A 72089-nucleotide genomic window follows, 5' to 3' on the forward strand; every position below is an offset into this window, starting at 1 on the left:
CGGACCACTCTTATCCTTGTCCACCAGTACTTTAAAACTTACTGAATTGTGGTCACTGTTACCGAAATGCTTCCCTACTGAAACATCTACCACCTGGCTGGGCTCATTCCCCAATACCAGGTCCAGTACTGCCCCTTCCCTAGTTGGACTGTTTACATATTGTTTTAAGAAGCCCTCCTGGATGCTCCTTACCAACTCCGCCCCGTCTAAGCCCCTGGCACTAAGTGAGTCCCAGTCAATATTGGGGAAGTTGAAGTCTCCCATCACCACAACCCTGTTGTTTTTACTCTTTTCCAAAATCTGTCTAGCTATTAGCTCCTCTATCTCCCGCTGGCTGTTGGGAGGCCTGTAGTATACCCCCAACATTGTGACTGCACCCTTCTTATTCCTGATCTCTACCCATATAGCCTCACTGCCCTCTGAGGTGTCCTCTCGCAGTATAGCTGTGATATTCTCCCGAACAAGTAGCGCAACTCCGCCTCCCCTTTTACATCCCCCTCTATCCCGCCTGAAACATCTAAATCCTGGAACGTTTAGCTGCCAATCCTGCCCTTCCCTCAACCAGGTCTCTGTAATGGCAATAACATCATAGTTCCAAGTAGTAATCCAAGCTCTAAGTTCATCTGCCTTACTCGTAATGCTCCTTGCATTAAAACATATGCACTTCAGGCCACCAGACCCGCTGTGTTCAGCAACTTTTCCCCGTCTGCTCTGCCTCAGAGCCACACTGTCCCTATTCCCTAGTTCTCCCTCAATGCTCTCACCTTCTGACCTATTGCTCCCGTACCCACCCCCCTGCCATACTAGTTTAAACCCTCCCGTGTGACACTAGCAAACCTCGCGGCCAGGATATTTATGCCTCTCCGGTTTAAATGCAACCCGTCCATCTTATACAGGTCACACCTGCCCCGGAAGAGCTCCCAGTGGTCCAGAAAACGGAAACCCTCCCTCCTACACCAGCTGTTTAGCCACGTGTTTGTCTGCTCTATCTTCCTATTTCTAGCCTCACTGGCACGTGGCACAGGGAGTAATCCCGAGATTACAACCCTCGAGGTCCTGTCTTTTAACTTTCTGCCTCGAACCACAGAACTTATCTTTAACAGTGAGATTAATTACGTTTTTCACTTCATCTCAAAAAATGTTCTCGCAGTAGAATTCACTTCATTTATTACTGCAGTGGCTTTTATCATTGTCATCCAAAATTCTGTTGAAAAGCCACAAAATAAGTCAACAGTTTTCTTCAGAGATTCACTTCTACTCTGCAATTGCACCATTATTGTGTCACAAATAACCTTGACAGTCTCAACAATGATCTTGTCTTTGCCATTTAAAGTGATTTAATTGTCTCTAGTTTCATCAAAAAGTAGCTTCCTGTGTCTTGAACACTTCTCATCATCAGAGGGACCAGTATTTTTTGTTAATGTTAGCTTTCACTGAGATATATTAATTTTGAACTTCCATGACAAAACTTTAAACTGAAGCTAATAATTATGCAACATTCAACATAATTGTATTAATAGTTTGCAGCAATTTGCTGACAATATTAATTCTTTGAAAAGGTTCCACAAAACAGTAGAAACAGCAATATCATACTTTTTAAACTTTTCTGCTCAGGATTTGGCTTCAGCTTTCAGATGTGTTTTTTCTGAATTTGATGTGGGTATGCCTCATAAGGTTTCCTTTATATCAGCAAAGTTCATTTTCAAAGTCAAAACAGAATCTGCATGAGCGGACCATCTGGTCTCACAAACCAAAAGAGAAAATGCTGGAAAATCTCAGCAGGTCTGGCAGCATCTGTAAGGAGAGAAAGAGCTAATGTTTTGAGTCAAGATGACCCTTTGTCAAAACACAGCTTCTGGACTTGAAACGTTAGCTCTTTTCTTTCCTTACAGATGCTACCAGACCTGCTGTGATTTTCCAGTATTTTCTCTTTTGGTTTCAGATTCCAGCATCCGCAGTAACTTGCTTTTATCTGGTCTCATAAATTGTTTCAACTGCCAAACATTTTCTATTTACCTGCTCCAAGCATGATTGCAACATACTCCACCAATGCGTGGAATCCAAATAAAAACATACACGATTTGAACAGAGTCAAAATAAAATGTACAGTCTCTCACAGGATTCAGCTGCAGCATTACAGGTTAAATTCAAGGAGTGACTGGAACATGGGATGAAAAATGCACAAGGGTTTGCATTTTCCGAATTGCTTGTACACCTGAATATTTTCCTGCAATCCTTGCAGCATTATCGAAGCTCTGTCCGCAACAATTTTTGATGTCTATACCTAAATTTGCAATGATTTCTAAAACAGTTGTCTACAGACACCCAGAAGTGTGGGAATGTAGCTGGACAAAACAAAGAAATCGCTCTTCAACTTCACTATCGCTGGTCACGCATTTTACAATTAATTGGCCCATATGATTCACATCTGTTCAATCAATTATTCTGGAATAGTATTTGGCATCTTTGACTTCATTCGTGGATTGGTTTCTGAACCGCTCTGCTATTATAGTGATGAAGTCATTGTGGGTTCAGTCCGTTAAAAAGTTGGTTATGGCCTCATCTGCCCAGACCTCCTCAACACTGGCCTGTGAGTCATGTTGCCTCTGATCCCCTAGACAACCTCGCCTCACTGCTAGCTCAGGCTGCCTGTGTGTGGCCTCGCCTGCCAAGCCCTCCACAGCCCTGGTCTCGGTGTCGAGTCATCCCGCTCCTCCCTCAACTACGGGAACCTCACACCTTACCTTGCTCGACAACCGCTGCTGGCTGCCTAGCTATGGCCTGTCCTCCTCAGCCCTGGGTCAAGATCAAGAAATCTTTTCACAGAAACACAGGAGACCTTTGCCTTGACTGCTACCTCTCTCCCCCCTATACACCTCAACGACCTTGGATCAATGTTTTTCCGCTCTAAGGGGACTCGACCAGAGTCTGATGTCACTTTGCATTACCTGCTGATCGGCCCAACTATCAGCAAAAACAGAGCAATCAGAACTGCCTACAGACATCGGCCAGAATGAGGTTCCCCCATTGGAAGGGACCCTGTGCTTAGATGGGTTTCATTGTAAGTCCTCTGATAAATAGACATCTATAGATGAACCAAAGGCATATGACAGCAGCAAAGAGAAGAATATGCCAGAGAGTGCCAAAATGAACGTGAATCCACTGCCAATCTCAAAGGGTTCTGATGTTGTCCCTTCATATCTGACCTTACCCATGTTGCTTAGGAAAGAGATCCCATTACGCAACTCAAGAAAGTTAGAGCAGGATACTTAGGTAATCACAATTTGATCAGGCAGAGCCAGCATGACTTTGTGAATGGGAAATCATGTTTACATAATCTGTTAAGCGTTTGTTTTGATGACGTAACAATCAAGGTGGATAAAGGGACAGGGTAGATGTCATGTTAAGAGGAGGTTCTGCAAAGGGATATAGGCAGATAAGTGAGGTGGCAACAATTTGGCAGATGGAATATAACATGGGTAAGTGTGAACTTATTCACTTTGGGTGGAAGAATGGAAAAGCAATATACTAGTTAAATGGATAAAGATTGCAGAACCCGGCGGGGTACAGAGGGATCTGGGTGTCCTGGTACATGAACCACAAAAAGTTAGTGTGCAGGTACAGCAAGTGATTAGGATGACGAATGGAATGTTGGTGTTTATTACAAGAGAATTGGAATATAAAAGTAGGAATATTTTATTACAGCTGTACAGGGTCTTCATGAGGGCACATCTAGAGTATTGTGAACAGTTTGGGTCTTATTTTTAAAAAGGTATAATTGCTTTAGAAGCAGTTCAGAGAAGGTTCAGTGGACTCATTCATGGGATGAAGAGATTGTCTGACAAGGAAAGGTTGGCCAGATTAGGCCTATACCCATGGAGTTCAGAAGAATGAGAGATGATTTTAATGAAACATAAGATCCTGAGAGGATTTGATTGGATGAGCACCTGGAGGATATTTCCTCTTATAGTGGGGGGGGGGGGGGGGGGGGGGGGAGGGGGGGTGACTAAAACTAGGGGTCACTGAATAAAAATAAGAGGGCTCTCTTTTAAGACATAGGTGAGGAGAAACCTTCTTCCAAAAGGTTGTTGGTGTGTGGAATTCTCTTCTCCAGAAAGTAGTGAAGGCTGGGTCTTTAAATTAATTGATAGCAGCGTTATGCAGATTTAAGCTAGGCAAAGGAGAAAATGATTATTGGGGGGAGGCAGACAATAAAATGGAGCTGATACCACAATAAGATCAGCCATGATCATATTGAATAGTAGAGCAGGCTGGAAGGGCAAATGGCCTACTCCAGTGTTCCTCTATAGTGGATATAGTTCCTTCATATCCTTTGTTCATCACTTTTCTCTTGTAGCTGACAAAGTGAGAAATTGATAAAATTGTGAATCTCCCAGTTCAGAAATTACACTGGGGTTTGGAGGTGGCTGCTTTCGGCCATCATATGCATTTTGACAAAGACGCCACAGGCAAATACGTTTCCCACAGTGCTTAGCAGGGAGATGCCTCAATAGTTGTTGCAATTGCTGTGGTTACCCTTGTTCTTGGGCAGAGTCACAACCTTTGTATCGGGAAATTTTCTATTCTTAATTAGTTGTAGCTTACGATGGATGATCATGAAGAAGCCAGCAAAGAACTCATTGGCTGCATCCAGCCTCATGGTGAAAAATAACGATGGTTAGAAAAGCTGGTGACTTGCTTATTGCTCACAAACTTACGCCTCATGTATTAGAGTTTGGCTGGCTAGAAGGGGGCCAAAAGGAGAGGCAGATCACTTGGGGAGACACCGACAGATAGGAAAGCCCAACATTTTCCAAAGGGTAGAAAGCCCTGTTCGCCCAGCAAAATATTGTTGCTTGGCAGGATTGTTTCACTGCTAAATAACTGAACGTTATTCGTGTGTGTTTTTGAATGCAGTATAAAGAGTAATTGTTTCTCGGTGCACAGAATGGTCAGTAACAGCACGTATCACATTCAACGGAGTTTCTGAGTTGAATACACTAGAATTTGATTAGTATATAAATATTTAATATTGCACTTTTTAATTAATTGAAGTCATTCTGGCGCATTTTCTATTTTTGAGAATGGCAGACTATGACAGATAGATAAAAGTAGCTCTGTAAATGATGCACAAGTCATTTGAAGTATCTGAATGAGAAAGTAATTACTGAAATTCAACAAAGCCTTAAATCAACACCTGGGGCGGGATTCTCCGACCCCACGCCGGGTCGGAGAATCGCCGGGGGCCGGCGTGAATCCCGCCCCCGCCGTGTCCCGAAGTCTCCGCCACCAGAGATTCGGCGGGGGCGGGAATCGCGCCGCGCCGATCGGCGGGGTTGGGCCCCGCCGATTCGCCGGCCTGCGATGTACCGAAGTCCCGCTGCTGGAATGCCTGTCCCGCCAGCGTGGATTAAACCACCTTTTGAACGGCGGGACAAGGCGGCGCGGGCAGACTCCGGGGTCCTGGGGGGGCGCGGGGTGATCTGGCCCCGGGGGGTGCCCCCACGGTGGCCTGGCCCGCGATCGGGGCCCACCGATCCGCGGGCGAGCCTGTGCCGTGGGGGCACTCTTTTTCTTCCGCCTTCGCCATGGTCTTCACTATGGCAGAGGCGGTAGAGACCCCCTCCCCTGTGCATGCATGGGGATGACGTCAGCAGCCGCTGACACTCCTGCGCATGCGTCGCCCGGCAAAGACCTTTTGGCCCCGGCTGGCTTGGAGCCAAAGGCCTTTCCCGCCAGCTGGCGGAGCGCAAACCACTCCGGCGCGGGCCTAGCCCCTCAAGGTGAGGGCTTGGCCCCTAAAGATGCAGAGAATTCTGCACCTTTGGGGCGGCCCGAAGCCGGAGTGGTTCCCGCCACTCCATTACGCCGGAACCCCCCACCCCGCCGGGTAGGGGAGAATCCCGCCCCTGTTTACTACCAGAACAGAGAACTCCAAACCCGAATGTTTTACTTCAGAAACGATAAATGTTATGGGTGGATAATTAGACCAATTTGAATTCATCCATTCAGAAATTTTAAGAAGAACACACTGACATCAGTATTAACTGTACCCTTCGCCACTTGGGAATATGAAGTGATTGATGAGGCAGATCATCAAACTAATCACACTCTGTCAATAGTGCATGCTTCCACATTCATCACCCACCCCTTACAAAGCTCCCTCCTGAAAGAAACAATTGAAATTCTGTGAAAATAAGATCAGCAACTAAATCAGAAAAATAACTAAATTCATCCCTGACTCTCTATACCAATGAAACAAGGTCCAGGAGACCAATGATTGCTCATGGCACATTACCATAACAACAAACAAGGAAAATGCTTGGTTGTTTACTAGACTTGATTATTCCAGTATTCTCATGATAGACCTCCCACCTTCTACCCTTAAGCTCATCCAATAGCTGCTGCTGAAGATCCTGTCATTGAGGCACTTTTTCTGAATCTGGGACCGATCTGACATAGATGACGTACTGCAGAATCTCCACAAGTCAGCGAATGCCCAGGCCAATGTTTCAGGCCAGTGACCCTTTGGCAGAACTGTTACAAACCTGAAAGATTGGGAGTATTTAATGCAGACAATGGTGGTCTCACCCACTTTGCTGAATTTTTGGGGAGGCGCACTGTTCAGGAACTAATGGGCTGCGGTGGGCTTTGCCCTGGGAACAAGGACCCTCAGGGCTGGTTGTAATGTCTGCCAAAAGCTACCAGCCAATCAGAGGCTGACAGCTCTTCGTTGCTTGGTGGCGCCACCATGGTGGTGGTGGCTGCTGCGGGTATTATACCCGTAGCCTAGGATTGCCGAGGGACCCAGGAAAAGGTAAGTGATAGCGAGAAGGGTGTTGCGGTGAGTGGGGAGAGCGGCCATCAGCAAGGGCAAGGGTGAGGATTTCATCAACAACTAATGCCAGGTCCTTTGATCAGGCACTGATTGCCTTTGAATGTGAGGCACCACCCCTCTCCTCACCCCGGAATCCACAGCAATCCCAATTGGGTTTGCTGTTCAGGATCCCTGCATGGCAAATGCCTGCATGGCATTAATTGCCCACTTAAAGGTGCCAATTGACAGCAATCTTCCTGCCACAGACTTAATCGGATCCAAGGCAGGAAGGTGGCAGGGCCCCCACTTGACACCCTCCAACCCGATTAAATGTCCCCATTACCAAACTCGCCATAAAGCAGGGCATTAAATCTTGCCTGTTAACTCTGTTTCTGCCTTCACAGATGCTGCTAGCCTTCTTGAGTATTTCTGGCATCTTCAGTTTTTATTTCAGATTTCCAGCACCTGCAATACTTCACTCTTATATATAAATTCAAGTTGTTGTTACTTATTATTGTTGTTTCAGTTGAAAAATGAAAATGAAGTTACTGTGAAAAGCCCCTAGTCGCCACATTCCGGCACCTGTTCGGGGAGGCTGGTACAGGAATTGAACCGTGCTGCTGGCCTGCCTTGGTCTGCTTTTAAAAGCCAGCGATTTAGCCCAGTGTGCTAAACCAGCCCCATCTCTTACAAGTTTAGGGTCTGTCCTCCAGTTCAGCGGTGTAAGTTGCCACTCCTAAGTGCATTTTATGTCCATCACTTTCTGACGTTCACACACACTGTGCACATAATGCAAGTAATATAACAAAGGCTCCCCATTATATCTGAACTGAGTATGAACACTGGTAAACAAAGTTAATGACAACACAGTGGTTTACTTTACGTGACCAAACAAAAGTAGCAGTTTTAGACTTTTGCAACTTCTGCAGCAGTTCCTTTAATAAAGCAAAAGAACAAAAACACTCATGAACAGCAAGATGGAATATTTATCTTTTTGTTTTACCATTTTTTTCTGCTCAATATCTAGCTGGAAAACCACGTGCTGTGCCTAATTTCCTTGCTCAGTCTTCATGTGGTCTTTGTCAGCTTAACTGACTCTCAACGTGGGTTTTCTTCTTTTTTGTTCATTTGACCACAGGAAATGAAGTCACAGCAGGTTAGCCTGCCAACTACCTGAGCTGAGCTCAAATGAATTGATTCATCTCATCCAGAGGAGACGTGAGCAATTGCTGAACCGCTCAAATTAACTTTCATTGTCTGAAGAAGGATGGATGACACCGATCTAGAGTCCCAATTTGAACCTTCCAGCCTGCTTTCTTGTGAATTTAACACCTTGAGACCTGAGTTTAACCCAATCATACTATTTTTGATACATATTGCACCAAGACCATGGCAGTGTAGTCAGAAATCCAGAAATGTGGCATCCCTAACTGCAACAGTCCTCTTCGATCAAGATCTGTCAAGTTTCCTTTGAAAGAACTGAAGCCACTTTATATCCATCATATGCTTCAACAGATTTTTTCTCGCTCTCCAGGTGATGATCTTTTTGAAAATAATGATTTCCTGATATCGAATGTAACCTCTAATCCTGTCATCTCCATCATTTCAAATGTCTTGTTTAACCAGGCTGTGATATGTATGTCCATCATTTTGAAAATATAAGTCACACCTTGTGGACTGCCTTCCACAAAAGATCAAAACTGTTATAAATATCTAGTTTCTGGTTCATAGTAATATTTCAGAGAAAAATTGTTCAGTTCTGGGAAGGTTAAATTTTAACTGTAGAAAACGGGATCAATGAATCTAAAGCAGCTTGGAGCTGAGCACACTTAAACGGCTGGAGGCCATGTTGACTTTAGGGGTTCACAGCTAGAAAGATAAGATCCTAAAACAGCAGGTGACTTACTTAACTTCAGAATTTGAGATGTGGTGTCTATGTAGCTTGCTGGGGGAGTGAATGTTCTGTAGCAGGAGAAAAGGCCACGCTGAAAGAGTGCTGTTTTCAGAGACTTCAGGCAGCAAAAGTGCAGTGAGTTAGATCTGTGTAGATGGTGCTCCGGAGACGTTCCAGGAGCCATTTGATATCTCTGTGCAACAGAACGCAAAACATCCACAACAATATTAAATAATAGAGGGGAAAGGAGATCACCTTGTTTTACCGCCTCCCCCCTTTTAATTGGGATTAGTTTATCAATTTCCAATTACCAATTTCGACACATGCAAAGGTATCTCAATAAAGGGGCTTCAATCAATTACACTGACCTAGGAAATTGAAAAATATCTCAGAAGGGCTCAGGAGAAGTTCTGGGGAGCTGAGAAGATGGCAGACGGTCACTGGATCCATGGCTTCAAAGAAGGGCTAGGAGGTGCATATAGCTGAGTGTCGCTGGAGAGATTGGAGGTGGATGAATTCCAGAATCAGTGCCAGCTGAGTGAAGCTGGCCAGCTATTAAATTGCACCGTCTTTTGAGGCAGAAAGTTCCAAAGTTCTACAACTCTCACTGAGAGAAATTAAATCCTGTAAGGGCGACCCCTAATTTTAAAACAATGGCCGGCTCTGGACTCACCCACACAAGAAAATATTTGTTCCACGTCTCATATTCCGATCTTCTAAACTCTAGTGGATCTAGCCCAGCATTTCCAACTTATCTTCATAAGATAACCCACTCATTCCAGGTATCAATCCAGTAAACCTCCACTGGAACGCCTCCAGCACATTTACATTCTTTCTTAAAGGAGGAAACCAAAACTGCATGCAGTATTCGAGATGTGGTCTCACCAATGCCCCCACTTTCCACAGTACTGGCATCAGTGCCCCACAAATTAGAACCCACTTGTCCCACATCACTCTTTGACTCACGTATTCATCTCTCTAATTTTATGTACCCATGCCAATTTGTATGCAGCTCAGGTAATAATCCAAAGATTATAACCTTTGTGATTCTTCTTTTTAATTTAGTGGCTAGTTCCTCATGCTCTCTATGCAGAACCTGTTTCCCACTTCTACCTTTGGCATGGTATCTACATTGAACGCAACAACTGGATCCTGCCCATCCCACTGCAAGTTCCTCTCCAGCACGGAGCAGATATCCCGAACCTTGGTGCCGGGCAGGCAACACAGCCGTCTGAACCTCATGCTCTTTGCTGCAGAGAACAGTATCAATCTCCTCGTTATACTGTCCCCTACTGCCACTATTTTCTTATGTGCTCCCTCCACTTGAATGATTTTGTGTAAAATGATCCGATGGCCAGCCTGCTCATCCGCCCTGCATCCCCCACCCTCTTACAAGCAGTCCATGTCTAAATGCAGAAAGACCTGAACATTATCCAAGCTTGAGCTGTGATGTGCCATCAATTAATACAAGACGAGTAGTGAACAAAACTGTGGCTTTAATAAGCTAAACAGAAAGCCTCCTGGTCACTGATCCCGAACTGGGGCAGGGCCGTAGGTCAGCCACCTTTATACTGAGCCCGAGGGGAGGCGGAGCCGTCAGGCAATGGTTTACCATAATAAATGTAGTACAGTAACAGTTTACCACAATACATATAATACACTAACAGTGGTTTACCACATTCAACCCCTGTTAAAAACAGAGTCCAGCGGGGGTGAAGTGGACTTAAAGGTAGAGTCTGTCGGGGGCTTTGACCTTCCGCCGTGATCGCCTCAGTCCCAGCTGTGGTGTGTGCACTGGTGTCGAGACCTGCGCGTCCGGGAGCGTGTTGTCTTTTTCTTCGCCCAGTAGCTGAGTTGGTGCAGGGGGGGGCGGTGTAGGGCCGGGGTCGTGGTGATGGTCACCGGTGGGCCTGTGGGTGCCACATCTTGAAGTAGCCGGGTAGTGGTGGAGGGAGACGGTGTAGGGTCGGGTGTGGTGGTGATGGCCGCTGGGGAACCTGTAGGTGCCAAATCTCGGAGGGAGACTGTGTCCTGCCGCCCGTCACGATGTGCCACGTAGGCATATTGGGGGTTGGCATGGAGGAGCAGGACCTTCTCGACGAGGGGATCCGATTTCTGACTCCTCGCCTGCTTCCGGAGGAGGGCGGGCCCTGGGACTGTCAGCCAGGACGGTGGACTTCCTAGGGAAAGCAAACATACGTTAATGAGGGGTCTCATAGGTGGCAGTGAACAGGAGCGACCGGATGGAGTGGAGTGCATCGGGAAGGACCTCCTGCCAGCGTGAGACTGGGAGACTTCTAAACCGTAGGGCCAGAAGGACGGCCTTCCAGACAGTAGCGTTCTCCCTCTCAACCTGTCCGTTTCCCTGGGGGGTTGTAGCTGGTCGTTCTGCTTGAGGCGATGCCCTTGCTAAGCAGGAACTGACACACCTCGTCGCTCATGATGGAGGAACCCCGATCGCTATGGACAGAGGTGGGGAAACCGAACAAGGTGAAGAGACTGTGCAGGGCCTTGATGACGGTGGCAGAGGTCATGTCAGGGCATGGGATGGCAAAGGGGAATCACGAGTACTCGTCAACAATGTTGAGGAAGTACACGTTACGGTCGCGGCCCTTTGAAGTCGATGCTGAGGCGCTCAAAGGGGCAGGAGGCCTTTACCAGGTGTGCTCTGTCGGGCCGAAAGAAGTGCGGTTTCCACTCCGCACAGACCTGGCAGTCCCTGGTCATGGTCCTGACCTCCTCGATGGAGTAAGGCAGGTTGCGAGCCTTGATAAAATGAAAAAAACGGGTGACCCCCGGGTGACAGAGGTCATTGTGGAGGGCCCGAAGTCGGTCTACTTGTGCCCTGGCGCATGTACCGCGGGATAGGGCATCTGGGGGCTCATTGAGCTTCCCAGGTCGGTACAAGATATCGTAGTTGTAGGTGGAGAGTTCGATCCTCCACCTCAGAATCTTGTCGTTCTTAATTTTGCCCCGCTGTGTATTATTAAACATGAACGTTGGTCAGTGAGGAGAATGAATTGTCTGCCGGCCAGGTAATGCCTCCAATGTCGCACAGCTTCTACAATGGCTTGGGCTTTCTTTTCGACGGAGGAGTGTCAAATTTCAGAGGCATGGAGGGTACGGGTTAAGAAAGCCACGGGCCTGCCCGCCTGGTTGAGGGTAGCGGCCAGGGCAAATTCCGTCGCATCGCTGTCCATCTGGAACGGAATGGACTTGTCCACAGCGTGCATCGCGCCTTTGGCAATATCAGCATTAATGCGGTTGAAGGTCAGGCGGGCTTCAGCCGTCAGGGGAAAAATGGTGGATTTAATGAGTGGACGGGCTTTGTCCGCAAAATTGGGGACCCACTGGGCATAATAAGAGAAGAACCCCAGGCATCTCTTCAGGGCCTTGGGGCTGTGGGGGAGGGGAAGTTCCAGGAGGGGGCGCATGCGGTCGGAGTCGGGCCCTAGGATTCCGTGTTCCACAACGTAGCCAAGGATGGCTAGGCGGGTTGTGCGGGAAAGGTATTTCTCCTTATTGTATGTGAAGTTAAGGAGCTTAGCGGTGTGGAAGAAATGCCGGAGGTTTGCGTCATGGTCCTGCTGTTCATGGCCGCAGATGGTGACATGGGAACATGGCCCGCAGCCCGTACTGGTCAACCATTCGGTTCATTTCTCGCTGGAAGACCGAGATCCCATTGGTGACACCGAAGGGAACCCTGAGAAAGTGGTAGAAGCGGCCATCTGCCTCGAAGGCAGTATACTGGCGGCCCCCATGGGTCGCACGTGGTGGGTGGAATCAAAGATGGCGGCGAAGATGGCGGCCGCAACGGGTCGCACATGGCGGGTGGCAGCGAAGATGGCGGCACCCACGGGTCGCACATGGCGGGTGGCGTGGCAGATGGGGCGGTCCCGACTGACAACAGGCAGCGCTGCTGGGCCTAGGAACTTTAGGGACAGGTCGGGCCTGGCAGGCTTTGGCGAAGTGGCCCTTCCTCGCACACCCATTGCAAATCGCGTTCCGTGCAGGGCAGCGTTGTCTGGGATGTTTACCCTCGCCGCAAAAGTAGCATTTCGGGCTTCCGGCGTTGGCGGGCTGCTGCGTGGCACAGGCTTGCGCCACACTCGAGTCGGGTGATGGCGGCGCCCACGACGTCCATGAGGGTGCCGCGTGGTCGGAGTTGTAGGCCTCCATGTTCTGGAAAGCTACTTCCAGCGAGTTTGAGAGCTGCACTGTCTCTGGGATGCCGAGTGTACCCCCTTCTAGCAAGTGCTAGCGGATGTAATTGGATTTAATGCCCGCGACATAGGCGTCCCTGATCAGCAGCTCCGTGTGTTGGACAGCCGATACCGCCTGGCAAGCACAGTTCCGGCCGTGTACCCGCAAGGCACGCAGGAATTCAGCTTGTGATTCTCCGGGGCGTTGTCGCCTCATGGCAAGGAGGTGCCTGGCGTACACCTCGTTTATTGCCTTTACGCACTGTCCCTTCAGCAGCATTATCGCCTCCGTATACGAGTGGGTGTCTCTGATAGGAAGGAAAACTTGCGGGCTCACCCGTGCGTGGAGTATTTGAAGCTTTTGGAGGTCGGTGACATCATCGGTGGACCATCCGAGGTAAGCTTTGAAGCAGCTTTGCCAGTGCTCGAATGTCTCAGTGGCGTCGGCTGCTTGTGGGTCCAGCTCCAGGCGATCAGGCTTGAGCGATGAATTAATCTTAAAGGTTTAGCTTATTAAATTGATGTGCGATCAATTAACACAAAACTGTGGCTTTAATAAGCGAAACAGAAAGCCTCCTGGCCACGGATCCCAAACTGGGGCAGGGCCGGAGGTCAGCCATCTTTATACCGAGCACGAGGGGAGGCGGAGCCATCAGGCAGTGGTTTACCACAATACATGTAGTACAGTAACAGTTTACCACAATACATATAATACACTAACAGTGGTTTACCACAGGCTGACAAGTGGCAAGTAACATTCGTGCCGTAAAGGTGCCAGGTCCTGACCGTCTCCAGTCAGAGAGCATATAGCAATCACCCCTTGACATTCACTGGCATTACCATCAGTGAATCCTCCACTATCAGCATCCTGTGGGTAACCATTGACCAGAAACTGAACTGGACTAGTCATATATAAATTCTGTTGCTACCAGAGCAGACCAAAGGTTAGGAATCTGCAGTGATTAACTCACCTCCTGACTTCCCAAACCCTGTCCACCATCTACACGGCATAACTTAGGAGTGTGATAAAATACTCACCACTGGCCTGGATGGATGCAGCTTCTGCAACGCTCAAGATGCTTGATGCCATCCAGGACAAAGCAGCCCATTTGATTGCTATACCTTCCAAAAACATTCAACCCCTTCACCATCGACAAACTATGGCAACTTTGTGTGCCATCTTCAAGATGCTGCAGGAACTCACCATGGTTCCTTCGGCAACACCTCACAAACCCACAACCGCTACCATTTGGAAGGACAAGCACAACAGGTACCTGGGAACATGAGCACCTGAGGTTATCCTCCAAGTCTCTCAACATCCTGATTTGCAAATATATTGCCGTTCCTTTACTGTTGCTGGGGTAAAAGACTTCACTCCCTCACAGCACCTCATCTACACCTGAGGGCCTGCAGTGGTTCAATATGATAACTGACTATCACCTTCTCAAAGGCAACTAGGGATGGGCCTTAAATGTTGGCCGAGCCAGCGAAGCCCAGATCCCGTAAATTAATTTTTAAAATTCTGAGGGAAACTCAAACCTGTCGCACAGTTTCCAAGGCTGACACTCATGTACTCTTGCCCTCTGGATCCCCTTATCTTCCTCACTCGTTGCCATTCTATCCTGTTCCTGACCACTGATCAAATCTGAAGACCCTATCCCAAGTGGTGTGACTGCCTCTTGGTACAAAGCATCCAGGTAAACATTCCCCTCCCTACTTTGTCGCTGAGGCTGAAGCTCAGCATCCAACTCAGCAACTCTGAGCCAAAGTTCCTCGAGCTGCAGATGCTTATTGCAGATGTATTTGCCCTGGATAAGAATGACATTCTGGAGCTCTCACATGCTGCAGCCTTGACACGTCACCTGTCCTGCCATTCTCAATGCGGTTTAATTAATTACTTAATAATGTTCACTTATTTACATTGTTTTTTTATAAATGATATTAACTTTATCATCAATTTTTATATTACCTAAAATCTTAGGGCTAGACCAGACCGTAGCCACTTACCAGATACTGACCAAACATTTAGCTCCTTTCCCTGTAGTAGAGTAAGAACAAAAAGCAAATGGAAATGAATAACTCTGTTTCCCCTCCCCCCACCTTTCACTGACCTCCCCTACTACCTAACTCTCAAGTTTACACTCAGATGTTCAGCTGCTTTCTGTTTGTCAAGACTGCACCACAGAACTTGTATTTATACCCAACTGAACAGGGGCTGGAGAAACCAGCATGCCCTTGCCATAATTAAAGCCCTTGAGTGACCACTTCATGGTCACTTCAGGAGCTCTTCCCATCCAGCCTCAGGTTTTAGGCTTGCAGGACGATGACAGATCGGGGGGGCCCCCTCCTGATAGTGAGTGCCTTCCCATGAAGGCCTCCGGACCTCCTTCGCCTATTCCCCATGGGTCTCAATCACTCCGTTCACGATCCTCTACGCTCTCCTTGTTGGGACCCCTACCACTAAGCTGGTCACCATGCCCTGACACTTAGTCCAAGGCATATCGCTGCAGTACCTCCTCCAGCCAGTATAGCACTGTGCCTGGAGGGCCAGACCACCTCCGGACGATGGACAGAACGCCTGCTTGCTGCCAATCAACACTCATTAGTGTGTAAAATTCCAGCATGCCTTCTGGGGGTAGTGGAGATGTGTTATCTACCTGCTCTCCAGATGGTCTGGGTCAAACCCCCACCATCCGAAAAATTCAGGGGTGGGATTCTCCCGTACCCGGCGGGGCGAGGGGACCTGGCGGGATGGAGTGGCGTGAACCACTCCGGCGTCGGGCCGCCCCAAAGGTGCGGAATCCTCTGCACCTTTAGGAGCTAGTTCCGCCCCGGAGTGGTTGGCCCCCGCCAGCCGGCGTGGAAGGCCTTCAGCGCCGCGCCACCTGGGGCTGAAGGGACTCCGCTGGCCGGCGCGGGGAGGGTCCACCTATGCGTCGGCCATCGCGGAGGACCACAGCGGCCAACACGTAGGAAAAGAGTGCCCCCACGGCACAGGCCCGCCCGCGGATCGGTGGGCCCTCTTTGCGGGCCAGGCCACCGTGGGGGCACCCCCCGAAGCCAGACCGCCCCGCGACCCCCCCAGGACCCTGGAGCCTGCACGTGCCGCCCGGTCCCGCCGGTAAGGGACCTAGTCCAATTTACGCCGGTGGGACCTGCATACAACCAGCGGGACTTCGGCCCATCGCGGGCCGGAGAATCGCCGGGGGGGGGGGGGGGGGGGGGGCGCTGCAAGGGCCACCAACCGGCGCAATTCCCGCCCCAGCCCACGCCAATTCTCCGGCGCCAGAGAATTTGTGGCCGGCGGAGGCGGGATTCACTCCATCCCCTGGCGATTCTCCGACCCGGAGGGGGGTAGGAGGGCTAGGGGGGAACTAGCAGCCAGGCAGCGTAGAGCTCCCAGCTTTAGCTGCCGACATGGCCTGGAGCAATGCCGGGTCCGTGGTCGCGCATGCGCATGTCGGCAGCCTGCAGCGGCGCGCCGTGCTTCATGGCGGATGCAGCCCGTGGCCCCGGACCGCAAAAATAGTTCCCCCCTTCGCCCGCTAATGCGCCCCAGACCGCCTCCTCACAGTACCCCAAGCCCTGAAAGAAGCCCCCCCTGCCCGGGGATCAGCCCTCCCCGACTATTACGGCGCTGGTCTGAGTCCGAAGCTGCCACGCTGAGTTCACGTCGGGTGAGACCACACATGTCCCATGCCGTCGAGAACTTGGCCAGTCGGGGACAGAGCAGTGCGGGGCGGGCCTCAGGTAATGGCCTGAAGCCGTGGATGCAGCGTGCGGCATACTGCTAGAGTCCACCACTTTTCAGGGGTGGAGAATCGCGAAACGGCGCCGCTCCCGATTTTGGCATCATCAGGGATTCTCCGCCCCGTCACCGAGAGCAATTTTGGACTCGGAGATCGGAGAATCCAGCCCTGTCTTTTGATGTTAAACTGGGGCTCTGTATGCCTGTTTACTTGCCATGGTATTATTCAAAGGGAAGTGCAGAACTTTCTCAGTGTTCTGAATGACACGTGCCTTGCATTCAATGTTACCAAAACAGATTAATCATTAGTAATATATATATTACCAAAACAGATGAATGTCATTTGTGGAATTTCACCATATGCAAATTGGCTGCTGCACTTTGTTCTTTAACAATGGTGACTACCCTTCAATAGGAAATATTTTGGGTGTTCTTTGGAAGTGAAGGATGTTACTTAAGGCCAAGTTCTTGAGTATAACTGAAAAGAGACATGCTACTGAAACCTTGTGTCTTGCACTCATCAGGAGGTGCATTCCTCATGGCAACCACTCTACCAATCAGAGTTCACCTGCCACTCCAATCAGCACCCTCTTCTCATGGAGGAAAATTGTAGTTCCCTTTGAGACTTGGTCGTCTTGTGAATTTGTCCTCATAAGTAGAAGATGAAAATCTTCAACAGAATGTCTCCTTTTTCAGCAATACTCAAGTTCTTTAGTAGCAAGTGGCCATTTGTATCCAAGTTCTGTCTTAAGCAATGATTTGAATTCTATCGTACCTTGGCTGACTGCTATACCTTTTGTCGCGCACAAAGACTCCGTGAGACGAATAGAGTGAAGTCGATGAGGCTTTATTAAGTGTGTCTGTTCCCCCGCAGCTCGATAGTAAACTGGCCTGCGGGGGAAGACTCCGGCTTCTTATACTCCGCCTTCAGGGCGGAGCTTGAGGTCAACGGCCAACCAGGACCCGGGATCTGTCAGCCAATGACATTAGGGCTTCCAGTCCCACATGACCCCCAATACATACTACCACATTCACCCCTTGTCAAAAATGAACCCGGTGGGGTGATGCTTCGTATGGTGGTAAGGGTTTACAGGGCTGGTCCTGGGAGGACAAAATATTCACATGGCAATACAGTATTGGACAATTTTGTCCTGTTGCAACTATTTACAGAGGGTATAGGAAGAAAAGCAAAATGTTCTTGTGAACAGTCCATATTTGTTTTACATTGACGCCACGAGTCGGTCGGGCGGTCTGGTCGTCCGTGTCGATCGCCTCGGCCCCGGCGGTGGTGGTGGTGCTTGTACCAGTGTTGTCGCCTCCAGGAGCCGTACGGTTTCAGCTTGAGCTTGATTCTTGGTCGGAGCTGAGGGGAGGGGAACCGATCCTCCTGGGAAGGGGGCGGTCGCGGGGTGCGGCGGTGGCAGGAAGGGGGGGGGTTGGGTTGATGGTGTTGGGGTGGTGTGCGTGTTGCCGGCGGGCGCCAGATCCCGCAGGGAGACCGTGTCCTGTCGGCCGTCGGGGTACTCCACGTAGGCGTACTGGGGGTTCGCGTGGAGGAGGTGAACCCTTTCGACCAACGGGTCCGCCTTATGTGCCCGCACATGCTTTCGGAGCAGGATGGGTCCTGGGGCCGCCAGCCAGGTCGGCAGCGACGTTCCAGAGGAGGACCTCCTAGGGAAGACAAGTAGACGCTCATGTGGCGTTTGATTAGTGCTCGTACATAATAACGACCGGATGGAATGGAGAGCGTCCGGGAGGACCTCCTGCCACCGTGAAACTGGGAGGTCCCTGGACCGTAGGGCCAGTAGGACGGCCTTCCAGACCGTGCCGTTCTCCCTTTCTACTTGCCCGTTCCCCCGGGGGTTGTAGCTGGTCGTCCTGCTTGAGGCTATGCCCTTGCTGAGCAGGAACTGGCGCAGCTCGTCACTCATGAAAGAGGACCCCCTGTCGCTGTGGACGTATGCGGGGTAACCGAACAGTGTGAAGATGCTGTTCAGGGCTTTAATGACTGTGGCCGCGGTCATGTCAGAACAGGGAATGGCAAAAGGGAAGCGGTAGTATTCGTCCACTACATTAAGAAAATATGCGTTGCGGTCGGTGGAGGGGAGGGGCCCTTTGAAATCGAGACTGAGGCGTTCAAAGGGGCGGGAAGCCTTAATCAGGTGCGCTCCATCTGGCCTGAAAAAATGCGGCTTGCATTCCGCGCAGATGTGGCAGTCCCTTGTGACTGTACGGACCTCCTCTAAAGAGTATGGGAGATTGCGGGACTTGATGAAGTGGTAAAACCGAGTGACCCCCGGGTGGCAGAGGTCCTCGTGGAGGGTTTGGAGGCGGTTAATTTGTGCGTTGGCACATGTGCCGCGGGATAGGGCATCGGACGGCTCGTTCAGCTTTCCGGGACGATACAAAATCTCATAGTTGAAGGTGGAGAGCTCGATCCTCCACCTTAAGATTTTGTCGTTTTTGATTTTGCCCCGCTGTGCATTATCGAACATGAAGGCTACCGACCGTTGGTCCGTGAGGAGAGTGAATCTCCTGCCGGCCAGGTAATGCCTCCAATGTCGCACAGCTTCCACTATGGCTTGGGCTTCCTTTTCTACTGAAGAGTGGCGGATTTCTGAGGCGTGGAGGGTCCGGGAGAAAAAGGCCACGGGTCTGCCCGCTTGGTTAAGGGTGGCCGTTAGAGCTACGTCGGAGGCGTCGCTCTCGACCTGGAAGGGGAGGGACTCGTCGATGGCGCGCATCGAGGCCTTTGCGATATCCGCTTTGATGCGGCTGAAGGCCTGGCAAGCCTCTGTCGACAGAGGGAAGGTCGTGGTCTGTATTAGGGGGCGGGCCTTGTCTGCGTACTGGGGGACCCACTGGGCGTAGTACGAAAAGAACCCCAAGCAGCGTTTCAGGGCTTTTGGGCAGTGCGGGAGGGGAAATTCCATGAGTGCGCGCATACGTTCGGGGTCGGGGCCTATTATCCCATTGCGCATTACGTAGCCCAGAATGGCTAGCCGGTCGGTGCTAAAAACGCACTTGTCCTCGTTGTACGTGAGGTTCAAGGCTTTGGCGGTCTGGAGGAATTTTTGGAGGTTGGCGTCGTGGTCCTGCTGATCGTGGCCGCAGATGGTTACATTGTCGAGATACGGGAACGTGGCCCGCAACCCATGTTGATCAACCATTCGGTCCATCTCCCATTGGAAGACCGAGACCCCGTTTGTGACGCCAAAAGGGACCCGTAGGAAATGGTATAATCGCCCGTCTGCCTCGAAGGCTGTCTACTTGCGGTCACTTGGGCGGATGGGGAGCTGATGGTAGGCGGACTTGAGGTCCACGGTGGAGAAGACTTTATATTGGGCAATCCGATTGACCATGTCGGATATGCGGGGGAGAGGGTACGCGTCTAGTTGTGTGTACCTGTTGATGGTCTGGCTATAGTCTATGACCATCCTTTGTTTCTCCCCTGTCTTCACTACTACCACCTGCGCTCTCCAGGGACTATTGCTGGCCTGGATTATGCCCTCCTTTAGTAGCCGCTGGACTTCGGACCGAATGAAGGTCCGGTCCTGGGCGCTGTACCGTCTGCTCCTAGTGGCGACAGGTTTGCAATCCGGGGTGAGGTTCGCAAACAAGGACGGGGGTTGCACCTTGAGGGTAGCGAGGCCGCAGATAGTGAGTGGGGGTATGGGGCCGCCGAATTTGAACGTAAGGCTCTGTAGATTGCGTTGGAAATCTAATCCCAGCAAGGTGGGGGCACAGAGTTGGGGAAGGACGTTTAGTTTGTAGTTTTTGAACTCCCTCCCCTGCACCGTTCGGGTAACTATGCAGAATCCCTGGATCTGTACGGAGTGGGATCCTGCAGCTAGGCAAATCTTTTGTGCGCTGGGATAGGTGGTTAAGGAACAGCGTCTTACCGTGTCGGGGTGTATAAAGCTTTCCGTGCTCCCGGAGTCGACTAGGCATGGCGTCTCGTGGCCGTTTATTAGTACCGTTGTCGTCGTCGTCTGGAGTGTCCGGGGCCGAGCTTGATCGAGCGTAATCGAAGCGAGCCGTGGTTGTAGTAGTGGAGTGGGGTCCGTTGTTGCCATCCAAGATGGCGTCGGGGATGAACAAAATGGCCGCCCCCATACATCGCACGTGGCGGGGGGGGTCACAAGATGGCGGCGGGGGTGGACAAAATGGCCGCCCCCACGCGTCGTACAGGTCTGGGGCGGTCCAAGATGGCGGCGCCCCTCCTCCCCTCGTGGTGGCCGGGACCCAAAATGGCGGCGTCTGCGGGTCGCACATCGGCGCCCCACCTCCCCTCGTGGTGGCCGGGACCCAAAATGGCGGTGTCTGCGGGTCGCACATGGTGTGCTGGGGGGGCTGGGGAGCGCTAGAACCGCGAGCTCTAGGACCGCGAGCGCTAGGACCGCGCGGAGCTCCCTCACCGCGAGCGCTAGGACCGCGAGCGCTAGGACCGCGCGGAGCTCCCTCACCGGGGACAGCGGTGGTCGGGACCCAAGTCGGCGGCACCAGTGGGTCAGGCGTGGGGCCGCGAGCGCTGGGACGGCGCGGAGCTCCCTCACCGGGGACAGCGGTGGTCGGGGCCCAAGTCGGCGGCGCCGGCGGGTCAGGCGTGGGGCCGCGAGCGCTGGGACCGCGCGGAGCACCCTCACCGGGGACAGCGGTGGTCGGGGCCCAAGTCGGCGGCGCCGGCGGGTCAGATGTGGGGCCGCGAGCGCTGGGACCGCACGGAGCTCCCTCACTGGGGACAGCGGTGGTCGGGGCCCAAGTCGGCGGCGCCGGCGGGTCAGGCGTGGGGCCGCGAGCGCTGCGACTGCGCGGAGCTCCCTCACCGGGGACAGCGGTGGTCGGGGCCCAAGTAGGTGGCGCCGGCGGGTCAGGCGTGGGGCGCGCGGTGGGGGTTAGGGTGGCGTTAGGGACGCGGAAAACTCCCTCCTCTCCGTGGAGAGTGTTGGCCGGGACCCAAAGCGGTAGCGCCGGCGGCGGGTCATACATGGGCTGCGGGGAGGGGGGTTGGGGGGCGTAGGCGGCGTGCAGGGCTCCCAGTTCTCCCGGGACCGCGGTGGTCGGGACCCAGAGCGGCTGCGCCTGCGGGTCGCACATGGCGTGCTGGGGGGGTTGGGGCGCGTAGACTGCTTGCAGGGCTCCCTGTGCTCCCGGGACAGCGGCGACCTCGCGGGACCGGCACACAACCGCATAATGGCCCTTTTCCCCGCAGCTTTTGCAGATTGCCCGACCACCCCGACCACCAGAGCTTTCGCCTGGCCACAGAAATAACAGCGGGCGCCCCCGGTGCGACTCGGCGTTTGGACCGCGCAAGCCTGCGGGGGGGGGTAGGGGGTTTGACGCGACAGGTACGTATGACGAATGTGATATAAAATAGTTACTTTAGAGTTACTAGTTAATGTAATGTAGAAATAAGCCACTTTGATTCTTGCAGTTAGGGACAAAGGAATTTGAGACCGCATGGAAAAAGCAGGAAGAGGTGTGTCTATGAGAGTGATGCTGCATTGATAGGGGCCAGAGAAAGGGATTGGAAGTGAGCCAATCAGAATAGATCGAACAGGTCAGGAGGGACATAGGCTGACCTATGTCCGTCGAGTATGTGAAACTTGATACCATTTGAATTGATTTTGCAGAGATCCCTTTGTCTTTTAGTTCAGTCGTTTCCTGGGATGAAAGAGGCTGGATGTCTCTTACGTTTCTGTAAGATGATTCAAGCTTGCAAGCTAAATAAATAACTTCTGTTTACGTGCGAATCCGTCTCAACTTTTATTGAGGCCAGACTGACAGAGAAAGAAATTTGGAGATCTACATTTGGTGCCGAAAACCGGGATTTCTCTGGGCGATCCTGATCCAACTGCGAAATCAGAATTAGAATGATTATGAACAGGAAGATGGGGAACAAAGGGCCCTCAATGTAGAACTGGAAAACGACCGCGCATTGATTGTTCCCCTCTTCTTATCGTCTGATTAGTCTGGTCACTCGCGGTTGGCACAGAAAGACCGCCTCGACGAAATCACAGGTCAGTCTGGGGATTAGCACTTTAATTGATGGGATTTCATATTGTTGTTTTGGCTTGGGTTAGGGTTTTGGGCTGATGGGACTTTAATAATGAAGGTTCAGTCTATTATCAGGGTTCAGAGGCTGATGGGACTTAATTAATGAAGGTTCAGTCTATTATCAGGGTTCAGAGGCTGATGGGACTTAATTAATGAAGGTTCAGTCTATTATCAGGGTTCAGAGGCTGATGGGACTTAATTAATGAAGGTTCAGTCTATTATATGGGTTCAGAGGCTGATGTGACTTCATTAATGAAGGTTCAGTCCAGTATAACTGTTTTTAAATCTGAAGATGGTTCAACTCTATGTGTGAGTGTTTTAAATATATAGTTGATTAAGCTAAAATTGTCTCCTTGGACTGTAAAGTTCCGAGGTCTAGTTGAGATTGTGAGGAATGCTGCATATTGGTTGAAGCAGAAGTCTCTCAAAGGGTTAACAGCAGCAGGCGGAGTTGAAAACAGACAGTGCTTCTCACTCAGGCTTTGAGATAACAGCAGCAGCCGTAGTGTAATCGGATACCTTTCCTTTGAGTCAGTGAACACCAGCAAAGTTACGTTTTGAATTAATTAAAGGAAACCAGTGGGTTTCTCCACCTCTTTGATAAAAGTTATTATTTTCGAAAGCAATTGATTGAAATTGCCAGAATCTTAAATTTTACTTACTTGAAATAAGGTTTATCTCATTTTATCTGGAGATTAATAGAAACTTAAAGAAGATCATGGACACCATTTTAAAAAGTGTCAATCTGGAGATGATAGTTGATTTTGCTAATACTTATGATAGTTGATTTTGCTAATACTTATGTGTATGTAAAAGAAAAAAAACTTGTTAAAAGAAAAATTGTTAAGATAAAGAAATAATTAAGTTGTAAATGTTATACAAGTTTGTGTTAAGCAAATTGTAAATTTAGTTCTGAGTTGAGATCAGAGCTAAGCTTGCAAGTTGCAGTAATTCAATTTGAATTTTCAAACATTTTTAAGTTTTAAAAAAAAAAGAGAGCAAATAGAGAAAAGAAGGACACAGATCTTGAATGCGTTGAATAGCACATTTCAAAGGCCCATAAATCTTTCTGTTATCTTAGACCTAAAACCTAGGAAGATTGACGAGCCATAGGAATTTCTGGGGCGTTTTAATGAAATCTACCGGGGGCAGTCAGGCGATTTGCTGTATCAAAATGGTCAGAATTCCCCTCAATACTGTGCTATGTTAATGCATTGCCTACCACCTTCTGTGGTTACTGCTGTGAAATGTAATAACATGAATTGGACAGAGAACGACCCTTCCCAGATGGCAAGGGCAGTCAGATTTTACTGGAAGGAGGGTGCAGGCCAAGAAGGAGGCTCAGTTACAAAGGTTAAGACTGAGTATGTAATGAAAAAGGATGATCTGCAATCCCAACAAGCGGCAGAAATGGTAGTTTACCAGCAGGAGCTCCAATATAGTGACTTTGGGTGGGTGGATCAGCGAAGAGGAGGATGAGACAACAGTGCTATATTTCTATCACCCCCCAGTGGTGGACGTTAGACATTGAACAGTCATTGCATCACGTTACCCTGGCCTATGACAGAACTGGACGAAACAGGGAGTTGGAGGACAAATACCGGCCATTACTTGAGACCGAATGGCCAGTCAAGGTTACAGCCACAGTCACGGGAAAAGAAGGTACAGCCGATTTTGTTACAATATCACCACATTTATGGCCACAGTCAGCTTCGGTAAGCCCTCATATTACACGTCAGGTCCATGACCAGTACCATGCCAGGGATATGGGGCGAATGGTCAGCATCTTACCGCAGCTCGTCAGAATAGGTATGAGATATACCTTTTGAACAATCCACGTCTGACATTTAAATACTGTACCACTATCAATCCAGCCTGTTTTCTTAGTGGTCCCCCTGTCCATGAAGACGCACCTGGCCACGACTGTTTAGCCTTGATTCAGGAAACTACCACAATAAGGGGCGATTTGAGTGACATTTCGTCAGAACAACCTGACATGATTATGTGTGGTCAAATATCCCACCGGGGTTTAGTTAATGACCTACTGCAGGCCCTCCTTCTGCCAGCGCAGATTTCCGTTATTAAATGCGCTGCCCACACGAATGGTACAACCCCAGTTGACGTTGGTAATGAACGAGCAGATTGTGCAGCGCGCACAGCCGCACAAATTCAGCAAGTGATGGTGCCTAAAATGTTAAGTCAGACTAAACGATCTACTATGAATGTGTCTGCTTCTGACAAGCCAATGCCAACCATCCAAGACGTCATAAGGTTACAGGAGGACGCTCCTGAGAGTGATAAACAAATGTGGAAACGGTTAGGTTGTACATATGATTCTGTTTCCTCTTTATGGACCACGCCTGCACATCAGACTTGTATGTCTGATGTACTGGCTTTATGGGTCATCGAATGTGTACACTTTGCAACTCATTGTGGGGCTCGAGGGACTAGTGATTTGTTGCTGGACACTTGGTGGCACCCTAAAATGCAGGGGTTGGCCCAAAGTATCAGTAATCGGTGTTTGATTTGTCAGCAATATAACACCGGAAAAGGTATCCCTTGTGGGAAGGGGCAAACCCCGTTGCCCAGTGGTCCCTTTGAGACGCTCCAAATGGATTACATTGAGTTGGAAAGGTGTCAATGTTACAAATATGTTTTGGTCATTGTGGATGTGTTCAGCAGATGGGTCGAGGCGTATCCGACTATCTATAGTAAAGCTGCTACTGTGGTTAAAGTCTTGATGAGGAAAATCATTCCCCGGTACGGTATACCAGCTCAGTTAAGTTCTGATAATGGGCCTCATTTTATTGGACAAATTAACAAGGAGTTTTGCTCCCAGTTGGGCATACGCCAGTAGTTACACTGTGCTTACAGACCGCAGGCAGCCGGGGTGGTTGAGAGACACAATCAGACCCTCAAAACTAAATTGGCTAAATTAAGAGCAGACACGGGACTGACATGGCTTAAGTTGCTCCCCGTTGCCCTCTTCCAGCTGCGGGTTACACCTGCGGGACCAGCCCGGCTCTCTCCCGCCGAGATTCTTTATGGCAGGCCTCTTAGAACTCCTTGGAGCCTGCAGGTTCCCAGACGGGTTCAGTTTCATCAGATGACTGAAGAAATGACCACCTATGTTCTAGCCCTTACGCAAGTGCTCAAGGAACTCCATGGCCCAGTCCGTGCGGCTCACCAGCCATTGCCCCAGTACCTAGCTCACTTTCAGTCCAGCCCGGTAGTTATGTCATGGTCAAAAATTGGACTAGGAAGGGGTCGGAGCCGCGATGGGACGGGCCCTTCCAAGTTCTCCTTACCACCCCCACAGCAGTTAAAGTGGAGGGGCGAAGTGCTTGGGTCCACCTACATCACTGTAAATTGAGTCCATCTCCACTACTGTAAAAGGTCGGATACTAACCTGCCTCCCTTCTCCAGTGCTATTTTACAGGTGTGGAGCATGATGGAGTGGCTACGCATCGTCTGTCTGATATTTGGCCTCACTTCGCTTGGCGTGTTATTGGCGATGGACATGGAAAAGGGGAATATTATGTATCTGTGTAGCCCCAACCAATCTACAAGGATACATCACCTATGCAAAGGTGATGTTCTTCACTGCCCCCATATACGAGGACATGGAAGGTCATCAAAGTTAAGGAGAATGCGGGAGTCATGAAGCAGCTGCACCGGTCCCGGCGATGGGAAGGGAACATTATATGGACATTGCCTTGTTTTTGGAATACATGTAAATTTGATTTTGGATGTGTTAAAAGTGGTACAATAAAGGTAACATCAGGCTGTCAGAAGAGTGTAGGAAGAGACCATGAGAAAGAGAAAGGGACTAGAGAGAGGACGGGGCGTGTGAGAAGGGAAGTACAGCTAGAACGTAGGTTACCGGGAGATGCACTTAAGTTAATTAAAGGCCAAACTGAGGAAAACCCGGGTAGTATGAATCTCTTCTACCAGATTTACCACCGTCTGTATGGCCAGGGACGGGTTGTCTGCTACCCAAACCCCGCAGCGGTGTCTAGGTTATTTTCTGTTTCACCGCTTTGGGGCACTCCCCAAACGGTGGTTCATTGTCAGCGTTCCGAGCCATTGCCCGAGCACGTCACTCTTCCTTACGATCCGGATTCAGCACCACCGGCTATTTGCCTTCCCCTCCCTCGGGATAATTCCCATTCACAGTACGATAGGCTGCGACGGTGGAGGGCGTACATACCTAGCCACTTCACTCCCAATAGGGATTCCCGGTCGTACGAGAATTGCTTCAGCAGTGAAGGATATGGCTGTTTGCTGGTAGAGGTGGACACAAATATAACATGTCTGTTTCCCACCTGTACGGACAGGAGGTGCCATATCACCCAGGCGTCTGGCCAATGCGTTTGTTATAACACCACTTGCGTTCCATTGAACGCTGGCCTCCAGCTCCTTTGTGGCTGGGCGAATGTTTCTCATATCACTGTTGGGAATAGGGCTTTCCGCATTGCTGGGCGGCCCGAATGGGCATTTCAAAATTGGATAAACTGGGCTACTGGGAGGTCCTTACGCAACCGATATGCTGATTGTGATGCTAGTCTCCACACGGAACAAGGATACTACTTTTTATTTAACGGTACGGCGACCAACGTTTTGTCACCCCATTTCCCCGCCGAATTGCTATAGGGACTCTAGTCCCTACCACAGTCCCCTGCCCTTCGGCGTGGAACCTGCATAATCAGTTAGCACGCCGGGCAGTCTCTGCTGAATTTTGCGAGAACTGGAAAAAACCTCAGGTTCTTGCACCCAACCGGGGCCACTCAGCCGGGTGGGGCATTCTGAGCGTATTGACACTGGGAGGTGTGGGGGGTTCCTTGGCTGTGAGTGATCGGAATTATTTTATTTGCGGCCTTACCATCTTGGGAAATGAAACCTTGGGAGCCCTCGGGGCAATAACTAAGGAGTTGTCTCAGCTACGGTTGTTTGCAATGCAGAACCGGTATGCTCTTGACTATCTTCTGGCCCGTGAGGGTGGGGTATGCGCCATAGTACAGGGCAAGTGTATCATGGGTGTTCAGGACTTGACCGCTAACATTACTAAATTTATGGATCGCATACGGGATCACTTGGACGGGATGCAGGATCCTGACTCTTGGGGTAACTGGGGATCTGGAGGATGGAAGGACTGGTTGATAAATATGGCCATGTATCTAGTGGTAGCTATCGGCTGCATCTTTGTGGGCCTGGCCATCCTTAAATGTGTGATGGGTAGAATGCGGGGTGCACTAGATCAGATCACCGCCCCAATCACCGAGAAAAAAAATGTAACTGTTAAAATCCATGAGGGTGAGGCAGATGAAGGGGGGCTAAGACAGGAATTGGAAATGCAGCGACGGATCTTTTTAGATGAACCGTAGCTATAGATTGGATAGTTCGGTTATCATGGAATGATAAAAGGAGGGAATGACGAATGTGATATAAAATAATTACTTTAGAGTTACTAGTTAATGTAATGTAGAAATAAGCCACTTTGATTCTTGCAGTTAGGGACAAAGGAATTTGAGACCGCATGGAAAAAGCAGGAAGAGGTGTGTCTATGAGAGTGATGCTGCATTGATAGGGGCCAGAGAAAGGGATTGGAAGTGAGCCAATCAGAATAGATCGAACAGGTCAGGAGGGACATAGGCTGACCTATGTCCGTCGAGTATGTGAAACTTGATACCATTTGAATTGATTTTGCAGAGATCCCTTTGTCTTTTAGTTCAGTCGTTTTCTGGGATGAAAGAGGCTGGATGTCTCTTACGTTTCTGTAAGATGATTCAAGCTTGCAAGCTAAATAAATAACTTCTGTTTACGTGCGAATCCGTCTCAACTTTTATTGAGGCCAGACTGACAGAGAAAGAAATTTGGAGATCTACACGTACGGGGCCCAATGGGTTGCCGCGCGGTCGGGGCCGTAGACGCGGGTATTACGCGCGGCCACGTCTCGGGAGGGTGCTAGGGCCCGTGCCTCTGAGAGTCCTAGCGACTCTTTTTCTAGAAGTCTTTGGCGGATTTGGGAGGATTGCATACCTGCCACAAAAACGTCGCGCATTAACATGTCCGTGTGTTCGTTTGCGTTTACAGACGGGCAGCTGCATGCTCGTCCCAAAATCAGCAGCGCGGCGTAGAACTCGTCCATCGATTCTCCGGGAGCTTGCCGTCTCGTCGCGAGTGTAGATTTGGTTAACTGGGCGAACGTAGAGACTTTTCAGTGATGCAAAGGCCGTCTGGAAATCGTCCGAGTCTTCGATGAGGGAGAAAATCTCCGTGCTCACCCTCGAGTGCAGGACCTGTAGTTTTTGGTCTTCTGTGACCCGGCCGGTGGTCGTTCTGAGGTAGGCCTCGAAGCAAGTCTGTCAGTGCTTGAAGGCTGCTGCCGCGTTCACTGCGTGGGGGCTGATCCTCAGGCATTCCGGAATGATCCTGAGCTCCATAGTCCTTTTTAGGCACGCTTAATACATTGTTGCGCACAAAGACTCCGTGAGACGAATAGAGTGAAGTCGATGAGGCTTTATTAAGCGTGTCTGTTCCCCCGCAGCTCGATAGTAAACTGGCCTGCGGGGGAAGACTCCGGCTTCTTATACTCCGCCTTCAGGGCGGAGCTTGAGGTCAACGGCCAACCAGGACCCGGGATCTGTCAGCCAATGACATTAGGGCTTCCAGTCCCACATGACCCCCTATACATACTACCACACCTTTGAAATATTGCTCTTTACTGCACCATTTGCCATTTTATATTCCACTAGCAAGTCATTTCTCAGTAGCTGCCTTTTAAGTCTGGCAAGTCAAATTACTTTCAGTCTTTCCACATAAGTCAATCTCCTGATGCTACTGTCAGCCTTGTGAAGATTGCTAATCAAAATGTGATATGTAAGGGATAATTACAGCTGGTAGCCCTTAAATTTACTGCTGCATTTTTAAACAAAAGTTAGAAGCAGATGGTAATTCTCCTCGAACCACACAAGAGGATGGAAAATGACAAATGGGCAGATTTGGTAGAGTGCTGTGAGAATGTCAGTTAAAATGAAGTGGTGATATTACTGTATCCAGGAAAATCCCTGCTGCAGTGGGGGAACCTTCCAGGCTAAAAAAAGCCAGACACGAGGACAATTAATTATGAAAAAGGAGGCAGAAACCCTACTGAGCCCAAATATGCTAAGAAGGGGATTGCAACTAAAATGTTGGCATTCTCTTCCTTGAAACAGGATGAAGAGGACTGTGGAATAAAAAAGGTAAAGTGAAGAATGGTATCTGTACCCAGAACTGTGAGCATTTTGGTTTGGGGCACGGGATGGGAATTTACATAGTATTTGAATTTGATAAAGTTGACATCACACGGATACAAAAAGAGAAATATATGCGGACCTTCAACAAGTAATGGTTCTAGTTTAATGCCTTGTTGTGTCTGAACATCAAACTACATGTTAGTGCAACTGGAATGACATTGCTTACAAAAAAGAAGAGGGCGTACTTGGGTTTCAGGTGAATGCTTTCAAATCAGGAACTAAAACTGGCTAAATGTGTGTTCAGCCAGCATGAGGGATTCCTTCATCTTGAGGTCCACATTCCCTGTACACTGCACAGAGGAAATCTGGAATTACATTGATCTCAGTTGTACCAGAACATAACAATGTTCCCCAGTTAAACTGCATACATGTTTCTCTGCAGTAAGCTCATTTGCATATGAGAATTATATAAATTGAAATGTATTGCATTGCAAAAATGCAGTGAGCATCTTGGGTCCCATACAGATTCTTTGCAGAAGTGTGCAGTGTTTGTAAAGACTGCAATCTTCAGTAGAGTACTTCGGTATAACACTGCGGATATGCTTTCCATCTCTTTGCATTTTATTTATTGCGGACATCTCCCACCCTCTTCTGAAGTGCCTCTTGCCATGGGCAGTAAGAGGCGAGCAACATCCATGAGCACCATACAAGTTTGCATAACAATCTTGAAGGTTGGCGAGAGAATCATTTCTGACTACTGGACCGAGCTCTATGTTTCTATTTTTCTGTTGAGCCAATATGTTGCTCTGATATTGTTAAGGACAAGGCACTGATGATCTTAATCGAGTTTCAAATGCTCAGTGAGCTATAATCATTTTAATTAACCTCCTTCATTAATAACTAAATGGGAATTATTAGGCCTTGTCAATGAATGTTACTACTGGGACTGGAAGCCTGCAGAAAAAATTGGTTAGACAACATCAGTGGTCATTATATTAAAATAAATAAGATATATTATCAGTAGTAACAATGTCCCCCCACTCACAGAAGGTAGTAAATCTAGCCTATTACAATCTTCCACCTCTGGTGTTGGGATTAAATTGAAACTGTTTCCTTTTCACTGTGTTCATCTTGTGCTGAAAGAACATCTACAATGCGGGCGGCACGGTGGCACAGTTGTTAGCACTGCTGCCTCACAACGCCAGGGATCTGGGTTCAATTCCGGCTTTGGGAGACTATCAGTGTGGAGTTTGTACTTGCTCCCCGTGTCTGCATGGGTTTCCTCCGGGTGCTCCAGTTTCCTCCCACAGTCCAAAGATGTGCAGGTTAGGTGGGGTTATGGGGATGGGGTGGGGGAGTGGACCTAGATAGGCTGCTCTTTCAGAGGGTCGGTGAAGATTTGATGAGCCGATGGCCTAATTCTGCACTGTAGCAATTCTGTGGTACTAAAGCTAGTTTTGTGCAATATAAGTTTGTTTGTGCAAACAAAGACTCAATCTAAACTTGACTGAGAAGGAGGAGTCAGAATGAGGCATTGAATGATACAGCAGAGATGGAGGCCATTTGCCCATTGAGTCTTGTCTGGAAGAACAAAGGAGAAGAATTATTTACTTAATTAATAAACTTTTAATCAATAGTTATTAACCACCTGAATACAGATATTTTTATTGGAGTGAAATATTCATTTTCGACTTCCCAGAATGTAATATTTGGTAATGCAGTGTTTACTTATTAAAATGCATGTTTTTACACAGAGATAAAATAATTGGGGATGGATTCCTCCACACCCAATGTATGTGAGAATATAGAGAGCTGGCAATGCTGGTGCATGGTACCTGAGAGATATCGGGCGTCATTCTCCGACCCCCCGCCGGGTCGGAGAATCGCCGGGGGCTGGCGTGAATCCCGCCCCCGCCGGTTGCCGAAGTCTCCGGCACCGGATATTCGGCGGGGACGGGAATCGGGCCGCGCCGGTTGGCGGCCCCCCCCCCCGCTGGATTCTCCGGCCCGGGTGGGCCGAAGTCCCGCCGATAAATTGCCTGTCCCGCCGGCGTGGATTAAACCACCTTTTGAACGGCGAGACAAGGCGGTGCGGGCGGGCTCCGGGGTCCTGGGGGGGGACACGGGGCGAGATTTCTTCTGATCTGTATTTCTAATGTAAATGTAACCATGCAGAGAAAGAATGGATTCATCATTTAACCAGAAAACCAAGCAAAGGGATTCTTCCTGCATTTGTTTAATTTGTCTCTCTCTCTCTATGACGTTTGATGGAAATCATTCTTGATGACATAATCAGTGTTGCTGTCCACTACCAAATCTCCCAAGGACTTGTCAATGGAAGTTCTGGGTCTAAAGCAGGTTTTATATATTGAACTGTTAGGCTGGCCTGTAATTCAAAGGTGTTGGGGGCTGGATTCTCCGCTGGCAGGATGTTCCATTTTGCCGGCAGCCCGGGGGTCTCCCGACGGCGTGGGGCTGCCCCACAATGGGAAACCCCGTTGACCAGATGGCGTAACGGAGCATCCCGCCTGCGGGGTGAAACAGAAACGTGGCGGGGCGGAGAATCCAACCCGTTGTTTTCACAGGCCCATGGGAAGTTAGTTCATTTGAGATAGTTTTACATTGTACCAGTAAATACATGCTGCTTATTGTGTGGTCACAACCGAGTAGGGCATTGACCGAGTAAAACCCCTTTGGTACTGAATGGTACTGAATGATGCCATGCAGACTGCAGGGCCACATGGGTCGGTCTATCACACCCTGCACCTGGGGCATGCCTGTTAAACGGGTGAAATCCATTGCCCTGGCGTCTTGGCTCTTCTGGTCCCGCACCAAGTTTATAAACATGTGGACCCTCACATAAAGGGCATCTGTCACCTCGCTGATACTTTTGTACGCAACCACACAGTTGACTTGAAATGAGGTGCTCGCATAGAAGTTCAGAGCAGTGATAACTAAGTGTGGTCTGCTGTCCTCCGGGAGAGAAGCAGTCTTCTCCGGTACTGAGGTTCTGAAATCTGTAGGTAAGATGTCCGACATCGAAGATCCTTTGCCGGTAGTGTCTCATATGGGGCTCCACCATTAGTGGTGCAGTTCCTGGAACATTTATGGTTGCAGCCTCCCCCTTCTCTGCAGGGTCCTGGTCCTGGCCGCGTGCAGCGGCATTTAGCTGTCTCTGCTGCTGCTCGCTGTGAGTAGAAAAACCAACTCGATGATTTTCCCCGATTCTCCAGAATCATGCACTGAAATGATGAGAATGCCAAAGTGAGTTGTGAGGTTTCCTGACTGAGCCCTGTCCCTCAGCTCTCCACTCCTATGGAACTTCCACCCATGTCTTTCCCCCTTAGTGAGTGCATCCCCACTAGGCCTCACCCCCTCCCCTCTCACGCTGCCAGATTTTACAGTTGCCCCGTTCAACTCCAGCAGGATTTGGGGCCTGGACCCTCGACAGTCTCAGTTACAGCTTTCCCCCGATCAGTGGCACTAATGTTTCGCTCTTCAGATTTCATTGGCACAATTGATTAGTCAATGAAGGGTGAGGCAGCATTTCAGGTGAATATTTGCCTCTTGTGGCAGATGAGGCATAGCTGATTAGAGTGAAACCTGCAAATAGCATGACAAGCAAATAGCCAGAGGGCACCCTCATTCTCCCAGTTCACACCCAACACACTAATTCCTCACAGTCAAACTTCCCAATCAAATGAAGTTGAATTTCCATACAGCTTAACCCCTTTGCCCTCGCAGTGCTGCCTGAGTTGGGGTTCTTCTCACACTGCACTCACACTTCTCCAAGTGAAAGGCCTGCCTTGGTCTGCTTTCAAAGCCAGCAATTTAGCCCTGTGCTAAACCAGCCCCTTTCTGGAGAGTTCCCACTCTTTCCTCACAGCCTGGTCTCTCATGGAACGTCGCCTGAGAACCAATTGCCCCCAGTGCTAAACCTCTGTATTCACCTCCTCTCACCCACTCTCCAGCACCCGCTAAAGATGGCACTCCCTCAGCGCCAATTTGAGCAGAAGCCCTGCAAGGAGGATACAGGAAGCGATGACTGCATGCCAACCATCAAACCCGCTTGAAGCAAGGGGGCCCGGAATGAAGAAAAAGGTAAGGCCTGCTGGTGAGCCTTGCCCCCTGAGATTGAGAGATTGAACCCCTGTCCCGGCCCTGAGTTGAACTGCTGCCTCACAGTGCCAGGAATCCGGGTTCAATTCTGGCCTTGGCTGACTGTGTGTGCACCTTCTCCCCCATGTCTGTATGGGTTTCCTCTGGGTACTCCAGTTTCCTCCCACAGTCCAATGATGTGCAGGTTATGTGGATTCACAATGGTAAATTGCTCCTTTGTCTCCAAAGGTTAGGTGGGGTTACGGGGATAGGGTTGGGGAATGGGCCCAGGTAGAGTGGGTCTTTCAATAGGTCAGTGCAGACTCAATGGGCCGACTGGCCTCCTTCAGCACTGTAGGGAATCTGTGGTAAAATGTGTGCCCTCACGTCCTCTCTGGTGCACCCTGAGCATTGAAGACTCTGGCGATTCATGGCTGCCTGAGCACTCACCCCGATATCCACCTCAGAGGTCAGGCCGCCAGATTCACGTTTGTATAAACAAGTGTAATGTCATGCTGGTGCCCATTTAATATTCAGTGAGGGGGGCAAGGTCCGGAGTGAGCGCTTGCTAACGTACAAATGCATTAAAATTAGGGACGGGATTCTCCAACCCCTCGCCGGGCCGGAGAATCACAGGGGCGGCGGCGTGAATTCTGCCCCGACGCCAGCTGCCAGATTCTCCAGCGGCAGTTTTTCGGCGGGGGCAGGAATCGCGTTGGCTCATCGGGGGCCGTTGGCAGTGGCCCCCCCCCCGGCGATCCTCCGCTCCGCAATGGGCCGAATGGCTGCCCGTTTTCGGCCAGTCCCGCCAGTGTAAATCAAACCAGGTGCGTACCAGCGGGACCTGGCTCTGCGGGGGGCCTGTGGAGTCCTCGGGGGGGGGGGGGGGGCGCGGGGGGATCTGGCCCCGGGGGCGGGGGGGGGGGAGGGGGGCACAGTGGCCAAGCCTGCGATCGGGGCCCACCGATCCGCGGGAGGGCCTGTGCCGTGGGGGCACTCTTTCCCTCCGTGCCAGCCGCTGCAACGGTCCACCATGGCCGGCGCGGAGAAGAAGCCCCCTGCGCATGCACTGGGATGATGCCAGGACACGCTGGCGCTCCCGCGCATGTGCCAACTCGCGCAGGCTGGCGGAGGCCCTTCGGCGCCGGTTGGCACGCGCCAACCCCGCCGGTGCCGGCCTAGCCCCTGAAGGTGTGGAGGATTCCGCACCTTCCGGGCGGTCCGACGCCGGAGGGGTTCACGCCACTCCTCGGTGCCGGTACGGCCTGCCCACCAGTTAGAGGCCCTTCGGCACTGGTTGGCACGGCGCTAACCACTCCAGTGCGGCCTAGCCCCCGAAGGTGCGGAGTATTCCGAAACTTCCGGGCGGCCCGACGCCGGAGTGATTCACGTCACTCTTTGCCGCTAGTACGGCCTGCCCCGCCATTTGGGGGAGAATCCCAGCCAAGACATAATTTTGATGCTGGTATTGGGAACCGGGGCCGGTATTCTCCGCCAACCGGCGGGCGGGCCATACTGGTGCCAAAGAGTGGTGTGAGCCTCTCTACTTTTGCTTAAAATTGCAGTAGTTTGCCCAATTAAATTTTTGATTAAGTTTAAGCTCAAACCAATTTGCAAATCACCATGAACCGATACAATCAAGCAAGATATTAGAATGTGAGTTTTCTTTCCTTGCATTAAAGATTAACCTTCGATATATGTAAGGGTGCAATTTTACCAATACACTGTAGCCACCTGGGTTGGCCACTTCCCGACGTAAAATGGAGAACAGCAAAGGCTGAAGGGAAATTCGGCCAACACAGGCAAAAACTAGCAGGTGCAAGTTTACTGTGTATCAGACTCTGCAAAAGACCAGACAGCATCGATACAAGCAGACATCTGCAGAGTAATGTAACAGCCATCTACATAGTAATGAGCGATCCCCGGGAACAATCAAAACATTTGAGGTATACAAGGCCAAGCCAGACTCCTCGGCACCAGCAGGAGCCAACACAAAAGAGGTTAACGGACACTTAAAGACCGCCCAACGATCAGGGAACAGCTCCAGTATTGGAGAAATCGAACCAAGCAATTGGAACAAAATCCAATCACTTGGAACCAGGTACGGGGTCCGCCCCAAAGAGCGGGAAGCCCCTGGGGATTATAAAGTAAAGCCCCCAAGTTCAAAGCGTCCTTCTTGACAGAGTCACTCAGCAACGTGGACCAACCCTTGACAGTGACCTGTCCAGCTGCCTCCAAAGAACGTAAGTCTCAAGTCAATGCTCGCTACGAGATAGGCGCTCCTAGCAACCAGTCCATACCAGCTTTTGAATCCCGCAGACTCAGAACCCGAACGAAAGGCCATTTGTTCCCCTGACCTGGTGGTCCAGTCCGAAGCTAAGTATTGTCCTGTTAGTGAGAGAAATAGCTTAGAAAGTAGAGTTTATGCATGAGCAGTGATTTACTGTGTATAATAAATGTGCTTTGATTTGAATCTTACTAATTGGTGTATTGAGTTATTGATCATTACTTGAACTTGAACCTCGCGGCGGTATCATAAAGATACCTGGCGATTCTAGAGCAAAGGTTATAAAACGGAGCCAATTGAACCAACCAAAGGTTAGCAACAACACGTCAGCTGAAAATGGGTTTAACCAGAAAACATAAGTATTTTAATCAGTGTGCAGTGAGCATATAAACTCTAAAATGAGTTACCCTAATTTTATAGAACATAGACCATTACAGCGCAGTACAGGCCCTTCGGCCCTCGATGTTGCGCCGACCTGTGAAACCACTCTAAAGCCCATATACGCTATTCCCTTATTGTCCATATGTCTATCCAATGACCATTTGAATGCCCTTAGTGTTGGCGAGTCCACTACTGTTGCAGGCAGGACATTCCACGCCCTTACTACTCTCTGAGTAAAGAACCTACCTCTGACATCTGTCTTATATCTATCTCCCCTCAATTTAAAGCTATGTCCCCTCGTGCTAGACATCACCATCTGAGGAAAAAGGCTCTCACTGTCCACCCTATCCAATCCTCTGATCATCTTGTATGCCTCAATTAAGTCACCTCTTAACCTTCTTCTCTCTAACGAAAACAGCCTCATGTCCCTCAGCCTTTCCTCATAAGATCTTCCCTCCATACCAGGCAACATTCTGGTAAATCTCCTCTGCATCCTTTCCAATGCTTCCACATCCTTCCTATAATGCGGCGACCAGAATTGCACGCAATACTCCAAATGCGGCCGCACCAGAGTTTTGTACAGCTGCAACATGACCTCATGGCTCTGAAACTCAATCCCTCTGCCAATAAAAGCTAACACACCGTACGCCTTCTTAACAACCCTCTCAACCTGGGTGGCAACTTTCAGGGATCCACGTACATGGACACCGAGATCTCTCTGCTCATCCACACTGCCAAGAATCTTACCATTAGCCCAGTACTCAGTCTTCCTGTTATTCCTTCCAAAATGAATCACCTCACACTTTTCTGCATTAAACTCCATTTGTCACCTCTCAGCCCAGCGCTGCAGCTTATCTATGTCCCTCTGTAACTTGTAACATCCTTCCGCACCGTCCACAACTCCACCGACTTTAGTGTCATCTGCAAATTTACTCACCCATCCTTCTACGCCCTTCTCCAGGTCATTTATAAAAATGACAAACAGCAGTGGCCCCAAAACAGATCCTTGTGGTACACCACTAGTGACTGGACTCCAGTCTGAACATTTCCCATCAACCACCACCCTTTGTCTTCTTCCAGCTAGCCAATTTCTGATCCAAACTGCTAAACCACCCTGAATCCCATGCCTCTGTATTTTCTGCAGTAGCCTACCATGGGGAACCTTAACAAATGCTTTACTGAAATCCATATACACCACATCAACTGCTTTACCCTCATCCACCTGTCTGGTCACCTTCTCAAAGAACTCAATAAGGTTTGTGAGGCACGACCTACCCTTCACAAAACCGTGTTGACTATCTCTAATCAAATTATTACTTTCCAGATGATTATACATCCAATCTCTTTTAAACCTTTCCAAGAATTTGCCCACAGCAGAAGTAAGGCTCACTGGTCTATAGTTACCGGGGTTGTCTCTACTTCCCTTCTTGAACAAGGGGACAACATTTGCGATCCTCCAGTCTTCTGGCACTATTCCTGTAGACAAAGATGACTTAAAGATCAAAGCCAAAGGCTCAACAATCTCCTCCCTAGCTTCCCAGGATAAATCCCACCCGGCCCAGGGGATGAATCTATTTTAACACTTTCCAGAGTTGCTAACACCTCCTCCTTATGAACCTCAAGCCCTTCTAGTCTAGTCGCCTGAATCTCAGTATTCTCCTCGACAACATTATCTTTTTCCTGTGTGAATACTGACAAAAAATATTCATTTAGCACCTCTGCTATCTCCTCGGACTCCACGCACAACTTCCCGCTACTGTCGTTGACTGACCCTACTCTTACCCTAGCCATTCTTTTATTCCGGACATATCTATAGAAAGCTTTAGTGTTATCCTTGATCCTACCTGCCAACGACTTCTCATGACCCCTCCTGGCTCTTCTTAGCTCTCTCTTTAGGTCCTTCCTAGCTAACTTGTAACTCTCGAGCGCCCTAACTGAACCTTCATGTCTCATCTTTACATAAGCCTCCTTCTTCCTCTTGACAAGTGTTTCGACTGCTTTAGTAAACCACGTTTTCCTTGCTCGACCACTTCCTCCCTGCCTGACAGGTACATACTTATCAAGGACACGCAGTAGCTGTTCCTTGAACAAGCTCCACATTTCCATTGTGCCCATCCCCTGCAATTTTCCTCTCCATCCGATGCATCCTAAGTCTTGCCTCATCGCATCATAATTGCCTTTCCCCCAGATATAACTCTTACCCTGCAGTATATACCTATCCCTTTCCATCACTAAAGTAAACGTAATTGAATTGTGGTCACTATCACCGAAGTGCTCACCTACCTCCAAATCTAACACCTGTCCTGGTTCATTACCCAACACCTGTCCTGGTTCATTACCCAAGACGTAATCTTATCTTAGCGTGGAATTTGTTGTATGTTGGTTGGACTGGCTAAGGAATGATTGTTGTGGACTTACGGTGGCGGCTATGAAGGAGTAAGTCACACATTTGATGGCTCCCACTCTGGTCAGACTTTTGGACCTTTTCCCCTTGACTTTTCACCGGTTTTAAGCTGTAAATTCGAAGGCTGAGGCAATTGGGCACTGTTTCCACATATCGGTGTATGGAGAAAAGAACCAGAAGTGCACAAAAAGGCAGAAATAAGAAGATAGGCAGGAGCTGTGCTGAAGCTGCAGCAGGAGACAGCATGGCTGAGGACCATGTCCCCTTTTTTATGGCACTCGTTACCGTAATGCAGGAAGGTTTAATGGGTCCCATTGTAAATAACAGGTCAGGGAGAAGGTAAGTGTCTGAGGTATATGGTAGGATGATGAGGGGCTTTGGGAGGGTGGGTCTTGCAGAGGGGGGGGGGGGCGGGGGGGTCGAACCGTGTCAGGTCTGGGAGGCTGGGGTTGACTCCGGCTGCTTTGGATTTGGCGATCAGGCTGGGGTAGGAGGGGTTGGGAGTCAGAGTGGGAGGCATAGGATCTAACTGGGTGGGGATTGGGCTGTCCATCCATTTCAGGGTGGGGCCTCATTTTGTGGGGGGAAGGAGGGAGTGGGGGTGGGGGAGGGTGGACAGAACCCTGTGCGGGTGGGGGGGTATCAGCGGGAAATACCGTGGGGGTGGTTTAGCTGGAGTGTTTGGGCAATCCTGTGCTAAGATCGATTTGTGTATTTTAAATAGTTATGCTGAAGTTAAAAGTGGTTTTATTTCTTCTAACATTTTCGCAGCAACTGTTAGTGTAACACTGGTGGAACCATGTGGAGTTAATGATTTAAATCGCTTTGTCAGATGATTCCCAATGGTTCGCAACTGTCCAGGGAGAGTTATAACTTCTGGACAATGGCTATGCAAATGTTTACATGGGCACTTCCAAGAGGGATTCCCCAGTGCATCTTTGGCGTATTTCCCATATCCAACACTGGAGAGCCAGGAAGTTAAAGGAAATGTTTTTTTAAACCAACACAAAATATTTCAGAAACTCAATTTGCACAGAACATAGCTTGTGCTTGAAGTTCCATGATCATTTGCGTCAGCTTGGTCAATTTTGCGTGAACTTACAAGTGAAAACTAGCTGAAACTCTATTCCATAACCGGCAGTCTCACGTGCAATAAAATGTACTTTGTTGGATGATTGAAGAACACATGGACATGTGTCGGGAATTTACTTTAGTGGCAAGTACTGACATATTAATGCTACATTTTATTAAATCACTGCATCTAATGAGAACAAAATGCTATCTCGAATCAAAGTAGAAAACTATGTTAATATATCATTAAAATATCCCAGTTTATAATTTTCACTCCTTCTGAAAGTGATAGCACAAAAGCTACCATCATTTGTTGTGGCATTAAGGTCTAAAGGGGCACTTAAATAATTTTCTGTGAGCTGGGTTTTGAGCCAGGTTGTACAGACAAGGATGTCACAATCTTACCGCAACCGTGTAACCTCAATGAATTGAATGATCACAATCAAAGTGCCCCAACTGATGTTAATTCACAAAATAAAACTGTTGTATTTGGTGAACTGGAATTAGTCAATCAATCTTGCTCAGAAAAGACAAAAGAACATATAATGTGGGGGGAAAAGGCACGTGAGCGTACAGGATTCTATACTGCCCTTTCGAGTGATCACAGGTAAGGGTTTAGAATTCAGGTCCACTGATGAAACAGGAACAGAACATGGCTAAATGACAAATTCTATTTCTGACCCCCTTGAACAAAGCTGCCACAGTTTGGAATCTTATGACCAACTGTCCACAGTATAATTAAAAATAAATTTGTTTGTGTCGTTTAATAGCATCGTGTACAGGGAAGGATGGATCAGAGATGATCGGCAATTAAGATGCTAATAAATCTGCTTTCATGTTATTTGTGTGTAGACTGAAAATAATAATCAATTTGGTTGCTTGTCTCTGAAATTGATAACTCTGCATATCCTGGGGAAGAAAGAAATTGGCCTTCAGCAGGAATGGAAAATGGGCTATAGCAAACAGATTTTATATCACGGCCGATTTTTGTTTCCATTTTGAATGTAAAATGGGACGCCAATTCCCAATTGTATTCCTTTTTGTACAGTTGCCTCAATCACAATGGGAGATTTTTGATAGCTTTCCAACTGTGAGCTGTTAGGAATGAGATAGTTAGCGATATCGAATGTCATGTGAGAGTACCTTTAAGAAATGGGTGCTTAAGAAATGTACCTTTAAGAAATGGGTGTTTTTCAGTGATGTCAGAGTGTGGGTGGAGCTGGGCTGTCTGTCAGCTTTTTACTTTCATTTTAGGCTGTTTGCTGCAGGGTGTGTTTTAGTTTTGTTTTCAGTGTTGGAGCTGAAGCCAGACCAAGCAGGTGTACTGCTGTTCTCTCTGCCTTCAAAAGACTATCCCTTGATCATTTGCTGAATTCAGAATTATAAATGTTCTCAGGAGTGAATGTAAACCTAATGTGCTTCTGTTAAAAGGTGTTTCTTTTGTCTTCTGGATGTTGTTTGGGAAGTTATTAAGCATTACTTAGTGTTGTATTCTTTGGGGGTTGTATTTGAATTAATGGTTGCTAAGATATTCACTGTATGTTTTAAAATGGTTCACTTGTGTTCATAGAATAAACATTGTTTTGCTTTAAAAAATACTTTTCCATTTCTGCTGTACCATACCTGTAGAGTGGGCCGTGTGCTCCTCATACCACAATCTGTTAAAAGTTGTGGGTCAGGTGAACGCCATGATACACTTTGGGGTTCTCTAAACCCTGGCCCATAACACTAAAAAGAGTCCAGCAGTTGTAATGGGAAAACGGCTCAATAGGCAAGGTCCCAGAGAAGAGAAGATCAAAAGTCAGAAGGGAAAAGAGTTAATCGGTTTTGTGTCAAACAAGATGAACCACTGAAGTGGTAGCAAAAACAGGAAGGTAGATTGTTATCTGAATGGCTATAGATTGAGAGAGTTGAATGCGTGACGAGACCTGGGTGTCCTTGTACACCAGTCACTGCAAGTAAACATGCATGTGCAACAGAAGCTCCCGAGGATACTTGCGACAATAAGTGATTTTCAGTTCATTTCATTTCAAGGGGAAAGCTGTCATGACCTTCGGGCAAGTTCCCAACAAACAAAATCTAGGCACTCCAAGGACTGCCAGGATCAAGTCTCAGCAAACTGCTAGGCACTGTGCCATTCAATACTGGTTGAAACGCTGCAAGAGCGTACAATCTGCTGCTGAATCTGGGGACGCTAGAGGGATATATGAAGGAATCAAGAAAGCAACCAGTCCAGCAGCAACCAATTCAGCCCCCTTGAAGGCAAGGTAGGGATGATCATTGCTGAATCTAACAAACAGATGGAAAGGTGTGTGGAGAACAATCTCAAACTCTACACAATGTAGAACATTGTCACTGAAGAAGCTCTGAGCACCATTCCAGGATTTCCGGCCATGGAAGAGCTGAACAGTGAGCCCACCATAGTGGAGCTTAACAAGGTCATTGGCCATTTTGACAGTGGTAAAACCCCAGGAAACAATGGCATTCCACCTGAAATCAACAAAAATGGATAACTATTAATGCTGCATCGCTGTAACCTTTTGTGTCTTTGCTAGAAGAGAATATATGTGTCCCAAGACAAGTATGATACAAAAATATAGTCACCTTGTATCAAACCAAAGGGGAACTCAATGACTGTAACAATTACTGAGGCATCTCCTTGTTATGGTTGTGGGAAAGGTTCTTGATCACGTCGCTCTGGCCAGATTGCCACCCTGGCATTGAGTTGCAGTGTAGCTTCAGAGCTGGCAGATCAACAGTTGATATGCCTTTCTCACTTTGGCAGTTACACGAGAAGAACCATGAACATATCAGACCAATCTACATTGCTTGCATAGACCTCGCCAAGAACTTTGACCTTGTCAGCAGAGACGGACTCTTTAAACTGCTGGAGAAATAGATTGCCTGCCTGGATTCCTGAGCATCATTTCTTCTTTCCTTGAGAACATGCAGAATCACCAGAAGCTTTCAGGATCAGATAGCGGGTAAAGCGGGGCTGTGTCCTGCTGCTGACTCTCTTTGGCATATTTTTATTATGCTGCTATTGTACGCTTTCGGTGACCAAAACGAGGGTGTCCACTTGAATGCCAAAGCTGATGCAAGCTGTTCACCCTGGCAAGACTGCACCCCTAAAACAAAAGTTGCTGTTTGCTGATGATGCTGTTCTAGCAGCCCATGCTGAAACTCACTTGTAGATGAGTACTCCTGGACTTACAAGGAGTTTAGACTGACAATCGACGTCAGGAAGATAAAAGTTATAGGATAGGATTTAATTAATTAACTAATAATCTTTACTGTCACAAGTAAGCTTACATTAACGCTGCAATGAAGTTACTGTGAAAATGCCCTAGTTACCACAATCCGGCACCTGTTCGGGAACACAGAGGGAGAATTCAGGATGTCCAAATTACCTTACCGCGTGTCTTTCGGGATTGTGGGAGGAAACCTGAGCACCAGAGGAAACCCTCGCAGGCACAGGGAGAACGTGCAGACCCCGCACAGACAGTGACCCAAGCCGGGAATCGCACCTGGGACCCTGGCACTGTGAAGCAACAGTGCTAACAACTGTGCTATCGTGCCATCCTGATTTCTCCCTGGTGTGAACTCACTGGTGTCTCACCAGGGCTGATGAATCTCTGAATCCCTTCCCACAATCAGAGTAGGTGAACGGCTTCTCCCTGGTATGGATTCGTTGGTGCATCTGTAGTTTGGATAACTGAATAAATCCCTTCTCACACACAGAGCAGGTGAATGGCCTCTCCCCGGTGTGAATTCGCTCATGTTCCAGCAGGTTTGATGACTATCTCAGCCTCTTTGTACAATGAGAGCAGCTGAATTGTCTCTCTTCAGTGTGAACACGTTGGTGCATCAGCAGGTTGTATAACTGAATGAATTTCTTCCCACAGTCAGAGCAGGTGATTGGCCTAGAGAGTCTACCTTTCATATAACATCAACAACCTCACTCTGTGATCGGCAGCTTGCCCTGCTATCCTAAATATTCAGACCATGGGCGACATTCACCGACCCCCCGCCGGGTCGGAGAATCGCCGGGGGCTGGCGTGAATCCCGCCCCCGCCGGTTGCCGAAGTCTCCAGCACCGGATATTCGGCGGGGCGGGAATCTCGCCGCGCCGGTTGGCGGGCCCCCCCCCCGCTCGATTCTCCGGCCCGGATGGGCCGAAGTCCCGCCGATAAATTGCCTGCCCCGCCGGCGTAAATTAAATCACCTACCTTACCAGCGGGACAAGGCGGCGTGGGCGGGCTCCGGGGTCCTGGGGGGGACGTGGGGCGATCTGGCCCCGTGGGGTGCCCCCACGGTGGCCTGGCCCTCGATCGGGGCCCACCGATCCGCGGGCAGGCCTGTGCCGTGGGGGCACTCTTTCCCTTCCGCCTCTGCCACGGTCTCCACCATGGCGGAGGTGGAAGAGACTCCCTCCACTGCGCATGCATGGGAAACTGTCAGCGGCCGCTAACGCTCCCGCGCATGCGCCGCCTGGGGATGTCATTTCCGCGCCAGCTGGCAGGGCACCAAAGGCCGTTTCCGTCAGCTGGTGGGGCGGAAATTCCTCCGCCGCCGACCTAGACCCTCAATGTTGGGGCTCGGCCCCCAAAGATGCGGAGCATTCCGCACCTTTGGGGCGGTGCGATGCCCGTCTGATTGACGCCGTTTTGGGCGCCAGTCGGCGGACATCGCGCCGTTTCAGGAGAATTTCGCCCCTTGATCTTGTTTCAGAACCTTCGTATTATAAACATATGAATTAGAAGCAGGGTTAGGTCACTCGATCCCAGGAGCCAGCTCCTCCATTCAGTCAGATCATAGTTAATCTGATTGTAACCTCCCTTCTATCCCAATAGCCTGTCACCCTCTTGTTTATCAAGAATCTATCTGCCTATGCCAAGAATCAATACACTCTGAGAGAAAAAAAACTCTCCTCATCTCTGTCATAAATGGGTGACTTCTTATTTTTAAATATTGACCCCCCAGTATTGATTCTGCCACACGAGGAAACTTCCACCCTGTCAGGGCCACTCAGGATCTTAAAGGTTTCAGTCAAGCCTAACTGGCCCAACCTTTCCTCAAAAGACAACTTGCCCAATCTTGGTATTAGTCTGATAAACCTTCTCTGAACTACTTCTAACCCATTTACATCCTTCCTTAAATAAGACTGTACACAGTATTCCGTATGTGATCTCACTTGTGCCCTGCACAACTGAAGCCTAACCTCCCTACTTTTGTATTCAATTCCCCTCGCAATAAACAACAACATTCGATCAGCTTTCCTATTTACTTGCTGCTCCTGCATCGAGTCTTTTGTGATTCATGCACTAGGACACCCAGATCCCTCTGAATTTCGGAGCTCTGCAAAGTCTCAAGATCTAGATAATAATCTTCTTTCTTATTCTTCCTGCCAAAATGGACAATGTGCCCACATTATATTCCATTTTCCAGACCTTTGCCCACTCACTTAAACAACCTCTGTCCCTTTGTAGCCTCCTTATGTCATCTTTACAACTTACTTTTCTGCCTAACTCTGTGTCATCACTTCCGGACCCTTCATCCAAGTCATTTCTCTAAACTGTAAGAAGTTGAGACCCCAGAACTGATCTTGGTGATACACCACTCATTACAATCTGTCAACCAGAAACAGACTTACTTTCTGTAGACCTGTTAGCTAGCCAATCTTCTATCCATGCCAATATGTTATTCCATACACCACGAGCTTTTATTTCCTGCAATAGTCTTTGATTTGAACAAAAGAACAAAGAACAAAGAACAACACAGCACAGGAACAGGCCCTTCAGCCCTCCAAGCCTGTACCGATCACATGTCCTATTTAGACCAACCGCCTGTATCTTTCTATACCCCATCTGGCACCTTTTCAAATGCCTTCTGGAAATATAAGCACAGTGCATCCACTCGTTCCTTTTTATCCACAGCACATGTGACTCCTTAAAAGAACTCCAATAAATTGGTTAAACATGAATATCCTCTCACTAAAATTTTAACTCCTGGGTCCCATGTGTCTGTTACTGGATTTGCCGCCCTCTTGAAATGCATGGATAGTGGTAATTAGAGGGCAAAAGTTTGACCCATACCAAAAGAGGGCTTACTGGCAAGCAACTAAATGGTGGGAAGGGGATCTCCCAAGAGGGGTGGGGCTTCGACAGGGTAGGCCATGATCCAAAAGTGCAATTCTGCTGCCCTTAGCTGCACAAAGGAAAGATTTTCACTTAACGAGGATGGGCTCTTCATCTCCTCACAGCAGCCAACATCATTCAGCTGGGACACCTTCCTCATTTAGGCCCCTGTGAAAATGTAACCGGGATTCCGTCGATACACTGGAATCCAGATTTGCATAAATGTATGAGACTCCCTCTTGTTTTTTGGTGGCTGCCTCTGCCTCCTAATTGCAGTAAGAAGTTAGGATGATGGCCCGCCAAAGGACATCACAGGGGCTGCAGTGCATCACCGGCCCAGGGAACACCATTTTAATTTAATTTGATTGGCTTTGTTTGAATGTGTTGTTTTGTTACAGTGCCTTTAAATTAGGGGCCTTTCAATTAATTAATTAGTTTATTTATCACAGTTTAAAAAACAAAGCACATAAAGGATTCCACAGATGCTGTCAGACCTGCTGAGATTGTCCAGCATTTTCTGCTTTTTGTTCCCAACTCCAGCATCCGCAGTAATTTGCTTTTGTTTAAAGGGCTCACCTGCCCGCCATTTTATCACCTCCACAGTCTCGCCAATTCCATGAAAATCCAGCCCAATGTTCCAGGTAGCTTTCATCAAACCTGGAAAAGATTAGCGAGGTAACAAAATGGAAGGCAAGGCTGGTTAAATGACAATAGGCGTGATGGTGTAACGCTTAAGTGGGAGCAACGGTTATGATCTGAAATTGTTTTCAGTGTGGAGTCCAGAACGTTGTATATTTTGTTTTGGACAGGAAAGGTTGGTTCTACTACTGGCCTTTCCAGCACCTCTCGACCCATCTTTTTTTTCTTGTCCAATTTCCATCTTTTCTTCCATAGGTCCTGCCTTGCCTGCTGATCATTCACAGCATTTTCTGCTTTTATGGTGTATTCAAATGGCTGATGGGGAGAGTAATGACCTAATTTGCATAGCAATAATGCCATTATCCGTAGGCTCTTCCCAAGGAGAGAGGAGAAGACACCACACATTAACAGATAAAGCTTCTCCCTGAGCGGGTTGTTATGAAAGCTCTGCTTTTCTGCCCAGAAGACATTAACCAGCTTGTGTCAGAACTACATTCCCAAAACAACTGTTAAAACGCCTGAACTGCACACCACTTACTCGATGTGTACTGTTTACCTAATTACTGCATTTCACAGTAGCTGTTCTTCTGGCCATCAAGGTTAACAATTTTGTTAACATATTACTCAACCGCATCTTTTCTTCATAACATGGAACTATTCACTCAATTAGCATATTGCGCATTGGAGTTTGACAGGTTATTTTGCGATTACATAACATTAATGTGGGAGGAAATTATTTATTTTCTAATTTTAGCATTTTTCAACAAACTAACACTCAACATGATATGGCAAGTGTTGTGAGCAGATAGTTTTTTTTCCTGAAAGAAGTTGAAAATCGGTTGTTATATTGTTTAACACAGCCCTTCCATAATCCCCTTCTTTACATTGAAGGGTAACTCTTCCAGTCTGCACTGGTGAGTCAGGAGGATTTTCCAGACCTTCTTGCCGCTAGGATCTTCTGGTCGCGCCGAAACCGACTCCCGCCATGGATTCCCCAGCAGTCGGTCGGGCAAGCTATGCAAATCATCATTGACTCCAGCCAGACCGGGAGACCCTGCCATTGTCCCACGGCTCGTCGCCTCCATTGGGGGAAAACCCGCCACGGGATGGGGCGGGCTAGAAAACTCCAGGCTGAGGGGGCCTCAGGTGAGGGGGCTTCAGATTTATTTTACATCCATACAATTTTTCTAATGCAACGGGTTCTTGCACGTCATATGGAAATGTATACAAATCTTTGAAGTAGGGCCTGGTATATTTCCCTGAGATTGTGGCCAGGATATTAGGAACACCCTCTGTCTGTTAGGGGCTGTTTAGCACAGGGCTAAATCGCTGGCTTTGAAAGCAGACCAAGGCAGGCCAGCAGCACGGTTTGATTCCCGTAACAGCCTCCCCGAACAGGCGCCGGAATGTGGCGACTAGGGGCTTTTCACAGTAACTTCAGTTGAAGCCTACTTGTGACAATAAGCGATTTTCATTTCATTTTTCTATGGAGAGAGGCACTGCATAGGGTAAACAAGACCTCCTCTTGTGCATGGATGAGCTTGATGCAGTTTAAGGTGGTGCCCTCGGTGCATATGACTCGGGTGAGAATGAATGGCTTCCTTCAGGAGTAGCAGATGAGTGTGAGAGGTGTGGGCGGGGGCCTATGAATCACGTGCACATGTTTTGGGGTTGCGGGAAATTGGGAAGGTTCTGGGCTGGTGTGTTCGCGGTCTTAGCCAGGATAGTGGAGGACGGACCCGTTGGTGGCGATATTTGGGGTTTCAGAGAAGCCGGAGCTCATGGAGAGGAGGAAGGCCAATGTCATGGCCTCGCCTCTCTGATTGCACAGCGGCGAAACTTACTGGAGTGGTGGTCGGCATCACCACCGGGGGTAGCGGCTTGGTTGGCTGATCTGAATGACTTCCTGCGGTCGGAGAAGACGAAGTATGTGTTATGGGGCTCTGCAAGGGGGTTTGAGAAAAGGTGGGGGAGGTTTGTGACCGTGTTTGAGGAGCTGTTTGTCTCAGGGAGGGGGGGGGAGGAGATTTGTACAGACTGTATAGTTGATTGCTGGGAAGTATGTGTCCTGGGTGTTTATTGGCTGTAACCTGTTTTGATACATATTTGTAATAAAATATATTTAAAAAGAAAGGAACACCCTCTCTCCTTTGAAATAGCCCAACTGAATGGAAAAGAATATTGGGTGGAATGTAAAATGAACTGCCAACACCAACTTGGCGTTCGGCCTGCCTCAAGGTGAACTTTGGTGCCATTCTTTGTATTTCTTTGTGAGAATTTAATGCAGGAACCGTCTGCTGTGCTTTTCCTTCTTTAGTATTGGGACCATTTGTTTCTTCCTACACTGCTGTCAAATGGGAGCCAGCACTTCAATGTAAATATAGTAATTTATAATTCATAATAGTTTTCAGCATAATGAATAATGCAGTCAGGCACTTTGTCTCTCTTTAGCTGTCTGGGTGTATGGTATGCAACTATTGAAATTACCAGGTCACTGTAGTTGTAGTACATATCATTTTTAATGAATTTCTAAGTATGAAATTTAATAAAACATGTCTGAAGAAGCTGTAATGTTAATGATATTCAGTGTCTCCCTGTTCTCATCAGTGGGTTGGCTTTTTTTTATTTTAATGGGCAGGCAAGGCTGGATCTGTTCTAAAACAAAAAGAGGAAGTTACTTGAGTGCCTCTTTACTCTTCCTCCTTCCCATTTACCTTATGTTCCTGAACAGTAATGCACCCATATTAGCTTGAGGCAAGTCAGCAGCTCCCTGTAGTAGCACAAGAATGGTAAATGGCCTGATCTGTTTAAACCACTTACTCAGAAAAAGAACTCGTTGGGGAGTGTAATGCACCAGATTGTTAGGGGCCTCATCAGCCCTGATGTATATTTGATGGCATCTATGTGCAACATTTAATATCATTTTGATACTTTCATTTTTCCTTTTTGTGCCAAGCACATTTTGAGACATTATTGACTTTGAGATGTAGTCAGTATTCTTGCACAGTGTTGTTATTGAAGCAAATTGACCATAAACTGGTGATTATAGCACAACTGAAACATTCTGTAGGTTAAAAGTCTCTGCTTCCCATCAAATGGTTTTAATTGATTTACTGCTTTAGCTGGCCTTCAAAATTAGGGTTATATTCACTGTACAGCAATTCCAATATGCACAAGGTGAGAATTACAGAATCACGGAATTATTCTGGCGCAGAAGGAGGCCACTTGGCCCATTGAGTCTGTACTGGATCTCCAAACAAGCATTATGAGTTAGTGCCATTCCCCTGCCTTTTCCCCGCAACCCTGCTCATTGTTTCTATTCAAGTAATTATCTGATGCCCTCTTCAAAGCCTCCATTGAACCTTCCTTCACCACACTTCAAGGCATTCCAAACCGGCAGCGCCCGTTCTGTGAAAAAGTTTTCCCCTGCATTACATTGGCTTCTTTTGCAAATACAAATCTGTGCACTCTTGTTCTTGATCCTTTTACGAGTGGGAACTATTTCTCCCTATCTACTCTTCCCATCCCCCTCATGATTTTGAATATCTCTATCAAATCTCCTCCTCGCCTTTTTCTCTCCAAACTATCCTTATAACTGAATTCAATAACAAATATGGAACTAAAAGTCTGATGATGACCATGAAACCATTACTGATTGTCATAAATATCCACCTGGTTCTCTAATGTCCTTTAGTATCCATCCGTACCTAGTCTGGCCTACATGTGACTTCAGACTCTCAGCAATGTGGTTGACTCTTAAAAAAACTGTACTCTGAAATTGCCTAGCAAATCATTTAGTTCAAAGTCAGTTAGGGATGAGAAATAAATGCAAGCTCAGCCAGTAACACCCACATCCCATGAATTACTTTTTAAAAATGAAGTTTCTCATCCTTGCAACCATTCTTGTAGACTTCGTCTTCCCTCTCTCCAATGCATTCACATCCTTCCTGGAGTGTGGTACTCAGAACTGTTCACAATAGTCCAGCTGAGGTCTAAATAGTGTCTTGCATAAGCTCAGCATAGCCTCCATGCACCTGTGCTCTATACCCCTATTCATAAAGCCAAGAATACTACGTGCTTTATTAACTACTTTCGCCACCTATCATGCCACCTTCAATGATCTGTGCACATATACATCCAGGTTCTTTTGCTTCTCCACCCTTTTAAGAATTATACCCCCTATTTAATACTGTCTCTCCTACTTCTTCCTACTTAAATGCATCATCTCACACTTCTCCGCATTGAACATCATCTGCCAACTTTCTGCCCACTCCACCAACTTGTCTATGTCCTTTTCAAGTTTTACACTATCCTCTTCACAGTTTACAAGAGAGAAATCATAGAAATATTGACAGACTTCCTGCCTTCAAATGACAGCTGAGAAATGCATCAAGATGAAAAATGGGTGGTAATTCTTCCCATGATCTGTATTTGAACTCTTCTGCGCTTGTGACTGTGTCTTAAATAGGGTGCAGCAATGGAAATGGCATGCAAGCTGTTTTAATGTGCTTGCATTCGCAGTTTTCTGTGTATAGCTCTGGGTGCCATCAAGGGCAGCAGGTCCCCTCCAAAAAAATCTGCTGTTAGTGCTGTTGAGCTGCCTTTTCGACACATCAGACTGACAAGTGACAGGCTGATATTAGCTTTGGAGAACTTTATTTTTAGAATTTTGTGCAAAAAATGTTTTTGGCGCTGCAGTGTTTGTTGCTGAATACTGCTCGCCTTGTGTAGTTGTCTTCAGTAATGTGCTAATCTCCATTTTGAAATGTGGCTGATTTGCAGACAAGGAATGCTTCAGGAATTAAAGAATTTCTTCTAGTTTTCTCCTGAGCTGATAATTCCCTTAGCCTGGGAACACAACTGTGCCACCCTACCTGCAATAAAAAGAGAATCCCCTCAGTCAAACGAGAGCCTTCTTCCTATTTCCATGAAGTTTTTCTTCATTCTCATACCTCTTCCTCCACTTGGCACCAAGGTGGCTTTTTACCAATTCCCTGCAGGCAGACTTCAGAGATGCCCAACCTCCGACTTGAAGAACTGCTGCCATCTCAGCCCACAACAGCAGCACAAAGACAGAAGAACATTTTGCTTCTGGTTCTCATAATGGATTACAACATTCTCAATTATTAACCAGCAACTTTCATTCAAGCCTGCCTGGAGAAAGAATTGCGCTCATATTGCACCTTTCACAACCTCATGATGTCCCAAAGTCTTTCACAACCAATCAAAAGCCATTGGAATCTAGTCACTGTTGTCATGGAGCAAATTCAGCTGCCAATATGCACACATCAAAGTCCCAGAATGGCAACTGTGATAAGTGACCAGTTCATCTGTTTTGCTGATGTTGGTCAAGCGCCAAAAGGACACGGGGCAGAATTTAATCCAGCCCATTGCAGCAGGAAACATGGCTGCTGGGCCCACTAAATTATGTGAGAGGCCATTCATCAGTCTGCTGGTCACAGGATAACCTCCCACAATTAAATTGGAGGTTGAACGAGACCAATATGCATAATTCACTCATTGTGCTGAGCTGTCCATTAGGCTCATCATTGAGCTACATGGCACCAATTATTCGAACCCCGTGGAATTTAATGGTGGCTTAGGGATCAAATGGAATTCGTGTAGCTCTCCCTTGTTTCCCAAAGGTTGCCCAGCAGACACTGTCAGGTCTGCCTGCAGCCTCGTAGATGATACCTGTCATTCACAGGCACTTATTGCCCTGATCCTGGGCATTGGGAAAGGTGTGTGTGGGGGAACTACTAAAAGCCACCCAATGCTTTTGGTAGTTCCAAACCCCCTTCCCCCTTCACTCTGGCAGCCACCCCTCAGCAGTTCCATCCAACCCCATTCACCTGTGTGCAGGAATCTAGCGAAGGTCCTGAGTGAATTTGGAACATTATCAACAGCCATTGCTCCTTGTGGCACTGTCAGTAATGGAGAGCTGCCAACCTCTAATTAGCTGGCACTCTTTGAAGTGGGATTTCCACTCCCCAGGACATTAGTTCCCAGGAAGACACTATGCTGACCTGTTAAGAACCTTGGGGGCATTTAATTTTGTCGGGCCTCTTCCATGGAAGTGAAATGGTTTTCCCACCAGCTTTCCAACTGGTTGGTGAGGCTGTCATCGCCTGCATGGAATCCCAACCAAGGACAACACTCTGGAACTCTTCGAATAAAGCTGTGTGTTCTTTTATATCCACCTAATGCACCAGTTTAACCTCAGTTCAGCTAGTTGATGAAGTTGGTGGGACACACATCTTTGGATTTTATTGTTGGGAGATGTACAGGTACAAGGCTGTACACATGTGGCAATCAAGGCACCCCCAGGTCAACAAGGAGTATTCCACTCCCTCAATGCTCAGATAGTTTGTGACCATCAGAAGTTTATCAAGCATGTCTTTGCAGGATATCCTGGATGCTGCCATGGCACAGGTTTCAATCTAATATCTGATCCAAAATATAGCAGCTTCAATTAACAAAGCACTTCCATCAGCAATTTCACTGAAGGATGTCCATTCAGTAAAGTTGTATTTATTTTGCAAATTGGGTCAAGGGGCAGAATTTTAACTGCCCATGTGTAGAAAGGTGTGAGAGCGCCAGAAAAAAACTGAAGACTCAGAAACCAAACGTGGTCCAATCCACTTTTCAGTTTTACCAGGGTGCGTTTTGAAACGAGCGGGAAACCACCGTGGAGCTGTTCGGTCAATATTTAATGAATTAATTGTGAATGTAATTAAGCCAGCGTACAGGTTACCTGAGCTTTGTAGAACTCAGCAGGGTTAATATGGGGACAGATGAGGCCATTGAGAAATGGAGGACATGTGGATTTGCAGTCAGATTCCCACAGGTACAGAGTGTCATTGCCGCACGCATGTGATGCTTAGGGAACCCTCAGAGAAATGAGGAGTGTCCAACAATCAGTATTCCATTCCCTCAATGCTCAGATAGTTTGTGACCACTAACAAGCTTATTGTTATATATGTGGGTAGATATTGTTGTGCAGTTGCATGGCCCCCTTAACAGTTGAGTCACAAGATAATCCGTGACGTCATCGGCTTCTTCGTGGCCTTAGAGTCAGACTAGACCTAGCCTCTGTACAGTTAACAACCAACGAATGAACCTCTGAGAATTATTGTGTTAAACCCACATGCTTCAGCATTTCCTTTCTCTTATCCTGCAAGTACAATACACAAGACTTATCATGCATATCTGTGTACAATACCCTGAAAAATACCATAAGATTAATTTGCATCTCCACACAGAGTGAGCAGATGCTTTTTTGAGGCAAGTGCTACACTCTGAGGACCTGGCTCTCTGGTGACATCTGTGAAGAGGGATACAAGAGCCACATAACCACAAGATTGAATTATCAAGGGCGATTATAAAGCAAGTCATTGAGTTGCTGAAGATGTGATTCAGGTGCCTTGTTCGCTGTGCTTTGCAGAGAGGAAAGGGAGTTCTACGGAAAGACAAATGAAAAATCTTACCCATAGTCAACAATACAACCAATAAAGTTAAACCTTGGGCGGTATTCTCCTGCAATCGACGAATTGGCGCGACGCCGGCGCCAAGAACGGCGCAAATCACTCTGTCGTCAGGCCAACGGGAAGTTGCGGAATCCTCCACAATTCCGGCGACTAGGCCGGCACCGGAGGAGTTGGCGGCGAGCCAATCGGCGCCGAAGGTCCAGCGCGAGTTGGCGCATGCGCAGAACTGCCGGCGTTGCTCCGCGCGTGCGCAGACCAGCCAGCGTATTTCTGCGCATTCACAGGGGGTGTCTTCTCTGGAAGGAAGGAGTGCCCCCATGGCACAGGCCCGCCCGCAGATCGGTGGGCCCCAATTGTGGGCCAGGCCACCGTGGGGACCCCCCCCCCCCCAGGGCAGGATCCCCCAGCGCGCCCCCCCCCCCACCCCCGAGGACCGCACCAGCCAGTCTATCAGCCAGGTCATGCCGTGTGGGACCATGTCCATTTCACGCCGGCTGGACTGGCCGAAAATGGACAACCGTTCGGCTAATCGGGGCCCGGAGAATTGTCGGGGGGGTGGGGGGGTGCTGCTAACGGCCCCCGATCGGCGCGGCGTGATCCCCGCCCCACCTGAAAACCGCCACCGGAGAATATGGTCGCCGGAGTCGGAGCGGCGGGGCGGGATTCACGCCGCCCCCCGGGGATTCTCCAACCCGGCAGGGGGTCGGAGAATCCTGGCCCTTATCTCCAATCAAGTCATAGTATTCAGCTGAATGCAACTGATCATTGAAAATTCATGATGCAATGGCAGAATTATGTGTTCAAATAAAGTGCTTCTGTCATCTAAATAAACTTATATATCAGGTCATTAACACATATATCATCAACATTGTTCTGTCTACCCGGTGATTGAATCTTCTTGTGCAATGAATAGCTCCCCCTCAGCTCTTTTCTATTACTTCTGCGCAGTGCAGCCTATGTGGCTCCTTGCTCTAATGGACAATATGGATGTAGGTCTGGAAGAACCCCACCAAAGACTATCCCACCTGCATTGCTCACGGGCAGAGTTGGCTATCATGGAGGCTTACACAACTCTGTCTGAAGGGTGGGGGTGTGTAGGCAAGGAATGACAAGGGATATCACCCTGAGATGAGTTCCCACTTCTATGTGCCCTTTGTTGTCCCTGAAAGTTGCCACTCAGGCTGAGAGGGTTGTTAAGAAGGCGTACGGTGTGTTAGCTTTTATTGGTAGAGGGATTGAGTTTCGGAGCCATGAGGTCATGTTGCAGCTGTACAAAACTCTGGTGTGGCCGCATTTGGAGTATTGCGTGCAATTCTGGTCGCCGCATGATAGGAAGGATGTGGAAGCATTGGAAAGGGTGCAGAGGAGATTTACCAGAATGTTGCCTGGTATGGAGGGAAGAACTTATGAGGAAAGGCTGAGGGACTTGAGGCTGTTTTCGTTAGAGAGAAGAAGGTTAAGAGGTGACTTAATTGAGGCACACAAGATGATCAGAGGATTGGAGAGGGTGGACAGTGAGAGCCTTTTTCCTCGGATGGTGATGTCTAGCACAAGGGGGCATAGCTTTAAATTGAGGGGAGATAGATACAAGACAGATGTCAGAGGTAGGTTCTTTACTCAGAGAGTAGTAAGGGTGTGGAATGCCCTGCCTGCAACAGTAGTGGACTCGCCAACACTAAGGGTATTCAAATGGTCATTGGATAGACATATGGACGATAAGGGAATAGTGTAGATGGGCTTTAGAGTGGTTTCACAGGGCGGCGCAACATCGAGGGCCGAAGGGCCTGTACTGCGCTGTAATGTTCTATGTTCTATGTTCTATGGCATACCTGCATTTTCCTGCTAACCAGAAATTGGAGAGCACCAAGGAATGTGTCACTATTTCGAGGCTTTCTTCCATCCTGTCTAAAGTGACAGGTAGATTTTTCAAGCCTTTGGTTAGGGACAGCATGCATTAGGTTTCCTGCCATGTCTGATTCTCCATGCAGTTGGCCACTTTCCCATAAGGTGAACATGCACACAAATGCCTGAGATATCTGGAAATCAAAGTGCGTCTCGGTAATAGTAACCCATTAAACCATTGTCGTTAAAGACCCAGCTGGTTCACTAAAGTCCTAGGGGAAGGAAATCTGCCATCCTTACCCAGTCTAGCCTGCATGTGATTCAATGGTGAGTGACTTGGAGGGGAACCTCCAGGTGGTGGGCTTCCCAGGTATCTGCTGCTCGTGTCCTTCTAGATGGTAGTGGTTGTGGGTTTGGAAGGTGCTGTCTAAGGAACGTTTGTGAGTTACTGCAGTGCATTCTGTACATGGCACACATGGCTGCCACTGTCCATCGGTGGTGGAGGGTTTGAATGTTTGAGGAAAGGGAAGCAATCATGCAGGCTGCTTTGTCTTGGATGGTGCCGAGCTTCTTGAGTGTTGTTGGAGCTGCACTCCTCCAGGCAAGTGGAGAGTATTCCATTACGCTCCTGACTTGTGCCTTGGAGATGGTGGACAGGCTTTGGGGGGTCAGGAGGTGAATTACTCGCCGTAGGATTCCGAGCCTTTGACTTGCCTTGGTAGCCACAGTATTAATATGGCTAGACCAGTTTAGTTTCTGATCAACGGTAACCCCAAGGATGTTGATTGTAGGGGATTCAACGATGGTAATGCCATTGAATGTCAAGGGGCGGTGGTTAGATACTTTCTCGTAAGAGATGGTCATTGCCTGGCACTTGTGTGGCACGAATGTAACTTGCCACTCGATATAATCCTGCTCTTGATGCATTTGGGCATGAACTGCTTCATTATCAGAGGAGTCGTGAATGGTGCTGAACATTGTGCAGTCATCCACAAACATCCCCACTTATGACCTTATGATGGAAGGGAGGTCATTGATGAAGCGGCTGAAGATAGTTGGGCCGAGAACACTACCCTGAGGAACTCCTGGATTGATGTCCTTGAGCTCAGATGATTGACCTCCAACCACCACAACCATCTTCCTGTATGACTTCAACCAATGGAAAGTTTTGCCCCTGATTCCCATTGACTCCAGTTTACCTTGGGCTCTTTGATGCCATACTCCGTCAAATGCTGCCTTGATGTCTAGGGCAGTCACTCTCACCTCACCTCTAGCATTCAGCTCTTTCGTCCATGTTTGAACCAATGCTGTAATGAGGTCACGAATTGAGTGACCCTGGCAGAACCCAAACTGAGTGTCCGTGAGCAGGTTATTGCTGAGTAAATGCCGCTTGATAACACTGTTTATGACTCCTTCCCTCACTTTGCTGATGATGGAGAGTAGACTGATAGACCGTGAATTGGCCGGGTTGGATTTGTCCTGTTTCTTGTGTACAGGACACACCTGGCCAATTTTCCACATTGCCGGGTGGATGTCAGTGTTGTCGCTGTACTGGAACAGCTTGGCTAGGGGTGCGGTCAGTTCATGAGCACAAGTCTTCAGTACTATTGCCGGGATATTGTCAGGGCCCATAGCCTTTGCAGTATCCAGTGCTTTGTGCATTTTCATGATATCACGTGGAGTGAATCGTATTGGCTGAAGACTGACATCTGTGATGCTGTGGACATTCGGAGGAGACCAAGATGGATCATCTGCTCGGCACTTCTAGCTGAAGATTGTTGCGAATGCCTCAGCCTTGTCTTTTACACATATATCCTGGTTTCCTCCATCTTTGAGGATGGGGATATTTGTGGAGCCTCCTCCTCCAGTGAGTTGTTTAGTTGTCCACCACCATTCACCCATTCACGGCTGGATGTGGCAGGACTAAAGAGTTTAGATCTGATGCATTTGTTGTACAATTGCTTAGCTCTGTTATATTTTATATTTTATACGTTGCAGTAGTAATGTTATTAAAAACCCTGGGTTTAAGTACATACAGGCAGCATGTCTCTTAAAGCTGTAATTAAGGGGTCGTAAAGATGAGGTAATCATTGTTTTTAACCTTTTACTTATGTTGTAGATGGTTAATGGAATATTGTTTATGTGTATGATGTTCCATGGGATGTATATAATTTATAAGGGCTTGAGCTTAGTTCTAGCTAAGCAGATCATGGGACATCTTAGTGGGAGGAGACTGGAGAGCACCTTCTGCTTGGGATCTAGATGATGTTATTAATAGGAGGAGCCAAATCTGACTCTAGCTTTGCTGTTTGCCATAGGGTTTCAGTTTGACAAGACAGAAGGATTTTCAGTTTGTTCCTGAAACGGTCTCTCGCTAAATGTCTGCACAGGGGACCAACTAACCCTGATTGTTAACTTTATTTATAAGTGGCATTTGAACTCCATTGGGATGTTTAATTGGAATATGCAGTTGCAGGTGTAGATAGTGAGTTAACGCTTTCTTTTTCCTTTTAAGAACTCTTTTAACTGTCAATAGGAAAGCTATTACTGCGTTGCTAATGTGTTTAAATTAAAGATTATTTTACCATTAAAAATACCTATTGGTCAGTGTTTTCACTCCTATGGTTTGGTAGTTGTCCCTTTCAGTCTTACAAATTGCAAATTGTTGGGATTCTTGTACAGGAGTCCAAACATATATGACAGTGCGTCTGCACAGGACTCACCTTCTTCTGAGGGCGCATTGGCCTGGCCCTTCTGCATCTCTTCCACCATCCTTGAAGGACCTATGGGAGATTAAAGACATTGATTTGAACAGACAAGTGGAAAGCATTCAAAGTTCACATTATGCATCCCGTGACATTTCAGCTAATAGTGGCAGCAATGCAAAATGAGCGACTGAGTAACTAAGTGCCTACTATGTGTCAAGTGGCAATGTATTATGCAATTCTGTCACCTTATCTGTGAGAGACCCTTATCTTCTACCAGTGATGCTGAAAGATTGTGCCACCCTTATCTAAACTTGCAGCTAAACCTATGTTCAACATTTATTAGACCTGGGTATAATTCTAGTCACCATATTGATTTGATTTATTGTCACGGGTACCGAGGTACAGTGAAAAGAATTGTTCTGCATGCAGTCCAGACAGATTGTTCCATACATGAAAAAAACATAGGGCATACATAAATACACAATGTGAATACATAGACACAAGCATCGGATGAAGCATACGGAGTGTAGTACTACTCAGTAGAGAAGATGTGTGAAGAGATCAGTTCAGTCCATAAGAAGATCATTCAGAAGTCTGGTAACAGTCGGGAAGAAACGGTTTTTGAAACTGTTATTGCCTGTTCTTAGACTTTTGTATCTCCTGCTTGATGGAAGAGGTTGGAAGAGAGAATAAGCCGGTGAGAGGGCTTATGCTGCCCACTTTGCCAAGGCAGCAGGAGGTGTAGACAGAGTCAGTGCATGGGAGGTAGTTTCACGTGATGGACTGGGCGGTGTTCACGACTCTCTGTAGTTTCTTACAACCTTAGGCTGAACACTTGTCATACCAGGCTGTGATGTAGCCAGGTAGGATGCCTTCTATGTATTTGTGAAAATTGGTAAGAGTCAATGTGGGCATGCCGAATTTCCTTAATTTCCTGAGGAAGTATAGGCGCTGTTGTGCTTCCTTAGTCGTAGCGTCGAGGTGGGTGGACCAGGACAGATTGTTGGTGATGTGCATACCTAGGAAGTTGAAGCTGTCAACCATCTCCACCTCGGCATTATTGATGCTGAAAGAGCTGTGTACGATACTTTGATTTCTGAAGTCCATGACCAGCTTCTTAGTTTTATTGACATTGAGGGATAGATAGTTGTCGTTACACCATGCCACTTGGTTCTTTATCTCCCTCCTGTACTCTGACTCATCATTGTTCGAGGTCCGACCGACTACGATCGTGTCATCAACAAACTTGTAGATGGAGTTGGAGTCAAATTTTGCCACACGGTCATATGTGTATGTGTCGTATAGTATGTGTCCTCCGGGTGCTCCGTTTTTCTCCCACAGTCCAAAGATGTGCAGGTTAGGTGGATTGGCCATGATAAATTGCCCTTAGTGTCCAAAATTGCCCTTAGTGTTGGGTGGGGTTACTGGGTTATGGGGATAGGGTGGAGGTGTTGACCTTAGGTAGGGTGCTCTTTCCAAGTGCCGGTGCAGACTCGATGGGCCGAATGGCCTCTTTCTGCACTGTAAATTCTATGATAAAAAGATTCTATGAGTAGGGGGCTAAGTATGCAACCTTGCGGGGCCCCGCTATTGAGGACTATCGTGGAGGAGATGTTGATGTTTATCAGGAAATCAAGGATGCAATTGCAGAGGGAGGAGCCAAGTACTAGGTTTTGGAGTTTTGATATGTGTGGGATTATGAAGGCGGAGCTTTAGTCATTGAATAGGAGTTTGATGTAGCAGTCCTTGTAAAAAACATGGAGAGGCACTGGACATTGTGTAAAAAAAGAATTACAAGGATGATATCAGAAATGCAGGATTTTGCCTATCAGGAGAGGGCAAATAGGCTGGGTCTCTTTTCTCTTGAAAATAAAAGGCTGAGGGATGACCTGATAGAGGTCTTTAAAATTACGAAAGGTGTTGATAGAGCAGATCCAGAGAGAATGACAGGGAAAGAGGAAAATGAGAAACCGTCAATATAAGAGAGTAACCAAGAAATCAAATGGGGAATTCAGGAGAAGCTGTTTTACTGAGTCAGTGGTGAGAAAGGCGAACTCATTATAAGTTGTTGAAGTGAATTGTATAGATGCATTTAAGAGGAGGCTAGATAAGCATATGAGGGAAGAGGGAAAAGTGCTTAATACTGGTGGTTAGATGAGGAAATTCGACAGGAGAGTCGTGTCGAGCATAAACATTGACTGATCGGCCCAGATGGCCTATTTCTGCGCCCTTTGTAATCTGAAGTAACCCTGCAAATCTCCAAGGCATCTCCTCTGGTGTGGTCAGAGTGGCTATGGCTCCAGCTCCACCCTGGGTTCTCTGTCTCTGGATGGAGTTCATAGAGTCATAGTCATAGATGTTTAGCTTGTCCATGCCACCCAGTTTCTATCACGAAGCTAGTCCCACTTTCCCGCATTTGACCCATATCCCTCTATACCCACCCTGCCCATCGAATTGTTCAACTATTTTTTAAAGGAAAAAGTTGTACCCGCCTTTACCACTGCCTCTGGTAGCCCGTTCCAGATGTTCACCACCCTCTGTGTTGGATTGGATTGGATTGGATTTGTTTATTGTCATGTGTACCGAGGTTAAGTGAAAAGTATTTTTCTGCGAGCAGCTCAACAGATCATTAAGTACAGGAGAAGAAAAGGGAATAAAAGAAAATACATAATAGGGCAACACAACATATATAATGTAACTACATAAGCACTGGCATCGGATGAAGCATACAGGTGTAGCGTTAATGAGGTCAGTCCATAAGGGGGTCATTTAGGAGCCTGGTAACAGTGGGGAAGAAGCTGTTTTTGAGTCTGTTCGTGCGTGTTCTCAGACTTCTGTATCTCCTGCCCGATGGAAGCAGTTGGAAGAGTGAGTAAGCCGGGTGGGAGGGATCTTTGATTATACTGCCTGCTTTCCCCAGGCAGCGGGAGGTGTAGATGGAGTCAATGGATGGGAGGCAGGTTTGTGTGATGGACTGGGCGGTGTTCACGACTCTCTGAAGTTTCTTGCGGTCCTGGGCCGAGCAGTTGCCATACCAGGCTGTGATGCAGCCCGATAGGATGCTTTCTCTGGTGCATCTGTAAAAGTTGGTAAGAGTCAATGTGGACATGCCGAATTTCCTTAGTTTCCTGAGGAAGTATAGGCGCTGTTGTGCTTTCTTGGTGGTAGCGTCGACGTGGGTGGACCAGGACAGATTTTTGGAGATGTGCACCCCTAGGAATTTGAAACTGCTAACCATCTCCACCTCGGTCCCGTTGGTGCTGACAGGGGTGTGTACAGTACTTTGCTTCCTGAAGTCAATTACCAGCTCTTTAGTTTTGCTGGCATTGAGGGAGAGATTGTTGTCGCTACACCACTCCACTAGGTTCTCTATCTCCCTCCTGTATTCGGACTCATCGTTATTCGAGAAACAAATTCACCTCTGGTCTCTTTAGTATCTCTCCCCTCTCACCTCATACCTATGCCCACTAGTTCTAGACTCCTCTACCTTTGGGAAAAGATGTTAACTATCTACCTTAACTATGCTCCTCATTATTTTATGGACCTCGATAAGATCACCCCTAAGCCTCCTACGCTCCAGGGAAACAATGTACCCGCCTATCCAGCCTCTCCTTATAACTCAGACCATCAAGTCTTGGTGGAATCCTTGTAAATCTCTTCTCCACTCTTTCTAGATTAACAATATCCTTCCTATAATAGGGTGACCAGAACTAATCACAGTATTCCATGTGTGGTCTTACTAATGTCTTGTATAACTTCAACAAGCTGTCCCAACTCCTGTATTCAATATTCTGACCAATAAAACCTAGCATGCTGAATGCCTCCTTCACTGAGGGCAGCATGGTAACACAAGTGGATAGCACTGTGGCTTCACAGTGACAGGGTCCCAGGTTCGATTCCCCGCTGGGTCACTGTCTGTGCGGAGTCTGCACGTTCTCCCCGTGTCTGCGTGGGTTTCCTCCGGGTGCTCCGGTTTCCTCTCACAGTCCAAAGATGTGCAGGTTTGGTGGATTTGCCATGATAAATTGCCCTCAGTGACCAAAAAGGTTAGATGGGGTTATTGGGTTACGTGGATAGGATGGAAGTGAGGGCTTAAGTGGGTCGGTGCAGACCCGATGGGCCGTATGGCTTCTTTCCGCACTGTATGTTCTATGTTCTCGGCATTCATGGCAAAGATGCCTTCTCAAGCCAATAGCAGTGTCTCCTTTCTAAGCAACAATTTAACAAAAACCCAACCCAGAACGCCAGATTCAAACAACAGCATGTGGCACCTATTCAAACTATTCAGCGAAATAAATCAAAGCAAAATAAATGCTTATGGTATTGTACATGAATATACAAAGTTGCCAGCTCTAACACAAACTTCAAAATAATTAACGCAAATTTTGTCACCTGTGACATGCCCCTTTAGTGCTCAAGGTGCCTTTAACTTATGTCTGTGGGTACTGCGTCTTGGTGCCTGCCCCTCGCTGGCAGTGGCATCAGAGACAGCCTGTTGACTTTCCTGTTTTCGTGCACGTGATGATCTTGGCGATTGTCCCCTGGTTGCCAGCCAAAGCAGGCTCTACCTGGAAGGGTGCGTCCAGCCCCATGGTTGAGAACTCCTGCATTATCAGATACAGTGGCCACTGGCAGAGGGATGGAGGAGCTAGTGTCCCCCTTCTGAGCGCCCTGAGAGAGATGACAAGCTTTGACACCCTTCTCTGCATTGATGGACGGGCACCGAGAGATGTGTCATCAATCTTTCATACTAAAAGTGCCCTCCTGATGTCACAGCCAGTGTTTAGGATTACAGGTCCACATGCAGCTCCAGGAACCCCTGCTTCTGTTCCTGAAGCTGTCTCTCCATGAGAGGCAGCACTCTCTCAATGGGGGAGACTGTGTGCTCAGAGTTAATGGTCAACGCAGTACTCATACGTTTTTGCATCAACATTTGGACTCCTCCACGATAGAGACTGTGGCATGCAGAATGTCAGGCAGCTCCGTCAGATCTCTCTGCACATCCCAGTGGACATGCAGCATCTTCCGGCTGATGGATGGTTCTAAAGGCTCATCACCTCCCTTGGACTCAACATGGTCCTGGGCTCCAGCTGTGCTTGCACTGTCAGGGCCCAGGGACCTCTTGGCCTCTATCAGCTCCTCGCATGAGTATTATGTGCTCTCACCACCGTACATTACCATGGAGCCAATAACGGAATGCCCTATGTCAGGTTAGTATCTGCGCTGGTGCCTGGTTTCGAGAGATGATCTGACCCTGGTGCAGGTGCAATATTCTTCTCAGAGCTTAACAGGAGGTTTTGGGGTTAACTGGCAGCTCCTGCGGAAGGCCTAACTGTGGGAGGAAGGCAAAATATCAGTAAATTCATCATCAAAGTCACTATGCATGGGTGGCATGGTGGCACCGTGGTTAGCACTGCTGCCTCACGGCGCTGAGGACCCGGGTTTGACCCTGGCCCCGGTTCACTGTCAGTGTGGAGTTTGCACATTCTCCCCGTGTCTGCGTGGACCTCACCCCGACAACCCAAAGATGTGCAGAGTAGGTGGATTGGCCACACTAAATTTCCCCTTAATTGGAAATTTAAAAAAGAAACAGTCACTATGCATTCTCGGCAGGATGGGGAATCAGTGAGGACCTACAGCAAGGTGCGATATGCACTGGAGCTTCAATGGGCACTTTGACTGCGATAGTTCAAATTTTTGTGAGAGTATCCCATTATGTTTCCAGTACCCATCGTTCTCACATCTGCGGCCTGCACCCAAGGTGGTATTCCAGCTCCAGCGCATCTCTTTTGTGCTTGGTCTGGACATGGAGATTTGGAACGCCACCTCCCGTTCTTCGGCACTCTGCAGCACTATGGCTTCTCTTCATCTGACAGGGGAAAATAGAAAGCCTCATTTGTGCTCCTTCTCCCTGAATGGTCCATTCCAGTTTCCCCTCCACTCCCATCCAACCCAGGCAGTTAGCGTTCTGTGTAAATGTGGCACATCGCACACTGCAATGCATTGAGGCCAAGCATGCTGACACCCCAGCCATGGCAGGACTGGCTTCAGTGCCAGTTGATATACACAGTCTTAGACCCCTGAGCATCCCAAGAAATAGGCATCCAACTACACTTCTCCACACAGGTCCGTGCCATCTCTGGAATTACCCTTGTCAACTACAGAAGATCGTGAAATCTTTTGCAGCATTGAAGCCACACAATTCATCACGTCGTGCCCACTGACCTGGATGACGACCTCTGTCCAGGCCTTTTTAGTTAGCTGGGATGGCCTTCCCTTGCAGTCCTTGGGCAGAAAGATTTGCACCCTGGTACTCACGTCCTCGAGCAGGACTCCCTGGTACTCATCTGAGAAACAGGGGACACAGCGCCAACTCGACTCGACTTGCCCTCCCGCCTTCCATGGCCACCAGATTCTGAACCGTTGCCGGACAACAGGAAATTTATTGTGGTTTCAGACAGCTCTCTCAGCCTCCCCCACAACTCCTGGCTCTCTTCAGGGAACTGCCTCTTCAGTTTTTAAATTCCCCATCAGATGCACATTGGACCCAATGCCCGAAAGGACCCCTGCACACTGAAAACCCAACCAGCGCAATCTCTGTCATGAGCGGATTTTCCATCTGCTTCCAGCTGTACTAAATTCAGGCACACCCTGATGGTAAAATTCTGGCCTATATTTTCATTTAACTAGGGGAGCATTTTAACTTCTAAAATTCAGTAAACTAACATCAAGGAGCTTCAGGAATGTGGCAGTGGATTAAATTGGACCAACATAAATATGATGTAGTGACTTTAAAAAAATGTCCCCTGCTATGAATTGGTCACTTGCAGAAACCGAATGAATCACAGGGAGGAATTCTCCAGTCACCCCCAGCCGTATGTTTCTCGGCGACGCGCTGTATGGTGGCGGTGGGGTTCTATACTCCCTCCGCTTGTCACAGTCATTTCCTTTCCCTCGTCTCTACGCAACAGAAAATACTGATCTAATCTATCATGGTTCCATGGGCATTTACTCTGTTTGCTGCTAGTTTAAGTGGAGCTGATTCCACATTAATATTTGCGTCTGTGCATCATTAGTGCTACAGATATTGGGAAATGTTGATGCAAAAACGTAGGAAAGGGAAACCAACATCTGAAATGGCTGAGTTAAAAATTAAAAATTAAGATCTGACTCATTCCTCTCTGGCGTGAATGCAAGGTTAGACTAGCCAGGAAATAACCTAGGCAGGCTGATTTGTTTACATCGGAAAGAGTCAGCTAAGCTCCAATTTCTTGGGTCACTTACCACAAACGTTGACAGAAACATTGATTCTTGGGCTGATTTAATGATTCAGCTCAATGAAAAGTGGATAGGTAATAAACTAAACTAATATATTTTAATCAAAGATATATTGCAAATAGGAGATTCATTGTTGTTATTTATATTACTTAGCGATGGTGTATTTTCCATTGAGTTTCTTTAAGGTTCCTATGTACAGGTGTATTTATGTCGTGGCATCCACAGGAATGAAGTTCTAATTTAATGGATTTTCTTGACAGCACACCACAGCATTAACAGCATATCTACTAGGTTCACTCATGGACTAGTTGGCAACAACACCGTCCAGCTTCACTATTATAAATTTCTGCTATACAGTTGATATTTTCACAGGTTCAAAATGACCAGGCAATCCTGTTGGTTGATTGCCATGTGATCAGAAGTTTAGCTTTATTGCCTATTATCCAGTCCCACAAAAACGTGGTCTAGGGTCATAGCAATGATCCCTATTCTTATCTGAACTGGTTACAAAATCTCACCTGTGCCACTAAAAATGGACTGATTCACATCACAAGTGTATGAGGTCCAAAATAAGTCAGCAGCCTGATTTATTCAAAGTGAATCAGCAAAGTAAACATTTCCAGAGGATTAAAGCTTATTTACACGTACAAACATAGGAAATAGAAGAAGAGAAAGGCCATTCGGCCCTTCGAGCCTCCTTTGACATTCATTATGATCATGGCTGATCATCCAAATCAGTAACCTGCCCCTGCTTTCCCCCCATTTCCTTTGATCCCTTTAGCCTCAAGAGCTTTATCTAACTCGTTCTTGAAAACATACAGGCTGGAATTCTCCGGCCATTGGGATTCTGTTTGCCCGCAGGCAGTGCATGCCCGCCAGCGGGTTTCTCTGTGCCATAGGGTGGTTTTAATGGAAACTCCATTGACAATAAAATCCTGCCGCCAGTGAACGGCACACTGCCGAGAAACGGCTGGTGGACCGGTGAATCCCACCCACAATGTTTTGGCCTCAACTGCTTTCTGTGGTTGAGAACTCCGCAGGCTCACCACCCTCTGAGGGAAGAAATTTCTCCTTATCTCAGTCCTAAATGGTCGACCCAGTATCCTCAGACTGCGACCCCTGGTTCTGGACTCCCCTGCAATTGGGAATGGAAAACAAAATATTGCATATTGAGGCTGTGGTGCAGTGGCATAGTTAATTGATTAGTAATCCAGAGAACCAGGGTAATGGCAGATGGCGGAATTTGAATTCAATAAAAATCTGGAAATAAAAGTCTGACAATGACTATGAAACCATTATCGTAAATAATCATCTGGTTCACTAATTCTCTTTGGGGAAAGAAGTCTGTCGTCCTTACCCGGTCTGGTCTACATGCAACTTCAGATTCACAGAAATGTGGTTGACTCTTAACTGCCCTCAGAAATGGTTGAGCTAGCCACTCATTTCTGAGGGGAATTAGGGTTGGGCATCAAATGCTGGCCTTGACAGCGATGCCCATGTCTAATGAAAGACTACAAAATAAGGTTGAAACATTAAGTGGGGGGTTAAGAGGTTTTATGTGTACTATGTGTACCATCCCCTGCATAGTATCCCATGAACAGCACACCTTGCAGCTCCACTTATTCCTCTCTCTCCTGGCACCTGAGCGGCCAGCATTAACCTTCATCTGAGTACATCCTCGCTCTGTACTGCCATGATACTATCCCTAATCAAAATCACAATTCCCCCTCCTCTCTTCCCTCCTGTTCTATCTTTCCCATAGCATCTGTACCCCGGAACATTGAGCTGCCAGCCCTGCCCCTCCTTTAGCCATGTTTCAGCAATAGCTATAATATTCCAGTCCCATGTACCTTTCCATGCTCTGAGTTAATCTGCCTTGCCCGTTAGGCCTCTTGCATTGAAATAAACACAGTTCTATCCGCTTCTCTGCCTTCCACTTTTCTCCTTACTGACTTTTATTTCTATCCTCTCTTTTCTACCCACCAACTTCCTGCCTTGGTTCCTGTCACTCTGCCACATTAGTTTAAACCCTCCACAACATTGCTAGCAAACAACCCCCCGAGGACATTGGTTCCAGTCCTGCCCAGGTGCAGACCGTCCGATTTGTAATGGTCCCACCTCCCCCAGAACCGTTCCAATGTCCCAAGAATCATAATTCCTCCCTCCTGCACCACCTCTCAAGCCACGCATTCATCCTGTCTATCCTGTTATTCCTACTCTGACTGGCACGTAGCAGTGGTAGCAATCCCGTGATTAGTACCTTTGAGGTCCTACTTTTTAGTTTATCTCCTAACTCCCTTAATTCAGCATGTAGGACCTCATCCCATTTTTTACCTAATATTTAGTATCAGTGATCAATGGTTCACTTTCAATGATCTTCAGTAGCCATAAAGCTTCAAGTTACCACTTTTTAGAAATCATGGCAAGGTGGCACAGTGGTTAGCACTGCTGCCTCACAGCACCAAAGACCTGGATTTGATTCCGACATTGAATGACTATCTGTGTGGAATTTGCACTTTCTCCCCATATCAGCGTGGGTTTTTTCTGGGTTTCCTCCCAGTAAAAAGGCGTGCATGCTACCTGGATTGGACATGTTAAATTGCCCCTAGATGGGGTTATGGGGATAGGGTGGGGGATTAGATCTAGGTAGGATGTTCTTTCAGAGTGTCGGTGCAGACTTGATGGGCTGAATGACCTCCTTCTGCACAGTGGGAATTATAATTCTGTGCAACTAACTTTTGTATCTGTGATTCCCCATAAACTATTGCAAAGAAGCCATTTTCAGTTTGTGCCTGAGTGAGTGTGAGAAACATCTATAATAATCTTTTATTGTCGCAAGTGAGCTTACATTAACACTGCAATGAAGTTACTGTGAAAAGCCCCCAGTCGCCACATTCCGACGCCTGTTCAGTACACGGAGGGAGAATTCATAATGTCCAAGCCATCTAACAGCACGTCTTTTGGGACATGCGGGAGGAAACCGGAGCACCCGGAGGAAACTCGTGCGTACAAGGGGAGAATGTGCAGACTCCACATAGACAGTGACCCAAGCCAGGAATCAAAACTGGGAAGCTGGAGCTGTGAAGCAACAGTGCTAACCACTGTGCTATCGTGCTGCCCATTCAAATCCTCCTCGAGTCATACCATTGAGAAAATCTTGTGCCACTCTGAACACTGGAAATAACCCGATTCACAATTTCAGCTGTAGAAATTGAACATCCATAATGGTTAGGTAATGCTTTTAATGCCAATAATTGTATATAAATGGTGCACATGTTATCATAGGAGTTTCTGCACAACAATGTTTTCTCCAAACGCTGCCACTTTCTCAATATTCAGCTGGTCTGTGACCATCTACTCAAGGTTATACACATCAGCGGAACAGTCAGGATGCCATCACTTCAAAGCAACGAGTCCAGACTCAGTTTTTCACCCTCCTAATAAATTGTAAGAATGCATCCCTGGAGATGAAAGATAAAAGCTGCGGCCCTGGGTTATGAGTCTTCTTTAGAGCACAGGTGTAATGAATCCACAAGGGCCAATCCTGAACACAAGAGAGGCAAGCCGAGGCAATAATTCCAAACATCAATCACTATTGTGATTGGCTACACACTCGATCACTGCTATACATTGAGTACTGAACATGGAAAAGGTGGAGAGACAAGAAGATGACATACAAGAGGATGAGTAGCTTCAGAATAGAGCTCACAATCCACTTTTGACAGCCAAAGTACCAGCCTCCCCGAACAGGCGCCGGAATGTGGCGACTAGGGGCTTTTCACAGTAACTTCATTTGAAGCCTACTTGTGACAATAAGCGATTTTCATTTCATTTCATTTCAATGATACTTTTGTCAGGTTTTGATTGAGAAACCTTGTTGACCCCTTGTATAAACATAACAACCTCCATTTTCACAGTCCCCTTCCCAAATGTGCCTTTAATTACTGATATCAACAGAAGTGTCACCAAATGTTATATTCTGAAATATCAATAGTCTGTCGAGGATGTGACATTCAATTTTTTCCCTTCGATCTTGGAACGTTGCATGATGCATAGTTTGCAAGCTAGAAATTTTATAAACTGCACAAGCTCCAAATGCATAAAAACGATTAAAATTGGCAGAGATCAGTTGATGAAACCATGGTACAAGTATCGGTGTAAAACACGGCTGACTTCATTTTTCAGGTGGGGCGGTCATGCTTCATGATTTGTTCACTCTGGTTGTCGTGTTGAGTGTTCTGCTGCACAAATGATCCAACACGGCTGTAGATGGTACAACTCTGTTTTATCATCTTAACAACGGTTACAACTAACTGCAGGGCTAAATAGAAGTCAGATCAGGTATCAGCAGCCTTGCAGAGGAGCCCCTTCACAATGTGGACGCCCTTTTCCGCCTTGCCATTCGACTGGGGATGCAAGGGACTGGACGTCACGTGTGTGAAGTTGTATGAAGTGGCAAAGGAAGACCATTCTTGGCTCGCAAAGCAAGGCCTATTGTCAGACATGACGGTGAGTGGAATTCCATGGGGAGCAAAGGTTTCTTTGCATGCTCGGATGACAGCTGATGACGTCGTGTCGTGCAGGCGTATGACCTCCGGATAATTTGAGAAGTAGTCAATCAGAATAATGTAGTCCCTGCCGAGCGCATGAAAGAGGTCCACACCCACATTCGCCCAGGGGGACGTGACCAACTCATGGGGCTGAAGGGTCTCAGTGGGTTGCGCCGGCTGAAACCTTTGGCAGGTGGGGCTGTTGAGCACCATGTTGGCGATGTTGTTGCTGATGCCCGGACAGTACACAGCCTCTCGGGCCCTCCGCCTGCACTTTTCAACTCCGAGATGGCCTTCGTGCAGTTGTTCGAGGAGAAGCCGGTGCATGCTGTGTGGAATCACGATCCGGTCCAACTTCAAGAGGACACAATCAATGATGGCCAAGTTGTCCCGGACGTTGTAAAATTGTGGGCAGTGCCCCTTGAGCCACCCTTCCGTCATGTGGCGCATCACACGCTGTAGAAGGGGGTCAGCCGCAGTCTCACGACGAATGTGGGCCAGGCGTGCATCAGTGGCCGGCAGATTGGCCGATGTGAAGGCTACTTGTGCGTCGACCTGACAAACGAACCGCTCCGAGTCGGGCGATGTGTTGACCGCCCTGGACAGCACATCTGCGATGATGAGATCCTTCCCCGGGGTGTAGACAAGTTGGAAGTCGTACTTCCGGAACGTAAGCAGAATGCGCTGGAGGCGAGGGGTCATATCGTTGAGGTCCTTCTGAATGATGCCGACCAGGGGGGGGCGATGGTTGGTCTCCACAGTGAACTGCGGAAGACCATATACATAATCGTGAAACCTGTCGATGCCAGTCAACAGGCCTCGGCACTCCTTCTCAATCTGCGCATAGCGCTGTTCAGTGGGGATCATGGGCCGCGATGATAGGCGACCGGGGCCCATGATGCGGTGTCGTCCCGTTGCAGGAGTAACGCCCCAATGCCGGACTGGCTGGCATCAGTTGAGATCTTTGTTTCCCGTGTGGTATCGAAAAACACCAGTACCGGGGCGGTGGTGAGCTTGACCTTGAGCTCCTCCCATTCACTCTGGTGTGCGGGCAGCCACTGGAATTCCGTTGTCTTTTTGACCAAGTGGTGAAGAGCAGTCGTGTGCGAAGCAAGGTTAGGAATGAACTTCCCCATGAAGTTGACCATCCCGAGAAAGCGCAGCACTGCCTTCTTGTCTGATGGCTGCTGCATGGCTGCGATGGCTGCCACTTTGTCGGCATCCGGCCGCACACCCGACCGGGAGATATGGTCC

This window comes from Scyliorhinus torazame, chromosome 5, assembly GCF_047496885.1.
Source record: "Scyliorhinus torazame isolate Kashiwa2021f chromosome 5, sScyTor2.1, whole genome shotgun sequence".
Classification (NCBI taxonomy): Eukaryota; Metazoa; Chordata; class Chondrichthyes; order Carcharhiniformes; family Scyliorhinidae; genus Scyliorhinus; species Scyliorhinus torazame.